This window comes from Triturus cristatus, chromosome 2_2 (genome assembly GCF_964204655.1).
Source record: "Triturus cristatus chromosome 2_2, aTriCri1.1, whole genome shotgun sequence".
Lineage (NCBI taxonomy): Eukaryota > Metazoa > Chordata > Amphibia > Caudata > Salamandridae > Triturus > Triturus cristatus.
The window spans coordinates 295,096,038-295,168,126 of record NC_140582.1 but is presented as its reverse complement, the minus strand read 5'-3'; positions in this window follow the sequence as shown (position 1 = coordinate 295,168,126).

The following is a 72,089-nucleotide window of genomic DNA, read 5'->3' as shown; positions in this document are numbered from 1 at the left end:
TGTCTCTCCACCAGACCACTTCATCAAGACACCAGTTTCCAAGCTGGAATTAAAGTGGCAAAGAATCCTGTCAGAAATTCAAGCCTTACTACATAAAGGGATAATTATACCAGCATTATACCAGCATCTCCCTTGCAGAGGAAGTTTGGATTTTACTCATTAATATTCTTGGTACCAAAACCAATGGGAAAATTTAAACTGATTCAGGACTTAAAAAAATATAAACAAATATGGCCGCTACTTCGCAGTCAGGATGCTTACTTTGCAATCTATGATTCCTTTGTTGTAAAGAGGAGATTTTATGACAACACTAGACTTGCAGTGAAGGAAGTGACCCGTTTAGGGCCACCCAGGTCACAAATGACCACCTCTCAGCCTTCTGTACTAAATGAAGAGGCGGTCAGACAGTAGAGAATACAAAACAACTGCATATTCATATACACTCAGAGCAGAGCCCCATCTGCCCAGTCGCTGAGAGTGCTGCAGAGGGAACTGAAATCAACAAGCATAAAGATACATTATATATGTTTCGTAACTGGGCGAAAACACACCCACATTGTAATTTTCCAGGCAGGTGCAGTTAAACAGTGTAATACAGAAAGAACGGTTTCAGCGCTCCCATCTTACACAAAGTATCGTAGTCCAAGGTCATTCCATCTGGAGGCCGCCACCAGACATGGGGAAGAAGGCCTCTATCTAGTGAGAAAGCTATGTGCTAACATGAACGGTATGCTTATTACTAAAACAGGACAGAGAGGAACTATCAAAACTTACGGGGGAGCATTTGTCTGAACTGGATCAGTTTCAAACAGCCTAAAATGGCGCCCAAATAGAAAATGGCGCAGCAAATGCAAACTTACATAGAGCACTGCGTAAGCATAAACGATTTCTATTCTAACAGCAGGACGCCCACTTCCATATACTGGTGCATCCATCATGCCTAGAAGCACCTCAAGTTTGTGATAGGGGAAGACCACTGGAAAGCCCTACTAGTCAGCCTGTTGTCGTCTATGAAGACATTTACGAAGGTATTAGCACCAACCATGCGATATCTGTGGTTGCAACGTATTCTAATTTGTCTCACCTATACAATTGGCTTATTTCTTGTTCTTTTTTGAAGATGCAAACCAGTATGGAGCAGGTGTGTGCAACACTTCAGAAGTTAGGTCTCATTATCAATCACCAGAAGTCCAGCTTATAGCCCAGAAGGTGGAACAATTTAATTGGGGCAAATCGGAATACAGAGCAGAAATGGTGTTTCTACCAGAAATTAGATTGCATAACCTATACAGTCTGTTGTACAATCTCTTATCACTTCCTCAAGTGTTGCAAGATCCTGGCTCAGGATTCAGAAACCAATGACTTCTACAACAATGCTAGTTCCTTGTTAGTCCCATGGATCAACACTATCTAAAACCCCCTACTCAGACACTGGTCCCCAGTGACCCAGAACTACAAGAGGTTTATACTAGTCATAAAAGAGATAAATCACAAACTGAAATGGTGGGGTAAGATCCAAACAATCTGAGGAAGGGTATATTCTTTCAATTTCTCAGTCCCATTGTAGTGAACACAGATGCAAGTGCATCGGATATGGGAGAAACCAAAAAACATTTGGAGTTGAGCAGGAGGTGGTTGATATCAGAAACATCCAGCTCCTTAAACTGGAACGAGCTCAAAGCAGTATGGTATGCTCTGCAGTGGTTCTCCAAGAATCGTTATCAGAAGATGATTCTATGAAAATCTGACATTAAGGTGGCAAACAGTTACCTCAATAGGCTTGAGGGTATCAAAAACAAATCTTTGACAGTGCTAGCAGAAAAATGTTATACTTGGGAAGAGACCAATGTATTATCGCTCAAAGCAGTGTTCATCTCCAGCAAGGACAAAATCCAAGTGGACAGTCTGAGCCACAACAGACCAACCTTTGTGTCATTTCTTCTCAGTACAGAGGTATTTGGGGGGAGGGGGTGATGGACTCCATAGTTGGATCTATTTGCATCCCAAACCAATGCACTACTATCTCTTTATTGCTCAGGCAGTTTGGATCACAAAGTATGGGCAGCGGATTCACTCTCGATTCCCTGGCCCACAGGGTTGCTCTATGCATTTTCCCCAATTCAATTTTTACCCTGAGTTCAGCAGAAGGTTCAATTGGAAGATGTGGAAGTAGTTCTTATTGCAACATTGTGACCTCACAGGCCATGATTTCCTCTAGTGAAACACTTAGAAAGAAATCAGTATCATCAACTCCTGCTAGACCCTCCCTTTCTACAATTTTCACTCCTTTCTCACAAATAACTGTAGTATCGAGATTGGAAGGGCAGGTTCGGAAACCCTAGGATGCTCTACTTCAGGCATAAAGGAAAGTATGAACTCTAAAAGCCTACTCTGAACATAGTTCCCACTTTGAAAAATTGTGTACTTCCAAACCTATGCACTTCAAAACATGTAACCCATTCCAAATTTTAGAATTTCTAAGAGATGTGTTTTTCTTTGGTCTAGCACCAGCTACTTTGGCGGCCCAGAGGTCAGAAATGCTAGCATCAGAGAAGTGATATTGGACATCTCAAAAAATATTTCCACTTGATGCAAAGCTTTTAAGATTAGGGAATACAGTAATTCCAGCTCCAATGTCATAATGGGATTTATCATTTGTTCTGAAATGGCTGCAGAAGTCCCCTTTTGAGCTCTTAAAAAAGGCCAGTATTGCAGGGGTCTTATCAAAGGTGTTTTTTGTTATTGTAAAAACTTCAGCTAGAAGTCTAGAGAGCTAGGATCTCTGGTAATTAACTATCCTTACCTGAAGTTCCTTCAGATTGGGTGGTTCTTAGATGGGGTTTTAAGTGGGAACGAAAAAACTAAAAGGGGATAGCTCATGGAATAAAGGGTGTGGCTTTAACGCATAAACTATATTTCTGTGATTCCCATAGTGTGTTAGCCAACCGGTATCTATGAACTCTAGGAACATTCTATTATGCCATCCCGAAATATAAAACAACAATCGGCAGGGCAGGACTATTGGATTTGTCAGAGATTGTTTGCTGTTTAAGATATAGCACTATACAGAGTATATGCTGCATGGAAAAAAATACATAAAACAACATCCTGGAAATAACTAACCCTCTTATGGAATCCAAGAGTAAGTCAAATGGAATATAAATGAGAACTAAATCGCTGACATTGATTATCTTAATGTTTTTAGATTTATTGTTCACAAATCAATACGTGTTTTTGCAATCACAGTTAAAGACATGAATGTAGAGACCAATAGGAATCTGTTTCAATGTCTGTTTTTGATTACTGCCAGGTCTTAGATACAGATGGACCTGGCCCACTTAATCCAAAGTTTAGGTAAAAAGTGCTGAAAAAGTTAAGTTAAGTTTCACTTATCCAATGAGGTAGTCTCCCCAGCAAGTGAGCTAGACTCGCAGAACTCCTTTTCGGCAACACTAGATATCAAGAGTGCATTGCCGATTTCTATCCAGAGAACGTAAGACTTCAGGCAATCCGATTCACGAGAAGCACCTTAACTCATGGCAGGCATTTATCAGTGCTGAGGTGAATTTGATTATTTACAAAATGTCTTATCGAATAACACAAAGTGCAGAATTAATATATGAGAAATGTTTAATACAAACATTAGAATAGGAAAACATATTTAGAACCTATAAGCCTGTAACCTAGCAATAAAGCCAGGATTTCATTTTTAAATTGACAAACGCTAGCGCACCATGGTATGACGTGAAAACCCATTAATACTGAAATGCTTGTTTTCCCCTTTAAATGAACAATTGTGCAAGATGTTTTTCTTTTTTTTCTCCAGACGTTGCAGTAATGGAAGCTGCTCTTTATTAGTTAAGCAATAGACATTTGTTTTATTAGACGACTGATAGTGATGTTCTCACCACAAGAGATGTAGACAACAGGGAGGATGATTCATCCGACGATGTGTTGGAAAACAAGAAAGCATATGCCCGCAACATTCAAGGACACATGGTTAGAAGACGATTGTACTCTGGTGAAAAGAAGGGGAGTAGACCTGTTCACTGGAGCATGCTGAAATCGTATTAATCAACATGACGAAGAAAGAATATTAATGTAACAACCTAGAAAACGTGTGTTTATATTAGTGCATTTTCTTAGACTAGGAGAGGCAGATTAATTGAGACTTTCATGAATCCTTTCACAGAGCACATTAGATGTGTTCCCTTTTCCTGCCTCTGAAGAGACTCTGTACTGAGTTTTCTGGACATATCTTTATGAGAAGTCTTTGTTTATTTCTTGATCTGCTGTTATTTGAGCTGACAACTCTTTCCAGCTTACACTGCTAGAAGATTTATGTTTATGCTGGATTCTTTCATCAGAACTCTTCTAGAGTTTGTGTGCTGATACTTTTTGTCCTTTCTCGCCTTTACTTTGACATAGCTTAGAATAGGAACGATTCTTAATGGAACGCACTTGTTATTTTTACTTTATTGATGCTTATTAGTGATTCACTGAACTGATCCATCTTATTACTAAATGGTGATTGAATAATTGTTAACCTTTTCTGCTGAATCTTGGAATATAATAATACTTATTGGAATATTGGAACTTTGAAAGCTCCATTGAAAACAGTGGAGTAGCTCCGGTCTTTTAATGGCTGGTAAAGGCCCGGAGCTCCAACATTCCAATGCTTTGTTTATGATTGACCTAGGCTCCTTACATCTCTGTCAACATCAAAGATCCATTGGCATCGACCTACGCAGGGTTCATGGTGACGAGTAAGTGGCAAAGCAACCCCATGTTCTAACACTGGTAAATAATGGAACCATTATGGATGCCACTTAACCCAAACACTTTGACTGAGTGCGTTCTTTAGTAATATGTTTTTTGTGCAAATGAATCAGGCTTCTTAGTTGCATCAGTACAACTTATTTGCTAGTGTGCACTTTTTATCAATATGTAGGAGGCGGAAGGAAAACACGTTTCTTATTTGCATCAGTTTCTTAGCTGAACATCCAAATGCAGATATTCCAGTGTGCACCTGCTGCTGTCCTAGACATGCGTTTGGTATTCCCGAAGGGGCCTTGCGGCACAACGATGATGAGTCATCTCATGAGCAAATCGCAGGATGCGCCATTGGCGCAGGGGTTTCATTTTCTTTAATACGCTCCCAGGTGGGGCAGATGTCCTTGGAGTACTTCCTCAAATGCAGAACATCAAAATGGCCGATATGATTGAGCTGTTGCAAAGAGAGGCGTGAAATCCTACAGCGTACTATGGCTCCGAGGCACACATTTGGCAGCATTTCATAAACGCGAATTATCAGGCTAGGCATCCGCAGCAACTGCGGGTTAAATAGGAAAAAAAAGGCAGTCATTCGAGCTCAGAAGAAATAGCTGCGGCAATCCTCTGTAGGCAGCAAATAATTTGTTTGAGCGCATAATTAATAGATTTGTCAGACGGTACTTAGATTGTGAAATACTGCAAGTACAGTAGACTTCTTTCGGGTGGATTAAGATGAATGGCCTCGCCAGTCGACTATGAAACCTCATTCCTCAGCGGCTGGCGAATTGCTGCCTCTCGATTTGTTTGAATCTGTGCCTCTTCGCTCTCTCTTTTCTCTTTCTTTTCTCGTTGCAGAGGGAAAAAAAAGTAATAGAACGCTTCCAGTTCTAATATTGAATCGTGTCCTTTACCTAAAGGGCACTGAAGCAGAAAAAAACTATCAACGACTCAATGGGAAACTTCAGCTGAACAAAAGCACATCAAGGAAGCGGCGAATACGTTTATACTCACGTAGGATTAGTTAAATTAATCCCTGCGCATATTAGAGAAACGCCAGCTCTACTTTGGGACTAGGGAACCAGGGGTCATATCATGACGGCTCTGGGCAGAGGCGAGCGCATGTTTTTTTCCGCTTGAGGATTCTGAAGGTGAAAAATATAACTCGGAATTTCTCCGAGTTAATGCTAAGCAGAACAAGTCTGAAACAGTGAGCCTAGATTGTCTCTCTTCTTTTCCGACTTGTTCTGTCTAATTCCCGAAATTTATCATTGAACTTTAGACACCTCCAGACAGATTTATAAACCTTTTGCTCTGTGTCCTGACGCAGAATTGCGTAAAATGTGTTTTTGTTGGATTTGATTCCCAGTGCAAAACATGCACTGAAAATGTGGCTGAAAGTAACACAAAGCAGCGCCAAGTGCTCTTTGGTTTACTCTGTGACAAGGTGGTGTTTCATGCCTGGGTGATTGATGGGCGTTCCTATTAACCACGCAAGGATTTTGGCAAATACCCTTCTACAAACAAAAGTAGACAGTTTTGCACCCAAAATGAACACCCCTTTGAAGCAGGCATTGAAAAGGAGAAATGCTTTTATATCTCCTAACTTTTCCCACTTTGCATGTGTGCTGTAAAGTACAATAGACATCTAGGTGGGAAAAGTTTTAATGTTAACCTAAGCATGGTAACTTATACTAGAGTGTACCTTTCCAGTATGAAACCTATGCTACAGTCACTCAGACACCTTTGTACTATGGTGAAAAGGTATGTGCATGGTGCTCGGCAACCTGATTATGTACCACCACTATTGAAGAGCAGGACAGTGCCATATCTCTGTAGATATGGGAGCATATTTACAAGCCCCTTTTACGGCCGGTGCATGACGTTTTTTTGACGCACTGGCAGGGCAGTGTGGTGGTTCATGTTTACAAGAACACGTAAAGCCACCCTGCTTGGTTTTTTGTGGCCTTGTGAATATGGCCCCTTTTCACGCAGCACTGTGTGGAAAGGGGAATTCCATGGGTGTTGCTGTGGGTGTTCCCACGCAACAACCATGGATTCTACAGTATTCCTAGATTTACAGCATTTTGTAAACCTGGGAATGCATCAGAATCCTACACCTCCCGAGGGGAGGGGTAAGGAGGCACAATGAGGAGAAATACTTATATTTCTCCTTGTTTTTTCCTCTTTCTATGTGTGCTGCATTCAGCACACAGAGAGAGCGGAAAACAGCTCACATTAATTTTTTTGTGCAGGATGGCGTCCCTTCCATACAGGTTGTTCATTTAAATAGGCATATAAAAATATTGTTTAAAAGCCTAGGATCTTCTGTGGCAATTGCCCTTTGTGGGTTAAAACCTGCAGCAGTGTGTGAAAGCAGCTTTCAATTTCAGAATGAAAGTGGCAGCTTCGCATGGTTCGCAGGTTCCGCATCAAGAATTATGTAAAGAGCAAGAAGTAATACAAAACATGAAACATGTCTAACTTGGCAGCAGGATGTCTCTAAAGTCACCAAAACTACCTCTGGACTTTCCCCTTTGTGCTGCAAACATCTTGCTTCCCTTTCCTAGAAACTCCATTTCAAGGGGGTGGGGAGTTTGTCCCAGTCCTCATTGAGATTGGCTCCATCTCAAAGAGATCTGGGAGACATGGGCCCATGTTGCTAATTATGTGGAAATTCTCGACAAGGCAACCAATCTAGGTGCTTCAAATAGGAATGGCATTCCTAGAATCGCCCCCAGAATTTTTTACTGTTCCTCCTGCTAGATGATGGCATTTGATTTGAGGTACACTGCAATAACCTCCATACACAAGCCTCCTGATATTACGAAGTGGAGGATCACAGCAGAGTAGATAACCTCAAAAATAAATATCAGAAAGTGTGACTTAGCGCATGAATACTATGAGGTAGATAGTTGTTGCAATTAAAGGTGAGATAAGATGAGGGAATGACAGCAGAGACAAGAGTGCAATTTACTCTCCTATATGTCAAATGGTTCTTCTGTAGAGGTGGTGTGATAGACCTTGGAGAAGTAAGTGATACAGCACAGCGGTGAGGTGAGCGTAGGGTGCATGCACATTGGTAGCACATGTTAAAGGTGAGTGTGCACAGACATGGGAATTAAATGAGGGTTCTAGAATGTCACATATGCTTAATACAGGTACTTTTACCTTCCTGATGAGACTGTGGCCAGGATTTACTGATAAAATTGTATAACATTTTATTGTATTGTATAGCAGCATTTATATAGCCCTTACTACCCGTATGTGGGGCACTGAAGTGCTTGCCTACATAAACAGCAAGCTAAGACATATAGGGTGTGTGGTTGAAAGCGAATTGTCTTTGTTTTTTGATTCAATGTGATAAGCATCTCTATGTCATGTGTAATGACACCAAGGCGTGGTTATCATGTCATGGGACACAGTGCTGATGCGCGTGGTTGATGAAGAGGTGTGAAAGAGAAGTCCATGGTTTTCAGTAGGCTGGCAGCTTGAAGCAGCAGTGCAGGTCCCTTTCTAGTATGTTATGATCATAGTCTGCTAAACTGGCTACTGTATTGGGTTGTTCAACCTGACATTTTGTTTGAAGTTTTTGGCCCTGAGCAAGCATGGTTGGAGAGAGAGTTGGTGAAGGAGAAATGCAGGGATGGGCTTTGCTACTATTATACCATGTTTTTTTTTTTGGTGTATTTTTTATTAGAAACTGTTAGCACACAATAAAATACAGACAAGGGCCTACAACCACCAGGGCCGGCCGCTATAGAGCCCGAGGGCCCGCAGTGCAACGCCACACATTCAAATGAACCAGAGGCAATGCGCCCAGCAGTTTGTGAGCACATATAACAGGCCGCGGCCATAGGCCAGGAGCAATCGGAAACAACAGTTTCATTTTCTATGAAATATAAAACACACTCAAGGCAATGAGAGTCCGAAATAGCAGCGTGCTCTTCCCAGGACGGGGAACAACATGCAGTGTCCAAAACAGTTCTTGTCCGGAAGCGGTAGAGGGGGGCAACGGGAAAACAAAGCATGGAACACACCTCACACCCTCCCGCAGAATGCCCGGCTAGGGGGACAAAGCAATATCGACCTCTAAAGGCAGAGGCGGGGTGCAGATACGTCCACGATATAAATTCCATGGACCCCATACCTTAGTCCATTTCCCTGGCTTGCCTCTCGCCACATACACCGTCTTTTCCCTAAACATACACCAGTCAATATTCTCCTTCCATACCTCGATCGTGGGCGGCCTCGGGGAGCCCCATAGCTGTGCAATGTTACGCTTAGCCACCATGTACCCCAAGGTCACCCACTGCATCTGTGCCGCATTACAATCATTCGGTTCCCAGACATTCAACAAACACCTCCTAGCCTCTGGCAACAGAGCAACGTGCGTGACCTCCTCCATTACGGTGTGGATACCGTTCCAAAATCGCACAACCTCCGAACATTCCCATAAGATATGAAGAAAGGTACCCGGCAGGCCACATCCACGCTTACACAGTCCATCCATCGAGTAACCCATACGCAGCAAACCGGGCCCCGTGACATACACTCTCTGAAGGATCTTCAGCTGTACGAATCGTAAGCGGGCCGGGATCGCCACCTCTTTCGAGGAGGCCACCGCCGATACCCAGTCCTTATCGTCCAGTTCCAAGCCATCGCCCGTCCACACCTACCGCAGACGGAGCAGCAAGTCCGCGCGATCATTAATGAGTTTCTTATAAATCAGAGAAATAGTGCTGTCGGGCACGTAGCCATCCAACACTCTATCCTCCAGTGGGGAATACTCGGGGATCGCAGCAACGTCCGGAAAAACCGAACATAGCGCATGGTAGACTTGAGCATACCGGAAGTACTCTCTATCGTTTAGTTTATATTCAGTTTTAAGCATTTCAAACGTTTTGAAAGACCCCTTCGCCTTACATATACCAATCATATCCCATTTCTCAAAGCCTTTCGATCTCCACAAACAGCCCAACCGCCCAGAGGCATACAACGGCGTTGCCCGAGTCAAGCGATCCCTCCACCCCATCGCAGCATTCGCCGCGTGCCACACACGTACCGCCACCTGCGTGGGTCCTGTCAACCGCGTGTCCGGGGTCACCGCGTACAGCGCCCTATTATAGTCCCCACCCGGGAGCAGAAATGTATCCATCTCGAAGGCCGGATTCAAGGCAGGACCGTATATCCCGTGGTTCACCGCCGCCAACTGAGACGCCCAATAGTATCGTTTAATATCGGGGAGGGCGACCCCCCCATCTTACCAAGGGAGCGTCAACTTGGCGAGAGCAATCCGCGGCCGCCCGTCCCAAAACAGTTGGCGCTGAAGACCCTCCACCTCCCGGAAATAACGGGCTGGCACGGCATCTAGAGTATTTTGCAAAGCGTACAAAAAGCGAGGTAGTGACATCATTTTAAACAATGCCGCCCGTCCGAGCGGCGAGAGCGGAAGTCGTCGCCACCTCGCGACGTCGGCCTTCAATCGCTGGAGGGGAGGGAGAAGGTTTCGCTCATAACGGACCGCGGGATCCAGTGAGATAAAGATTCCCAAATATTTGAACCCCAGGGTAGCAATCTGGATAGGGCAATCCCGTGGCAGGAGGGGGGCCTCACCCGAGAGGACGTAGACGCACGACTTGGCCCAGTTGATGACCAGGCCGGAGTTGCGACCAAAGGAATTCAGTACGTCCACCAATACAATTAGCGACTGTCGGGGAGAGGTGAGATACAGAAGGATGTCGTCCGCGTAAAGGGAGACACGGTCTTCAAACTCCGGCGTCCATCTAATGCCGCGCAACGACGGCTCCCAACGCAACCAGGCGGCGAGAGGCTCCAAAGAAAGTGCAAAGAGAAGGGGTGATAACGGACATCCCTGCCGCGTACCTCTCCCCAGTGCGAAGGGAGCCGACACCCTACCATTCACCACCACCTGAGCCAGTGGGTCAGCATACAGTAATTTTACCCAACCAATAAACTCAGGGCCGAACCCAAATTTCGCCAACACGGCCCAAATATATGGCCACTCCAAAGTGTCGAACGCCATAGTAGCATCTAAAGATGCCAAGATGGCCGGCTCACGCATAAATTCTGCTCTAGCAAGCACGCCGTGCAACCGCCTCAAATTTAGAGCGGTATTCCGATGGGGTATAAAACCGGATTGATCCTGATGAATCAAGTCGCCCACAACCCGAACCAGTCGATTAGCCAATACCTTCGCCAGAATTTTGGGTTCTGCGTTCAACAGCGAAATGGGCCTATAGGAGGCGCAGCGATCTCGCGGCTTCCCCTCTTTGTGTATCACAACTATGTTAGCGAGGCGTTGGTCAGGGGGGAGGAAGCCCGCCGCACGCGCCGCAAAAAACATGTCCCGAAGATACGGCGCTATCTTATCGGGACGCAACTTATATAGTTCGATGGGGAGACCATTAGGACCCATAGCTTTACCCGATGCGATCGAGCGAGTGGCCAGGGCGATCTCATCTGATGACAACTTCGCCTCCATCAATACTGCATCAGCCTCCGATAGGGTTGGCAATGCAATGTCTCTAAGCAACAGATGAGAATCCTCCTCCGAACGCACAGAAACCGGAGAGTATACCCCGCGGAAATGAGCCGCGAAGCAGTCAACGATCTCCACCGGGTCAGTCACACGCACTCCATCCATTCTCTCCACAACGGGCACCACCCTGCTCGCTCTCTCCTTCTTATCCAACCAAGCAATCAATTTTCCGGCCTTATCCCCCACATCATATAGTCGTCCTTGCTGCTCTCTACTCATCCCTTTAGCGGCTTCCGTGACTAGCGCTCTATAATCTGATTGTTTGAGGCTGAGAACATGCAATTTCTCATCAGTAACTCTCCGCTCCAAGTCCTCCTCCATTTCAGCTATTTCAGCCTCCAGGCGAACCACCTCTGCTCTCTCGCACCTTTTGGCATGGGAGATAAGGGACAAGGCCTGCCCCCGATCACCACTTTATAAGCCTCCCATAGGGAGACGGCCGACGACACCGACCCCACATTATCAGTGAAGTAGTGATCAGTGGATTTGACCAGCTCCGCACGGATCTTAGGGTTACGAAGATACCAGGGGCTAATGGGTGCCACTCTCCCCTCTGCCCCAGGGACAACCTTCAGTTGCAACCATATAGGGGAATGGTCAGAAATACCTCGGGCTAAATGACGTACCTCCCCAATCATCCCAGCTTGGATCGCCGGCATAAGCATGTAATCAAGTCTCGAGAGACTCCCATGGGCCCCAGAGTGAAAGGTATATTGCGCCTGTCCCGGGTGCATCAATCTCCAGAAATCTACAAGTCCCAAAGTGTCCAAAAAAAACCCCAACCAGGCCTGAGCCCTAGGGAGATCCCTGGGGGGGGTGACGGTCCTCCAACCCGGAGACAACGGCATTAAAGTCACCCCCCAACACCAGAACCCTCCCAGGGAGTCCCAGGACCAAACGCCCCAAATCAGCAAATGTAGCCGTCTGTAACCCCGGAGGCACATACACAGCCACGAGCGAAATAGTCCTACCCTCCCATCTCCCCACCAGTGCCACATAGCGCCCCCTATCATCGTGAAGCACCTCATCCACTTCCAATGGGAGAGAGGCCCTAACCAAAATGCCCACTCCCCTAGAGCCAGAAGTGAAACCAGAGTGAGCGGCAAGGCGATAGCCCCTCCTATTCAGGGCATGGAAGGAGTTCCCAATCAAATGTGTCTCCTGCAGGAAAACAATGTCGGGCGAAATCCGCTTTAAGAACTGCAACACCACCCCGCGCTTGATCCTGTTCCCCAGTCCATTCACATTCCACGAAAGGATTCTCAATCCCCTACCCCCCATCCCACTCCCGCACTTGATACCCACATCCCGGAAAGCACAACCCGAATAAGTCAGTAGTAAACTTCACATTTCCTTGCGATACAAACAAACAATCCCCCACAACCCCTCTCCCCCACAATCCCGGAACCACAACTCCCCCCTCCCTGCACCCCTGCTTGAGCCCAAACAGCCCCCCCAACTCGCAGTGTGCCTGTCGCCCTAACCTATACCACAAAAAAGGAAAAAAACCCAGAAGGAGGAAAAGATCCCAATAAGCTCCCCACAACCCCCAGGCATTTGGAGGGCATATTGTGCCAAACTAGAGTGCAGTTGAGCCAAGGTACAGAACATCGCCAGTCCAGTCCATCGCCAGGGACCAAGTTCCAGTCCTGCTCCACCACATCCCGTCCGCTCTCCGCCATCCGACTGTCTCGATCCTGTCCCCGAGGCAGGGAATCCAACCAGTCTCCAACCGCCTCCGGCCGGTCGAAAAAGTGGGAACGACCCTGGAACTCAACCCGCAGCCTCGCCGGGAATAACATCGCATATTTCAGCTCCATGTCCCTCAAGCGCCGTTTTACACCCAAAAAACCCAGCCGTTGTTTCTGGACAGCTTGCGTGAAGTCCGGATAAAAGCTGACATTGGAGTTCTCAAACTTCAGCGGCCCGGCCACCCTCGACGCCTGAAGGATAGCATCCCTATCCCGAAAGTTGAAGAGTCGGGCGATTATAGGCCGTGGGGGAGCACCCACCTTGGGCGCACCACCCGGAATCCTGTGAGCCCGCTCCACCGCAAAGAACTTGCTCAGTCCCTTGGGCGTGAGACGATTGGTCACCAGATCCTCCACAAAAAGATCCGCAGCAGATTCCTCCGATCTTTTCGGCACTCCAATGATACGAACGTTGTTCCGTCTAGCCCTGCTTTCGGAGTCCTCAAGTCGACGGTCCGTCAGGTCACTGGCTAGCCGCAACCTACGGACCTCCGTCTGCAGGGCGGCCACGTCCACAGTGAGGCTCGATGCCGCTTGACTCAAGGAGTCGACCCGCTCGTTAGTTTTGGACAGGTCTGCCCTGACCAAATTCACATCGATCAGGACCGCGTCCAGTTTATGAGCCAGGGTATCAAACTGCTGACCCACAGCGGTCTTCATCTCTTCAATGGCGCCCATGACGTCCAGCAGGGTCAATTCTGACGACGGGCCTGAGACCTCCTTAGACCTCTCAGGCGATTTATGCGAGCCACCAGGGGATACCTTCGCCTGCGCATATCGATCCATGTTATTGACCTGGGTATAGGTACCCCTCCGGGTTGACTTGGGTTTCGACTTGTCTCCGTCTAGTCTCGCCGCCATCATCCGGTGGCCACCAAGGCTGGCACCCGCCCGCACCGGGAAAGAGGGGACCAGGTAGCTAATTTGATTGAACACAGTCGTCGCCGACAGTCAGCCCATGGATAGTCCGAGAGTCAGGCCAGACATTTCGCCGTCCGCGCCCCTCTGAAACACCAAAGTCTCTCAGCCGATATCAGAGAACAGACTTGAAAACAAAAGCGAAAGTGCGGGGTCCGTGGCAGGTCAAGCCCAGCCAGCCGTTGTTGTTCACTTCGTACCCAGGCACTTCACCAGCTCGAGATCGGGACCAAGGCAAGAGCAGGCCGCAAACTTCGGGGTGCAACCATTCCGGGTCCCGGCGTCCGATCTGAATTTGGAAAACAGGTGGCACCTCAGCGCAGGTTCATCTGCAAAAGCCCGTCAAATAAACCAGGATTAAGTCAGGATAGACGTGGGAGGTTGCAGGGGCCCTCGAGAGCCGTAAGCCTACGCGGCCATCTTGGTTGCGCGCTAGGCTCCTCCTATTATATTATATTATACCATGTTTTAATGTCATTTTGAGATGTAAAGAAACAGTCATAGAGCATAGCTAATTAGAACCTGAAGTCATGGACTAAATTAGAGTCCACGGGTTGGTGAGCATGCTAGATCTCTTAAGTTATTTCATGCTTGTTCAGTTGGTGATGGTTGATTAATTGGCTGGGACAGTACTGGGTGATGGACAAGACGCCTAGCATATATGTTTTACATGAGTGTAAAATGATTAAACTATGGTTGGCTGCCGACTGCTTAGTGTTATGGTATTAGTATTAGTGTGGGACAGAGGGGATATATATAAATTGGCATTACCATATTATACTTCCTTTTTACTGTATCTGGATATAGAAAGTAATGTACAATTTGGGTAGTTAAGTATATGCGAGCTGGAAACTGTAGATTGAACAAGAAGGTGCAATTATCTTTCTGAGTTCAGTTCAGGGCTGTAGCATGATGAAGTTATCTTGGAAAAACCCATAGTTGCAATTGCCTTCTTAAGTGTATATGTTTTTGGATGCTTTGAATCTTGGCTGGCAGTGAGTCCCAGAGCTTGAAGCCCGTAACTCCTAACTCATTTGTATGGTAAGGTGTCATGATTATTTGTGGTGCAATCATGGAGCACAGTATTCTGTTTAGTTTTTCTTGCTTGAATTTACCTTGTAGATGTAGATGTAGATGTCCTTTTTCAAGCTACAGGTAGCCAGTGAAATTATGAGCTGTCTTCGGTGAAGGCAAAAAAGGAATCATACAACAGCGTTTTGATTTAGTTTTAGTTTGGGTATGATGCATCTGGGTGTGACAAGGTGTGGGTGGTTGGCATAGTCAAGTTTGGAGATTACTAGAGTAAGGATGGCTTGTAGGTTTTATTGGTATGAATTAATGAATTGGCATTTCTAGAGCGCATGGCTACCCGAAGGCATCCCAGCGCTATGAAGCGGTCTAATGATAGGACTATAAAAGGTATGGAAAGATGAGACCCAGTGTGCTCATTGTGTAGAAGGTGCTCTTTGGGATGTTGTTGACGTGATATCAAGGACATCTGAATCCAAAGTTACCCAAAGTTTTTGATTTCTCTTGATGTTTTTTTTTTGTGGAGTTTATATAGCGCGAACTAGACCTGGAGGTATCAGAGCGCTTTACATGAGCACCAGTTACGTTACAGTCGGACACCTTCATTTCTTTGTTAGGCATGGGGAAATTAAGTGATTTGCCCAGAATTACAGAATGTTGAGCGTCCCTGCCGTTGCTCGAACCCAGTTCCCCAGCTCTGAGGAAGACCGCCCTAGCCGTTAGGCCACATTCTCTCCCCATGCTATTGAAAGGACCTTGAGTTACTTGGGCCACATGGTGGTATGTTTGTATTTTTGCCGTTGTCAGCAGTTCCTGGTTTCTGTCTTTGCAGTGTTGACGTTTAGGTGGTAAATCATCATCGATATCTTTAAGGCACAAAAGCAGTTGTAAAGTTTTGTGTTGTAGAGACCTTTCGGCCCATTCATTTTTAGAAGTATTTGTGGGTCATCTGCATAGTTGAAACAGCTGTGGTTGAATGATTTAATAAGGTTTGGAAAGGACATTAGGTAGATGTTGAATAACAGAGGGATATGATGGACCCCTGAGGGTTACCACAGTGTTGGGTGTGAGAAGCTGATGTGAACGGTGATAGGTAAACTACACTTTGTCTATCTCTGAGGCAAGAATATTCTCCAGTATTAAGATATGATGAAGTATTTGTAGGAGGGAGTGGTAGTAGACAGTGTCAAATGCAGCGGATAATTCAAGAAGCAATAGGGCGTCACTCTGATCATGTTCAGTTCAAGTTGAGGCCATCCCATTTTGATATGATGATGGACTCTGTGCCTCGGCCTGGCCTGAACCTATTTGTCTCAAGCAAGGGCAACCTTTACTCACATGGGAACCTGGTTATGCAATACCTTCAGGAAACAGCATTTCTCATTGGTGTAATTGTTTTATAGAATCATCCATTTAAACAGCAACAATAGCTGTAAACAGTAAATGTACTGGACAAAACGATAGGGCCATCATGAGTGTGACATACAGAAAAAAAAGAAAAAAACAAGAGCATTGTGTCTCAAGTGAAAATAGAACCATCCATACCAAAAAAGTGTGTTTCACTAAGAACCACATAAGCTAAACAAGTCCAGAGGTCTCGATACGCCTGAGCCTGTTCCTAAGTTAGACTTTGCTAGGTTTATTTGTATACATCATGTTCTCGACGTTTCAAATCTGCATTAAATAGAACATATGTTATTGGACCTATAATTTTGAGTGATGGCCCTATCATTTGCCCAGTACATTAACTGTTTACAGCTATTGTTGCAGTTTAATGTAATAATTCTATGAAAAATGGTGCCGATGAGAACAGCTGTTATCTGAAGATTTTAATTGGTCTGAAGACAATAAGTCATTTTCTTCTGTAAATTTCAAGATAATGTGGAGGAATTTTCTTTTTCTGATTAAATATTGAAACTATTTAGTGGTTGAAGATTGCCTTAGTCTCTTTCTATCTTGGTTAGTGCATTTGTTGGGGTGGTTGTGTCTGTGTTTTACTTAAAGTAGTTTTCCATCTTTCTAATGTTTTAGATCAGTTCCATGGAGCTTTGCAATTTTGCTGTTTCTGTGTTTCAGCACTTTGAAGTGTGGAATTCTGCTAGAATCTTGTGCAGTTCCTTAGGAGATTCGGCTTCAGTTATGTGTGTGGGGTAGGGTTTCCTTATTTTGGTTCTAGTGGTTCTCCCGTAGGCTCTGTTATAGTGGCATAGAGTGATTATGTCTTGTTCATCTCTTGATTTTATCCTCTTGTGCAGTAGTATGTTGAGGTGTGTTTTCACTCTTTTGATGTTGTCATTAATCCATGTGGTGTTCTTTTTGTGGTTAACACCTGGATGTGGTCTTAATTGGTATCCATTTGTTCAGTGTAGTAGAGATGCAGTTGTAGAAGGTGTGTATGTCTTGAGGTCGCAAGCAAGCATTTACCACCATCCAAGGTGGTAAAATAGTGCTGCTTCTGCTCTTCGAGTATATAAGATACTAGCCAACACAAAACAGTGACAGAGGTCTGTCTTAAAATCAGTGCTAGCCATACATAATATGTCCAGGATGCTCTACCGAAGTACAAATTACACAGGATATTGGTCTTTAGGAGAACAACACAAAATACAGATTTTTTAAAAACAACCCTCCCTAGCATTGCAAACACCTTTTCATAATTACATTCCTTCAAAGCTTCAATTAAAACCGTACATATATAAATGTTATATCAATGCATAATTACCTACATTGGATGTTGCTGTCATGATTTCTCATAAACGTAAACATTTCTTATATTTAATCTAATTATTGATCTCACTTTCATGTCATTTCCGGTAATATATAAAATGTGTTAAATCAAGGTTTCCAAAAGATTCTCTGAAGCAAACTTTCTTTTCTACAGTGTGCCCTATTACATCTGGCCATGAATACTGAATCAGCGGTCCCACACCTGGAATTCTAGCTAACAATACTGTCAGTATTAGTACAAATTTGTTTGTGGGAATACCACCGTATTTAGTGAAGGACTCCAAACTGGTCTTATAAATGGGAAAAAACTGCAGAAGTTGATGTTACAACAGTGACTTCTTTTAGCAAATCCCTCGTGTTTGGCCTGAATATCGACTTCAGGATGTTTTTTGGTCATAAAATATAATGTCAGAAATATAGGAATGTCAAGATTATCATGAGATATAATATTAAACTGAAGTTTACTGTTTATTTTGTTGGATAAAAAAGTTGTTGTTTTACAAATCAGTCAATTAAATATTATTGATTAGAATGTGTTTTTTTCTGTATGTTAAATGTGGGCCCTACAGAGTGAAATATTTCAGTATTGGTTACATTATTGTATTTTTATCTGAAATAATATACTTTGTGTTTTTGGATTGTGGGATAATCAAATGTTATTGATATTCATTATTAATCTAATAATTGTTTCATATTATTTTAATAATTGTGAAAATAGTTATCGCATTAATTATGGATTGAAGGGCTTTAAGGGGGATTGGGAATGTAGGGGTAAAGGGTAGGTAGTGTATTTGTTAATGTAAATTGTTTCGCATAGTCAATGTTTCCATTAGTGAATAGAATTATTGATTATTTAATTTATAAAAAATATCAATAAGAAATACATTTGAATTGTTCTATAGAATTGTAAGAGAATTATGTGGGTAATGTTTTATTTGATATTTTTTAAGACATATACATAAATGAAAAACAGTGAATTCATAATTAAATATTAATTAAAATATATTAAAAATATAAATAGGAAACTCTTTTTTTTAAGGTGACAAAGGTTATAGTGTGTTTTTGTGGGTAGTGTAGTTAATGATAATTTCATTAATAAAATGTATTTATTATTCAATTTATAATGATTATTAGGTCTTCAGAAATTCTTTTTATTTGATAATTCACTGTAATTGTAAAAATGTGTAAAAACAAGTAACATTTAAAACATATATATATATTTGATAAGATTTACTATATTAATTTAATACATTAATCATAATTTAGAACTTAAAATTCAACTACTTAATTTAAAAAATATATATATATTCATACAAAATAATGAATACTCGATGTTTAACAGTCCAGAAGCTGTCTTTAAAAATTAAGTGGTAATGTTTGCACTATAGTCAATAAGGGTTGCTGTAAATATTTCTAAAATTACAGTTTGAGTAAGAATTGAATACATTTGGTCTCCATAAATATCTGCATTTCTCCACATTACATATTTTTACTGTTTAAAGAGTATATTTGATCCCCCTAAATATATGCATTATCCGCAATGAAAGTGCTTTTTGAGTTAGAATACTAATTCAAACCACCAAAATATATGTACTTTCAGCAACAAAAGTGGGTTCAGCATTAGAATAGTTAATCTAACCCCTCCACTCTCAATTATATGCACTTTCCGCAATAAGAGTAGGGTCGGAGTTAGAAGAGCAACTTTGATCCCCACTGTCCCCTAATTATATGCACCTTCCCCCCAAAAATGAGGAATTTCAGGTTGAATACTAAATGTGGGATAAGCAAGATGGTGGGCATTTGAGGATGACTAGCACGACCCTTCACTCTTCTGAGCTAACCACTGAAACACAGCCTTCAAAACACTACTCTCCCTCTGCCTCAGAGCATGGGCTTGCACCCTTTGGCCTGCTTGTGCCACAACTACAGCACATGTTATACACTTTGGTTGGGGGATAGGCTCAGAACCAGGAAACTGCTGGCTGGCATTGTCCAACTGCTCCAAGGAGGGTTTGATCAGCATGGCAAGTCTGCTTCCCCGGTGAACTGCGGTGAGGATCATGAGGCTGAAAACTGTTGGGAATATGATGATCCAGAACAGGAGTGTCTTCGGCACCGGTGCAGGTAAATGGAAGTCCAGTGCGTGAAACCTTGCAGCAGGAGCTCCTGGTAGTGCCAAAGAGTAGGGACGATACACAGATTGCTTGACAGGCTCAGGCACTCCAGGCATTCTGGTACCTGTTGCGAGCATTTTTAAAAAGCCCACACCAATGGCAGGACACGCTACAAAATTACGGAGAACATACTTTAAACCTCTCTACCTCTGCGAGTTAAGTAGGATGTGTCGGATGTATCGGAGAATCATGAGGAAGCCCCGTTGACGGCATCTTTACTAAACTTTTGCATGGAGAGTGGGACAGAAATTCTGTTGGCTGGTATGAGCGAAGAGAGCTCTGAGTCTCCTCGCTACTGGTGCTAACGAGAGTACCCCATCATTCCTCCTGATGGGATCACCAGCACAGAGTCAAGCCATGAAAGAGGTTAGTGACACGAGGGCAGTCTGTCCCCATAGAGGTCAAATGAGCAGGCAGCAGCAGTAAAAAGCCAGTATAACACTGGCATAGACCCTGGTAGTGGCAGCTCTTTCATTGGGGCGTAGGGGCATCGCCCCACTGCTTTCATACAGTGCGAGAAGCAGAAACATATGTTTCTGTTTCGCGCACAGCGAGAAAGCAAAAGTGCCTGGTTGGGGGCGGGCAGGTGGGCGGTCCTTCTCGAGGGCAGGGGGGAGTGGCTTGCCCACTGTTGTGGGCCCTGACTGTTTCAGTCATGCGCACTCTAAATTTTCTCTATGTAGGCTGCATGCAGCCTACATAGAGAAAATGGCGTCCGTACAGGTGCCCAGCCGGGGCGCAGTCCGCTGCACCCCACCAATCACAATGCTGTCATTGCAGCGCTGTGATTGGCTTAGGGGAGGGGAGAGAGGCTGCCTAAAATGCGCCAGGAGCAGCAGGAGCTGAGGCGGTGGCGCATGATGCGGCATGCGGTCGGAGGAAGGTAAGTTTCTCTATTCTAATAAATACCGTCCCGCTTCCCCATACCCCCCACTCGCTTGTTTTGCCAGCCGTGACTGCAAGAATTGTGCGAATGTGTGGCTCTGCTGCTTTCCGTTTCGATGTACCAACTTGGGTGTGAGTAAATGTTTGCTGTCTGGAGTACTTCCTCTTCGTTGGCTTCGCGCTTGTAAGTTTCTAACTCTCACTTGAGATAGAGGTTTTAGACAGCTCTTGACCTCAAAACGATTCTCGGGAAAAATATTTAATCTTTCTCACTAAATGTGGTTCAGTGTCTATTAATCGCTCTGTCAAATTCTTTGAACTGAGGCAGCGGAATCCTGGAAAGGCAGATCGAAAAGAAGAGAGCTGTTATTAGCGAGGCTATATGTCAATGGCCAATGTCATTCTGACGTAGCCAGCATAATATTATTGAACAAAGGCTCCTGTGCTTGTCGGGGGAGATGTCATCGCCACTGCTAACAAGCGAACATGGGCGCAAAAAAACAAATGAATGGCTGGCTGCACAGTAACAGAAGGCCTACCTTTCTGCAGGCATTAGCTTTAGCTGTGTATTGACTCCCCACATGGCAGACGGTGGCACTGCTAACAGCTGTCAGAAGGTACACCTAGTCCACTTTCATCAGTTTATACTGCCTGCTCACCTTCGAGTGGATATAGACTAGAGGCTGTATTACACAAAAGGATCACTGCCCCGTCATCGCTGCAGGGCACCTGCAACTGGGTGCACCATGCTCAGACCAGGACAGTGCACCCTGTTCTAAGTTGCAAAAAGTCACAGTAAAATTTACAACACATGCAGAGTGTTCCCATTGCAAGCACCTGAATTATGTCTGTACTAGCCTGTGTCAGAAAGTTGCTTGAATATGATGTCATTCTAAAACTGCATTACACACATAATAAGCTAGGCTGCTACAAAGTGCACAGAAAGATTTAGGTTTAAGATTAAAAAAAGAGCTTCCAAAATATAGATCTAAGTTGCAGACTGTACCTGGTGCAAACATCTTTCATAACTCTTCATTAAAAGCAGGCACTCCACAGCTCATCTGGTCACCTTTCAATACCTCCCTAAAAATATTCTTCAAGTGACTCCATAGTTTAAAGCCTATACTAGCTCTTAAGCAGCCTTTACATTTGCAGATGAACCAGATAAGCACATTTACATTTCTTAAGGCAGCAGACATGCTGACAATAAGGCGTGTTTCTTGTTCAGCTGTCTATAACTCTGTGGTGATCCAAGGACAGGAGACAGGTAAGATAAGATGTGTTTATTATGCTGGACCATCAGGCAGAGCAGCGACAGCGCAGCTCACAGTTCAACTGTCTTTTCAAACCCCCGGTGCAGAACATTCATACATCAAGGTTCTACACCGAGAGGGTTCCATGCAAGAGTTCACGTGCTGAGCTCGTGAAAAGAGAAGCACGAGCTACTACTTGGGCCTTTCCCAAAAACATAAAGGTAAGAAGAAAACAACCTAAGAAAGAGAAGGAATAAGGTAAAGAAAGAGAACAAAGAAACTATGCAAAATACTACACAATTACAACTCTAACCTGATAAACAACAGTAAAGGAAACTCCTGTAAGAAAAAAGTTAACAATATAACAAGGAGTATTACAATGAAGAAACATGGTGGCAAACCTGTAAAGAAAAAGAACAAATGACAAATAGTATTATGTCCTAAATCTCAACGGAATGTTTTTGTTCCTAGAACTGCAACTCACATCATTTTGTTCAACATTAGAATAACTAGAATTTCCATCAAAACTGGATGCATTAGATAAAGGAAGAACAACATTAGATTTAACTAAAAAACATTTGTTCCACCATTGACCATTCCCAAGTTAGACAGAATCTCCTTTGACTTCAATCACATTGATAGGAGGAGAAAATGTGGGTCTTCCTTTCCACACATGAACAGATTTTTTTACACGCACACAATCACCAACAACCAACTCAAACTCCTTGGTCCTTTTCCTGCTATCAAAATAAGATTTCTGCTTTTCCCGAGAAAAGTACACACGCTTCCTGACAGAAGCATCAGCCCAACTACTTCCCTTGACCCCCCTTCTCATCCAACAGGGAGAAAATACTGTGGTTGCTCTGCATCCACGTGACAAATCAAAAGGTGAAACATCTGTAGAAGAGTGTGGAGTTGTGCGATAAAACAGAGTATGCTCCTGACAGAGTTGACAACAGAGCATTAGTAGCTCGTGCATCTCTTTTCACAAGCTCAGCATGTGAACTCTTGTATAGAACCCTCTCAGTGCAGAACCTTGGTGTATGGATGTTCTGCACCGGGAGTTTGAAAAGACAGTTGAACTGTGAGCTGCGCTGTCGCTTCTCTGCCTGATGGTCCAGCATAATAAACACATCTTATCTTACCTGTCTCCTGCCCTTGGATCACCACATCCTTTTTGGCGACGAGTGCTGGGCCATCACAAGGAACCTACGTGCTGATTGCCAGAAGAGGGTCTGTGAAGAAAATCCTGGTTCATATTGAGGCCTGCGGAAGAAGCTGATTAGTGTTTCTTTGAAGAATTCGGGAGTGCAGGCAGACGACGCGGACCGGAGGCAGACTGGAGCTGAAGTAAGGCAGAGCAGCAGAACAGTGAGTGGACGACAATGACCATTTTCTCTCTAAAACGCAGGAATGATGGTGCGTTTCAAAAAGGGAAATAGTGACGGGAGGCAGGCGTGATGACGTCAAGGAGGTGAGCACTGGATGTTGTCAGTGAGCGCGAATGTTGCGTTCCAAAGGATTCAGGCATGATGACGTTGAGGAAGTGAGCGCTGGATGACATCAGTGGAGCGCGAATGTTGCGTTCCAAAGGATTTATCTGTGTGAAGCAATTCTGGAGCTCAGAAACAGATGGCTTTCATGGAGAGAGCTACTGTGATGTCACAATAGAGACTCTTTTATTCCTCCAGGAGCGGAATCTCAGAAAACGTCATAGTGGATACATTGTTGTTTGTTCCCTGAGTTGGTAAAGAGTTTTTAGATGAAAAAAAATGTTTTATTCGACAAAGACAAGATCTGAAGGAAGTCTATGAAAAAAACAGGAGAAACCAACTATTATTGTAGGAAAATTGTTCCAAATTTTTTGGGAAATGAACTATTATTAAAGGAAAACATTTGCAAATAATCTTATTACATATAAGACTTATCAACACAAACAGCATGCAGGCTGTTGCACCTCGACCACCATTTTTGGAAACGCCAGGAGAGCCACCAATAAAATGGAAACAGTGGTACAATGGTTTTGAAACCTACCTGGGTACAATCGGAGCAATGCGTTTGTCATTAGAGATTTAACCCCTTCTGTGCCACGCCCTTTCCCCCTCCTGTGCCGGGCGTTGTATTAGTGGGTGGGGTTGATGACGAGATAGTCTCGTCATCGGCACAGCGCGACCGTGCTCCATGGCGAGACTATCTCGTCATGGGCACTGAAGAGGTTAAGTAACATGGTTGTTGTTGTTGTTTACGACGAGGGAGTTAAAGTGGGCAATCCTGAACTCTGTGTAGACCCTTATGTTGAAGTCCAGGTTGGAGATAAAATCTTAAAACGGTTGGTGGATTCGGGTGCTCCAATCTCCTTGATCACACAAGATCTGTTTGACAAAACATGGCCTGATGGACCCTTAATTCCTCCTGATCGGAAAGCAGTTTCATATGAAGGGCGTGAGATTGACCTTTCCGGTTACATTGAGGACATTATGGAGTTTAGAGGAAGGAAAATTTGGGGGAAAGTGTATGTCGCTCACAAAAGGCTCAACAATCTTGGGTGGTTCCACCAGGGGTTGTTTGGAATGGTGCTTAGGCCTGGTACCAGTGAGCAAGTCTGTGTTAAACGAGACAATGAAGATCTAGAGAAGATTTTCAACAAATTTCCTCATGTTTTTTCAGGGGAGCTTGGGAAAATATGTGACTACAAACACCCCGTTATTATCAAAGTTGGTGCAAAACCTGTCAAACACAAACTAAGGAATGTCCCTTTCAGCATCAGTTAAGATTTTGAAAAGGAATTGAGTTCTTTGTGTGTGAAACAGATTATTGAGCCTGTGGACTCATCTTTGTGGTTATCTCCGCTGGTGGTCGCTAGGAAACAGAATGGCGAATTAAGGGTGTGTGTTGATCTTCGCTGCCTAAATAAGGAAATATGGGTAGACTCACATCCTCTTCCAAACATTAATGAACTTCTTGCGGGACTGAAAGATGCTAAAGTGTTTTCTAAACTTGATATAGCATCTGCTTACCATCAAGTAGAGTTAGCTCCTGAGTTCAGGCATCTTACCGCTTTTGTTTCTCCGTTTGGCACATACCAGTATGTCCGTATGCCGTTTGGCCTAGTGTCAGCGGCATCAGTGTTTCAACGTTTGATGAACAACATGCTTAAGGTATTGATGGATAGTCTGTTTTTCAGGTCGATGTTCTGATTTTTGCTCCTGACAGGTCTACCCATGATGCAATCCTGGAAGAGATGTTTAGGTTTCAGTCCAAAGGTGTGGTTCTACGCAGAGACAAGTGCATTTTCCTGACTGAGGAGGTGGAATACTTAGGACATCTTGTTACCAAGCAAGGTGTTCTTCCGAAGTCCAGTCTAGTAGAGTCCATTGTGAAGTCTAAACCACCTTCTGATAAGTCCACTCTCAAGTCATTTTTGGGCCTATGTGAATTTTATTCACGTTTTATACAAAAGTTTGCAACTAAATTGAGGCCGCTCTCTCAGATGCTTATGAAAGGATTTGGGTTTGAGTGGTCTGATGAATGTCAGAGAGTGTTTGACCGGGTAAAAGAACAACTTGTATCACCTAGGGTGTTGAAGCACTATGATCCTGATCTTCCATGCACTTTGACTGTGGATGCTAGTAATGTTGGTGTTGGGGCTGTCTTGACTCAGGCCAAAGGGGATGAAGTAAGGACTATAGGGTTTGCTTCAAGGGTGTTGTCTCAGGCAGAGAAAAAATACTCTGTAATTGAGAAGGAATTGTTGGCTTGCTGGTGGGCTGTGATGAAATTTAGAAATTTCATATGGGGAAGAAGGTTTTGTCTCCAAACTGACCACAAGCCCTTGATTTTTATTTTGAGTCAGAAGAATGTTAGGGGTTTCACTCCTCGCATTGCTCGTGTGTCATCTAAACTGCTTTAGTTAGATTTTTCTCCTGAGTATATTTCTGGCAGTAAGAATAGTTGTGCAGATTATTTGTCCCGCTCTTCAGATATTTTGGAAGATCCTTTAAGTGTGTGCGAGGATGACAAGGAAGAATACATTGTCACTGCTATTGATATCCCTCAATTGTGTGCTATCACGGAGCGTGATTGGCGTGGTGCTTTGGCCAAGGATTAATCTTTGTTGTCTGTCATGAAGTATGTGGAGACAGGTAGGCCCAAGGAGAGAAATCTCAAGTTTGAGCTTAAGACTTATGTACAAGTTGCTGATGAGTTGTCTATTGAGGATGGTTTGCTCATGAGGAGTGATAAACTCATTCCCCCTGTGTGTTTGAGGTCTAGCATCATTGTACGTGCTCATGAGGGACACATGGACACTACCATGACTAAAAGGAGAGTGAGACTTTCTTTCTGGTGGCCCAACATGGATAAGGAGGTTGAAGATGCTGTTCAGTCGTGTTGTTGTTTGCTCAAGTTGTGACAAGTCTGCAAAGTTGTCCACCCCCCCCTTTGTCTCCCATTGCTTTGCCTTCTGCACCTTGGGTCAAAATAGGGATAGATAATATTGGTCCCTTTCATGCTCTTGACTCTTCAAGTAAATTTGCATTGGTTTTAATGGACTATTACCCCAAATGGCCTGAGGTCAGGTTTGTTAGAGAAGTGACTTCTTTATCTGTTATTGAATTTTTTAAAGACATATTTCTGAAGGAAGTTTTCCCTGAATTCTTGGTGACAGATAATGTCCTTCAATTCATTGCTACTGAAGTTGAAGATTTTCTTGTCACTGGTGGAATCAAACATCTCAAAAGTTCGCTTTTCCATCCTCAGACAAATGGTCTTGTGGAGCGAATGAACAGAGTTCTGGGGGAATTTATACAGTGGGCCTTAGCCAACAAATGCTGTGTTGTCAACTCTGTCAGGAGCATGCTCTGGTTTTATCACACAACTCCGCACTCTTCTACAGGTGTTTCAGCTTTTGAGTTGTTGCGTGGACGCAGAGCAACCACAGTATTTTCTCCCTGTTGGATGAGTAAGTGGGTTAAGGGAAGTAGTTGGACTGATGCTTCTGTCAGGAAGCGTGTGTACATTTCTCAGGAAAAGCAGAGATCTTATTTTGATAGCAGGAAAAGGACCAAGGAGTTTGAGTTGGTTGTTGGTGATTGTGTGCGTGTAAAAAAAACTGTTCATGTGTGGAAAGGAGGACCCACATTTTCTCCTCCTATCAATGTGATTGAAGTCAAAGGAGATTCTGTCAAACTTGGGAATGGTCAATGGTGAAACAAATGTTTTTTAGTTAAATCTAATGTTATTCTTCCTTTATCTAATGCATCCAGTTTTGATGGAAATTCTAGTTATTCTAATGTTGAAGAAAATGATGTGAGACGCAGTTCTAGGACCAAAAACATTCCTTTGAGATTTAGGACATCCCATCCTCGTCGTCAAAAAAGATGTGGTGATCCAAGGACAGGAGACAGGTAAGATAAAATGTGTTTATTATGCTGGACCATCAGGCAGATCAGCGACAGCGCAGTTCACAGTTCAACTGTCTTTTCAAACCCCCGGTGCCGAACATTCATTCATCAAGGTTCTGCACCGAGAGGGTTCCATACAAGAGTTCACATGCTGAGCTCGTGAAAAGAGAAACATGAGCTACTGCAAATTCCTTCAGCTTCACAGTACAGGAGAGACTCTGTCGCCCTCTTCTTCAGCTGAGACATCGCAAATGTCGGAGTTAACAATACCGAGCAGTCGACTTTGAGCATAATATGTGGATGTCTTTCCGTACCATGATATGAAGTGGTTGTTGCCATTTTTTTGCTGCTTGTGTTTAAACATGCGTGCTCTAACACTGTGGTATGTTCGGATGTCTTTCCATGTTGTGGTGTGAAGTGGTTGCTGGTGTTTTGGGCTGCCTGTGTTGGTTGAACTCATGTGTCCCAACACTTTGTCGAGTTACCGTACTGTTTATTTTCAACAATATGGTCTTAGTTTGTGAAACGAGAAATTAAAGAGATCGCAGAAATGCGCATCAACCTTCAGGAGAGACTGAGAGATGTGTGTGTTTCACTGCATTGAAGTTCTTTTGGTTCACTGGCAATGTAGTCCTTGTAACCTTTGCTAAATATGTTCCCCATAATGTTTTTATCTTGTAGGTATGTAGGTTTACTGCCAAGTAGTTCCCCATATTTGTTGAAAATACAATACAGAGTAATTATTCAGATCCATAGGTATGCTGTAAAGTAGATATACTTCAACAAGTGATTGAATCACCTTGCCAAGTATTATTGATAGCTTAGCATTTACATGAATACAAGCGTTATGAATATGGATGTCTGGTCTTAGTGTCAGAATTGATTTGCGGCTACGGGAGGTTTCCAGGCCTCGGCAAACTAGCTTGGTGTGATCGTAAAATGGTTTTCTGGTTGATGACACATCGTGAAAATATCACAGACCACTTTTGATAAACTCGTTAATGATGCACTTGTTTGGTGAAACACTAACCACTCTCACTCGCTGTGTTGTATCGTTTCTGTCCATCTACGGGAGACTTTTGTGGTCAGGTGAGGCAGCTCGCGGCGATGTGTAGGAAATTGTAGACCTCTTAAAGGGAATTGGACATGAAGTGCACGTTTTAGGTATATGTAATTTAAAAGTCCTCGTCAGAGTGTGAGCCGGTCTGTGAGACTCCCCCAAGTTCAAGTGATGTGGGCATTAGACAGTGACGTCACTAACGTGACAAGGACCGAACAGCATAAAATGTAAAAGGGCCGACGAGATTATCGCCACTCACTTCATAAACAAAAATGCAAACAATAAATGTGCAACTTCCCCCAAAGCCCGGAGTTTAAAGCCAGCCTAGAGCGTCCCCACTTCCAGTTCCACAGGGTCTGCATTTTGTAGTGACTGTGGGGCTGTGACTCGCCACCAGTGTTATGTGCTGATTGGTTAAGGTCCTGCTGGGTAACCAAAAGTCTGTGAGTCGTTTCCGGTTATTTGGGTGTACAGGTGAGTCTTGAGATCTCCCAGTCGGTAGGCAAGTTGGGTGTGGGGTGCGCTCTCTGGCAAGTTTGGCTATATGTTTCTTCTCACGCCGTCTCCCTGCTTCCCTCTTCCTTTCTGTCTTTCTTGTCTCACTCCTTCTGTTACTCCCCCTCCCTTTCTATCTCTTTCTTTATCGCTGCCGGTCTCTAACTAGATGTCTCAACCTGACTGTGTGCTCGCCCCATCCTTTCTCTTCCTCTCTCTGCTTCCCTTTTCTTTTCTGCTGTCTCTCTCCTTCACTTTCTGCCCTTCTATCTCTTTATCGGTGCCGGGCCATAACTATGTGTCTCACCCTGTCTATCTACTTGCCCTGTTCTTTCTCTGTCTTTCTCTCTCTGCTTGCCCCTCTGTTCCCATTTCTCTCCCCAATCGTTCATGTCTTTCTTAGCATCCATTACTCATTGTGCTCCCTTTCTCCTGTGGCCTTCTCTCTTTTTCTGTTCCTCTGCTTCACTCTACATGTCTAATCTTATCTCCTCTTTCCCTTTGTAACCCTCCCTCTGCAATATTGCTATCAGCTGACGGACAGCCTTGTCGGTAGGCGGCATGAGCCATGCATTTGGAGCTACCCTCAGCAGAAACAAACAATAATGTTTACTCTTTTGTGTCGGAGGGAAGCACCGGGATACTCTCCTGTCAAAAATACTACTTGCTCCTCAAGTGATGAAAGCAAGCATGATGATACCCCCTCGACCCAGGGTGATAAAGGTTCGTGGGTGACAGTTAAGTGATAAAACTAGGAAGCAGACTGGCCTTAAATGGGACTACTCGTACCCTGGCTAGAGGGAAGTATAACAGCATCTCCCATTGGGATAGGCAACACAGTCACACTCGATGCCCTCTGCCAGGAGATCATGTCCCATAGAGAGGAAACAAGAGCAGACAGTCGTCGGTCTCAGCAAGCTACAAGAAAATTGCAAGGTGCCATCCAGAAGTTGGCTAAATCTTGTTCAGAGCTCTAGGAAAGAATGGCCACGATGGAGGACAGGGTGGTAGCACTGGAGGCGGAAATCACAGCCAAGAATTGCTTAGTGGCAGCACATGAATCAAAGTTAACTGACACGTTAGATGTAATAACTTCAGGGTTGTGGGAGAACCTGAAGGTGTGGAAGAGAGTGATATAAAAATCATATTTAATCCAGCTATTCAAGGATGGCTTCCTCGAGTTGGAAGGTTAGAACTGGGAAGTGAAGATGCAAAGAGCCCACAGGTTCCTGTATACACAAAAACAACCCCCACAAGATGCAGGGAGACCCCAGGCTATCCTTTTTGAGAACGATCTCCATAGGCTGTCTGTATTCGAAAAGGCTCACCCACTGGGGCCACACTGCTGGAGGGTGTTTATTCTTTGTGAGGCCAGACGTCTGACGTGTCACAGTGGAAAGGCAGTGGAGGTTGAGGCAGATCATTAAACCTTTTCAAAACAAAGGGGCACAAGCATTCCTGATAAATCCATGATGATTGAAAGTGATAATGCATAACACAACACCTATCTTCTCTTCAGAGGTTAGAGCCAAGGAGCTTTTAGATACTTTGAGCTGTTAGTGTTGTCCTAGGGTTAAATCTCTCTTCCTGTTTCTTCCTCTTTATTGTGTCTTGAAGATTGTAAAGTTGTGTTATAGACAAATGTTTTTTTCTTATGCATTGAAAGCTAATAATGTTTTGATTCAACTAAGTTGGTGAAGGCTTTGATGAAGGGCACACATCCACCAATAGACCTAGGATGTCTAATTGCTTCCTATGGGGGCGGAGGAGGGAGGGGGCTCGGGTCAGGGGGTGGGAAGTGGGTAGGTGGGGCAGTGAGGGGACGTGTTTGACAGAGTAAGTGGAGCTTAAGAAGGTTTTATAGCTGACAAAGTCACAGGGACTTCGTAAAGGGTACATTTTTGTTTTTCTGATTTGGAGCTCATATGTGGCTACTCCCAAGTCTCAACATGATAATCAACTGTAATGATATGATAATTGTGTTTATATTAGCAGTTTTAATTATAGGATGTTAAATAACAAACTGCATATTTGCACCATTAATGTCTGTGGATTAAATGATAAAGCTAAAAGGGGGAGTGTGGCACTAGGACTCAGGTCTATGAGTCCTGATATTATTTTCATTCAGGAGCCACATGTTGTTTGGGGAAAAAGGAATCCGCTCATGGATCTGGGGTATGTGCTCCTCAGCTGTACATCACACGGTGTGATGACTAGAGGGGGGGCAATCATTTCTAATAAAAAGTTTGGTCTGGTATCCTGGCATTCTGCAGACAAACTCAGGAAATGAGTAATTTTTAATTGTCAAGTTGGTAGTGGGAAATAATTCACCCTATGCTCAGTATATAGGTCTAATTTAGGCAAGGCTGCCATTATGGATTATTTGGATTTGGAGCTTTCATTGTAGCCAGTACCTAATATTAATGGACACAGAAAAGACCTTCGGCCTGGTCTCTTGGGCTTACCTATGGGAGGTCTTAAAATGGAAGGGACTCGGTTCTGACATCATCAAGGCCATCAGGGCATTATATCAGGCTCTCAGCACTAGACTGCAGTTAATGGGAATAGACTCAGACAGGATTTTAATAACCGGGGGGACAAGACAGGGGTGACCATGCTCGCCACTCCTTTTTCACTCAGCATCAAACCTTTTATTTCCATATTAGAGACAGATCCTATAATTAGGCCAATCTCTGTAAATAATTCAGACTATAAAGTATAAGCCTACACGGATAACATTGGTGTGGTTACACCACACCCAGTAAGAGCATTAACTGAAGTTGAGAACGAGGCTGAAAGCTTCGATGCACTAGCAGGCTATCATCTTAAAGAGGGTAAGCCCCAGGTAGTATCTGATTTTTTAAAAAAGGTATGGGGGGGTCAATTGTTTTAGTTTGTAATTGACATTAATTATAATTTTGATTGTTTTTTAGCTTTAGTTTTTTCTATTAGGATAGTATTTTTTATATGTAAGAAGAATAGTGTTTTAGGGATCTTAATATTGTAATATTTGTTAATTATTATATTTGTAATTAGGTGTGGCTTGAGTTTCATGTGCTTTAAGTATTTCAATGTTTTAATAGGAAAGTTAGCATTTTTAAAGTGCTGTAAAATCTATATTTTTTTCTTTAAGTTCTTTGAGTGTATTTTATTAACAAGTATGATATAAAATGGAGTAATATACCTTAAGAACTATTTTATTTAAAAAATATTTATTAGATATTAGGCCTGTGACCCTTAGGGTGGTCTTCCTGCAAACATTTTGCCTCCTACCCTCCTGTTTTCTGGAATTTGTGTTGGTTGGCTTTAAGAATATGTGCCCTTTACCACTGCTAACCAGTGCTAAAATACTTGTGCTCACACCTTAAAAGTGGTAAAATTGGTCTACACCTGATTGGCACATTTAATTTACTTGTAAGTCCCTAGTAAAGTGGTACAACATGTACCCAGGTCCTGTAAATTATATGCTACAAGTGGGCCTGCAGCACTTATTGTCCCTTCCACTCAAGTAGCCTTCTAAATCATGTCTCAGGCCTGCTTTTGCCACCTGTGTGCGTTTTGTAACTGCAAATTCAACCTGACACAATAAATCTTGTGCCGGGCCTGAAACTCAATTTTTAATACATATATGTTGCCCCTACTTTAGGCCTTAAATATACCATAGGGCAGGATCTAGTGTATTTGAAAAGTTGGACGTGTACTTTCAAATGTTAGATGTCCTAGTAGTGAAAAACTCCTACATTCGTTTTTCCCTACTGTGAAGCCTACCTGTCCAATTGGATAACATTGAGTTACATTGTTACATTTAATAAGTCATAACTTTTATTTGGGAATAGGTAGAAATATCATGTTTGGCCTCTAAAGAATTATAATTTAAAATCCTCTTTAATTGTAAAGTTGGACTTTAAGTCACAATTCTGAAAATACCACTATTAATAAGTTGGTATTTTCATCTTCTTAGCATTTGGTGCCAGCAACCTATGTCCTGGGCCCCATGCCTATGATTAGAGTGACAGCTGGCCTTTGTGTGTTCCTACCAGACAGGGAGGCAAATGGGGACTCGCGGTCATCTGGCTGTCATGGTCAATTGGATTTTTGTCATTCTAGTATCATTTGATTCAATAAAATGTACTCTACTTTTCTATATTGGTGGAGGATTTTCAGGGGGAAAGGGATTTGGCGATTTTGGGGAGCATCCTCTTGGCCAAGGGGCACTTCCCTTTATAAGGGGCGTGTATTTGAGCCATTTCTGCCCCCCTTGGGCCCAAGGGGGGAAGAAACCACTAGCCACAAGGGATTTGTTTATTTGGGCATGTTGGGGAGGGGCCCTTGGGGAAGGTTCTTTCCCCTTTATTATAGCATGCATTTTGGCCAATCCATAATTTGAGGCCTGGGGCTCAAAACCATTAGACACCAGGGAAGGTTTCTGTGTGTGTGTTATCTTGAGTTCAGCTTATGCTCTGCGTGTACTTGGTGTGTAGGGTCTGGCACTTGGCTGCCAGTGTGTGCGGACTGGTGCGTGGCTGGCAGTGTGCATGAAGTGGTGCTTGGATGGCAGTGTGCATGGACTTGTGCTTAGTTGGTGATGTGCATCAAGTGATTCTTCATTGCCACGGGATCACCCTGATTGTGACCGTCTTTTTAAGATTGGGCCTGTCCTTGATCACTATGTAGATCGATTTTCAGAGATCTATTTTCCAGGGAAAGAAATAGCATTGGATGAGTCATTGGTACTGTTCAAGGGCAGATTGGTTTTTAGGCAGTACATTCCTAGCAAGAGGGCATGTTATGAAGGTAAGATGTATATGCTGTCTGAGATTAGTACTGGATATGAATATAATTTCATGATGTACATCGGTAGGAATTCCAGTATCGACCCTCCTGGTTGTCTGTCCACTTTCAGAGTTAGTGATAAAATTGTGTGGGAACTGGGTAGAGGAGTTTTTAACAAAGGTCATCATTTATATGTAGATAACTTCTACGCTGGTGTGCAATTGTTCAGGGAATTGTTAAAAGTTGGCACTGTTGCCTGTGGCACAATCCCCTCTAACCATAAAGGTTACCCAAAAGAGCTAGATTGTAAAAAAACTTCAGAAGGGACGGTGCAGTACCTTGCATAGCGATGAACTTCTAGCTGTGACATTTTCTGACAGGAGAGATGTCTACATGTTGACTACCACTTGAGACTATTTTAGGTCAGGTTACTGAAGTGAGCAAACCTGTGTCCATTTTAAAGTACAATAAGCACATGGGTGGTGTAGATAGAATAGATCAGATGTTGGAACCTTACACTGCTTGTAGTAAGGCTTATGTTTGGTATAAGAGGCTGGCTATCCACTTATTCCATTTAGCAACCTTCAATGATTTTGCTGTATCCAAAGATTGTTCTCCAGAGTCAAAGATGACATTTGTCCAGTTTCTGTAACACATATAGTGCCGGGCACCACTTAGGTTTGTAAGAAGGTCCCTCACCCACCAACCTAGTTGGTGGCATGCTTCATCATTGAGTTCCCACTGGGTAGTCGAATACCACCCAGCTGTGCTACAATGCCTGATTACAGCACAGGGTGATTTTTTGGTGGTGTGCTGTGAAGTGGTGAGATTAAAAATATCTCTAGGATTCCTTACTGACCAATTTTTATTCCCAGCGGCCCAGGCCAGAAAATATTACAAAAGGGAAGAAACGGATAAAAAGAAGATTAATAATTGGTCTTCATTATCCTACTGGTCGACATGTTTTAGCCTCTGTAAAAATTGTGCAGGCTTTCTTCAGGACCAAAGGAATGTGAAGTAGTCTTAAGTGAAAAAAAGAGGAAAGTGGCAAAAATAAGCCACGTGTATCTTTTTGCAGCACACACCCTAAGGTGTGCTGTGCATGCAGTGGTTGGACCGTACTTACGGGCCAACTGCTTGGATACAACCTGTAAGACAAAAGGAAAAGTAAAAAGGACATACAACAAACAGTTAAAAACGTGGTTGGTGTCATTTGGGAACCAGATGATGAAGCATGCCACCAACTAGGTTGGTCGGTGAGGGTTCTGCTTACAAACCTAAGTGGTGCCCGGTACTATATGTGTTACAGAGTCGTCTGTAGTGGGTACGTCCACATTGTTCATAAAATAAGTAGCCAGGGACAAGGACGTTCCCAGTATTTGGTTCTTGCTCTCTCTTTTGTTTTCCACATTTGTTCAGTTTCACCACTTTCCTGACCACATTCCTCCCACGGTCAAAAAAGGCTTTCCCAGAAAAAGAGGTGTAGAGTCTGTTTCCAAAGAGGGGTGCGGAAGAAGAGTCCTATGCACTGCCCAGATTGTCCATCTTATCCTGGGGTGTGTGTGCCCACATGTTTTTATTGTACCACACTCAACTGAGTTTTTGGGTGCAACCGTAAGTGTGAAAGTAAATTGACTGGTCTGTATCATTTTATATTGCTTGTTAAGGTTTCATGGTTGGCATTAATGTGTGTTTAGTTAAAGCTGTTGTGTTTGTAGTTATAGTTTTGTATCTACTTTAAATTGTTTTGTGTTCCTTGACTGGTGCTTGACTTGCTGTGTGTGTTGACTGACATTTGGCTGGTGGTGTATGTGGACTGGCATTTGGCTTGCAGTATGCATGGACTGGTGCTTGACTGGTGGTGTGCATGGACTGGCAGTTGGCTGGCGGTATACCTGGACTGGCGCTTTGCTGGCAATCTGCATGGGCTGGTGATATGCGTGAACTGGTCTTGGCTGGTGGTGTTCATGGATTTGCTCTTGGCTGGCAGTGTGCGTGGACTGGCATTTGGCTGGTGGTGTGCTTGGACTGGTGCTGGGCTGTTGGTGTGCGTGAACAGGTACTTGGGTGGTAGTGTGCATGGACTGGTGTTTGGGTGGCAGTGTGTGAGTAGTGACTTGCTGCTGATCACTAAACACACTGCTAGCCAAATACCAGTGCGAACACTCTGTCAGCCACCAGCCAGTGTGATTGCTGAGTCAGTGATGTGGGTGTATGAAAGGGATGGGCCTTGATTAGTGCTGTCTGTTGATGTAAGTGTTGTAATGTGCTGGGCTCACTGCCAGTGGTGTGAATGGTCTTGTGTGTCACGTATAAAAGGTGTGCCAATGGCCTGTAAAGTGACTGGTTTCTTGATGCAGCTTTACAACTTCCGAGCTGTGAGTGATTGGTTCAGGTTTTTTACCTTTCAGTTCATTTAATGTTTGTGAAATCTCTTGTTAATACAATTTTACGTTCTGAACCTTCACTCTCTCTCGTGCCAAATCTAACCAGTATGTGTGTGTACTTGAGTAATCGATGGTTGTGAAGTAATATTTGTGTTTTCTGTCTTTCTCTGCCAGGGTGTACATTGCCTCTACATTGTCTGTTGAGGTGTGTGTTTTAACCCCTTGTGTGCCCATGACGAGCTGGACTCGTCATGGAGCACAGTCGCGCTGTGCTCATGACGAGTCCAGCTCGTCATGAGGCATTCCCTGGGGAATCCTTCTGGTGCGGGCACCAGAGGGATTCCCTTTTAGTGAAAATAGCCTTGGGAGCTGGGGAAGAGCTTCCCCAGCTCCCGAGCCCCCCCCCCCCCCCCGCTTTCAGTGTAATGACGATCGGCGCGCACGTCATTACACTGAAAGTGAAACTGAAATGAGCCAAGAGGCTCATTTCTGTTTTTCTTTCTACGTGCTCAGTGGGCTATCTCAGCCCCCTGAGCATGTAGAAAGACGGGAGAGGTATCGTTGGAAAGGGGAGAATCTCCCCTTTCTAATGGTACTACTCCCCAGTGGATCCCTGCTTGGGGATCGCCACAGGAGGGTGATCCCCAAGCAGGGATCCACCCACTAGACACCAGGAAGGGGGGAGCGGTCCCTTGGGCAAGGGCCTTTGCTCCCCCCAAATAATCTTGGCCAAATTTAGTCTTTTTGCCCCCCCTGGGGGGCAGATGGGGGCAGTAGCTGCCGATCTGCCCCCCCAGGGGGGCAAAAAGCCCACTAGACACCAGGGAATTAAAAAAAAAAAATAGGGGTGGGGGCTGCTCAACATGGGCAGGCCCATGCCCCCACCCCACCCCCCAATTATCACAGTCTTTCTGCCCCCCTGGGGGGCAGATGGGGCATTGGCCCCCAATCTGCCCCCCCGGGGGGCATAAAGACCACTAGACACCAGGGAATTTAAAAAAAATAAAAATAGGGGTGGGGGCTGCCCAAAACGGGCAGGCCCATGCCCCCACCCCACCCCCCAATTATTACAGTCTTTCTGCACCCCCCGGGGCAAAACGTAGTGCGCCTCAACAGGCAAGGGTCCTAAACGTAGTGGGCCCTTGCCCGTGGCGGGTCCTTAGGCCTCCCACACAAGTGAGGCACCGTTTTTATCAGGAGACCCGGGGGAACGCTAGGTGGTAGGAAATTTGTGTCAGCCCGGTGATGCCACAACTTTCCCACACAAAAATGTGTGAAAAAGGTGAATTTTTCAGCTAAATATGAGGTTTGCAGGGCATTCTGGGTAAGAAAACGTTGGGGGATCCACGCAATCATACCTCCCTGGAATCCCCCGGGTGTCTAGTTTTCAGAAATGGGTGTGTTTGGTAGGTTACCCTAGGTGGCCGCCGAGCACCGGGCCAAAAACCCAGGTGACCCCCTTGATAAACCAGGTCGTTATGAGGTAGGCAATTTTTATGTCGCCTCAATACGTTTTGGGCCCTTGCCTGTCGCGGGTACTTGGGCCTCCCACACGAGTGAGGCATCGTTTTTATCGGGAGACCCGGGGGAACGCTGGGTGGTAGGAAATTTGTGTCAGTCCGGTGATGCCACAACTTTCCCACACAAAAATGTGTGAAAAAGGTGAATTTTTCAGCTAAATTTGAGGTTTGCAGGGCATTCTGGGTAAGGAAACGTTGGGGGATCCACGCAAGCCATACCTCCCTGGAATCCCCCGGGTATCTAGTTTTCAGGAATGTGTGGGTTTGGTAGGTTCCCCTAGGTGGCCGCCGAGCACCGGGCAAAAAACCCAGGTGACTCCCCCTTGCAAAACCAGGGCGTTTTGACGTAGGCAATTTTCATGTCGCCTCAATACGTTTTGGGCCCTTGCCTGTCGCGGGTACTTGGGCCTCCCAAACAAGTGAGGCACTGTTTTTATCGGGAGACCTGGGGGAACGCTGGGTGGTAGGAAATATGTGTCAGCCCGGTGATGCCACAACTTTCCCACATAAAAAGGTGTGAAAAAGGTGATTTTTTCAGCTAAATTTGAGGTTTGCAGGGCATTCTGGGTAAGGAAACGTTGGGGGATCCACGCAAGCCATACCTCCATGGAATCCCCCACGTGTCTAGTTTTCAGAAATGGGTGGGCTTGGTAGGTTCCCCTAGGTGGCCGCCGAGCACCGGGCCAAAAACCGAGGTGACCCCCTTGCAAAACCAGGTCGTTTTGAGGTAGGCAATTCTCATGTCGCCTCAATACGTTTTGGGCCCTTGCCTATCGTGGGTACTTGGGCCTCCCACACGAGTGAGGCACCGTTTGTATTGGGAGACCCGGGGGAACGCTGGGTGGTAGGAAATTTGTGTCAGCCCGGTGATGCCACAACTTTCCCACACAAAAATGTGTGAAAAAGGTGATTTGTTCAGCTAAATTTGAGGTTTGCAGGGCATTCTGGGTAAGGAAACTTTGGGGGATCCACGCAAGCTATACCTCCCTGGAATCCCCCGGGTGTCTGGTTTTCAGAAATGTGTGGGTTTGGTAGGTTTCCCTAGGTGCCGGCAGAGCTAGGGTTCAAAAACTACAGCTAGGCACTTTGCTAAAAAGGGTTCATTTTTCACTAGGAAATTGAGGTGTGTCCACGATGAGTTTTGCGCCGTTTCCTGTCGCGGGCACTAGGCCGACCCACACAAGTGAGGTACCATTTTTATCTGAAGACTTTGGGGAACACGGGGTGGGTGGAAATTTGTGGATCCACGCAGATTCCAGAACTTTCCACCACAGAAATGTGGGGAAAATGTGTTTTTTTGGGCAATTTTTTAGGTTCGCAAGGGATTCAGAGTAGCAGAACCTGGTGGGAGGCAGTCAAGTCACCCCATCCTGGATTCCCCTGGGTGTCTAGTTTGCAAAAAAGTATAGGTTTGCTAGGTTTCCCTAGGTGCCGGCAGAGCTATGGTTAAAAAACGACAGCTAGGCACTTTGCCAAAAAAGGGTCATTTTTGACAGCGAAATTGAGGTGTGTCCACGTTGCGTTTTGCGCCGTTTCCTGTCGCGGGCACTAGGCCGACCCACACAAGTGAGGTACCATTTTTCTCCAAAGACTTTGGGGAACGCGGGGTGAATGGAAATTTGTGGATCCACGCAGATTCCAGAACTTTCCACCAGAGAAATGTGGAGAACATGTGTTTTTTTGGCAATTTTCTAGGTTTAAAAGGGATTCTGGGTAACAGAACCTGGTGGGAGGCAGTCAAGTCACCCCATCTTGGATTCCCCTGGGTGTCTAGTTTTCAACAATGGATAGGTTTGCTAGGTTTCCCTAGGTGCCAGCAGAGCTATGGTTCAAAAACTACAGCTAGGCACTTTGCCAAAAAAGGGTCATTTTTCACAGCGAAATTGAGGTGTGTCCACGTTGCGTTTTGCGCCGTTTCCTGTCGCGGGCACAAGGCCGACCCACACAAGTGAGGTACAATTTTTCTCGGCAGACTTTGGGGAACACGGGGTGGGTGGAAATTTGTGGATCCACGCAGATCCCAGAACTTTCCACCAGAGAAATGTGGAGAAAATGCGTTTTTTGGGCAATTTTTTAGGTTTGCAAGGGATTCTGGGTAACAGAACCTGGTTAGAGGCAGTCAAGTCACCCCATCCTGGATTCCTCTGGGTGTCTAGTTTTCAAAAATGTAATGGTTTGCTAGGTTTCCCTAGGTGACGCCAGAGCTATGGTTAAAAAACTACAGCTAGGCACTTTGCCAAAAAAGGGTCATTTTTCTCTGTGAAATTGAGGTGTGTCCACGTTTCGTTTTGCACCATTTCCTGCCGCGGGCACTAGGCCGACCCACACAAGTGAGGTACCTTTTTTTCTCTGAAGACTTTGGGGAACGCGGGGTGGGTGGAAATTTGTGGATCCACACAGATTCCAGAACTTTCCATCAGAGAAATGTGGGGAAAATGTGTTTTTTTGGGCAATTTTTTAGGTTTGCAAGGGATTCTGGGTAACAGAACCTGGAGGGAGGCAGTCAAGTCACCCCATCCTGGATTATCCTGGGTGTCTAGGTTTAAAAAATGTATAGGTTTGCTAGGTTTCCCTAGGTGACGGCAGAGCTATGGTTAAAAAACTACAGCTAGGCACTTTGCCTAAAAAGAGCCATTTTTCGCAACAAAATTGAGGTGTGTTCACGTTACGTTTTGTGCCATTTCCTGTCGCGGGCACTAGGCTGACCCACACAAGTGAGGTACCATTTTTCTTGGAAGACTTTGGCGAACGCGGGGTGGGTGGAAATTTGTGGATCCACGCAGATTCCAGAACTTTCCACCAGAGAAATTGGGGAAAAGGCGTTTTTTGGGCAATTTTTTAGGTTTGCAAGGGATTCTGGGTAACAGAACCTGGTAGGAGGTAGTCAAGTCACCCCATCCTGGATTCCCCTGGGTGTCTAGTTTTCAAAAATGTATAGGTTTGCTAGGTTTCCCTAGGTGCCGGCAGAGCTATGGTTCAAAAACTACAGCTAGGCACTTTGCCAAAAAAGGGTCATTTTTCACAGCGAAATTGAGGTGTGTCCACCTTACGTTTTGCGCCGTTTCCTGTCGCGGGCACTAGGCTGACCCACACAAGTGAGGTACCATTGCAAATATTTGCTGTTTCTAAACTCTATATTTTGTTCCCATTTCAGAAATACATAGGTGTCTTTCATACCGATTTTTCCATGTACACATATTAACAGAATAATTACTATATACCCGGTACATAATAGAAAACCATTGCAAGTTGCTGCTCAGTTTTTGGCTCTGGGTTCGTCGGGTTCTTGGTGAACCTACAAGTCCTATATATCCCCACAACCAGTAATGTCCAGCGGATGTAACGGTATATTGCTTTTAAAGAGCTGTCAAAATTAGAAGAAGTTACAAGTGAAAACATTGACACAAAAGGCGCTTTTTTTTCAACAAATTTTCAATTTATCCTATATTTAACTGTTAGTTTCTATAAAGAAACCTTGATGGATCTACACAAATGACCACTTGCTGAATTCATAATTTTATCTACTAAAATGTATAGCTTTCCAGGATCCATTTTTGCTTTTGTACCCATTTCTACCATTAATGGAAGGAGGTTGAAAGCACAAAAAATAGCAAAAATAGGCTATGTCCCAGAAAAATGCCAAAACTGTGGAAAACATTTTGGGTTTCTGACATAAGTCTGGTATCCCCTAAAAGCTGGGAAAATGGTGATTTCAGGCCCACAAACCCTTTTTTGATAACATTTGCAGGGAAAAACCCAGATGCTTTCATTTGCAGCCCGTTTTTCCCATTTTCCCCCCAAAAAACTAAATTTTGCTGTATTTTGGCTAATTTCTGTGACCCCTTCAGGGGAATCCACAAACCCTGAGTACCTTCAGAATTCCCATGATGTTGGAAGAAAAGGACGCAAATTTGGAGTGGATACCTTATGTGGTCAAAAAGTTACAGGGGCCTCAGCGCGCACTGCCCCAAATAGCCAAAAAAGGGCGTGGCACAGGAGGGGGAAAAGGCCTGGCAGCGAAGGGGTTAATGTGCTTGGGCGGCGGTGTGACTGGTCTTGTGTGTGTTAAGTATCAAAGATATGTGAATGGCCTGTAAGGCAGTTGGTGCCTTGATGTGGCTTTACATGCTCATGAGCTGTGAGTCATTGATTCCTTTTTTTGACCTTTCAATTATTAACAGTGTATTTCATTTTTGTGAATCTCTTCTTAATAAAATATAAATTTTTAACCTTTCACTCATCCTCGTGCCAAATCCAACCAGTATGTGGGTGTACTTGAGGAATAGATGGATGGGCAGTAATATTTTCTTTTCTGTTGTTCTCTGTCAAGGTGTACATTGTCTCTAGGGAAAATCTACCAACTCTAGACCTCTACACGAAACATCCAGGGGAGTGCAGAGTGGTGTGTCTCTAATGGATCCCAACAAGTTTTCTAACCCACAATGCCCTGCAAACTTCAAAATGTGGCTAAAGTCACTCACTTTCCTTGCATTACTGTGCCATATTCTTCCAGAATCAAAAGGAAACCACATATTTATTACTCCCAGTGTTCCCTCAGGTATCCCGATAATAATTCTACCTCACTTTTGTGGGTGGGCCAAGTGTCTGCAACAGGAAAGGGTCCAAAACATATCAGGGTGGGCTGACCTATGTGGCTCTAATCACGTTTTCATACCCAGAATCCCTTGCAAACCTCAAACTTTGACAAAAAACGTATTTTCTTAATGTGTCTGTGATGGAAAGTTCTGGAATCTGTGAGGAGCCACAAACTTTCTTCTACCCAGCATTTCCCCAGGTCTCTCAATAAAAATGATAACTCACTTGTGTGGGTAGGCCTAGTACCAGAGACAACAAACGACCCAAAACGTTTTGTGGAGACATCAAAATTATATATCACAAAACAACCTGGTTTTTCAAGGGGTTCACCTGAGTTTTTAGTCCCCAGCTCGGAGGCCATCTAGGGAAACCTACCATACCCTGATAGTTCTGAAACTTAGACACCCAGTTGTGGGTGAGCCAAGTGCCTGCAACAGGGAAGGGCTCAAAACATATTGTGGAGACATCAAAATAATCTATCACAAAACAACCTGGTTTTGCAAGGGGGCACCTGCGTTTTTGGTCCCAAGCTCTACTGTCATCTAGGAAAACCTACCAAACACAGACATTTCTAAAAATGAGACACCCGGGGGAGTCCAGGGACATGTGGCTTCTGTGGATCCCCAAAGTTTTCTTACCCAGATTCCCCAGCAAACCTCAAATTTAGCTAAAAAATCATATTTTCCTCACTCTTCTGACAGTTGGGGTACCATTTTTATCGCAAGACTAGGGGAAATGCTGGGTAGAAGGAATGTTGTGGTTCCTTGCAGATTACATAACTTTCCATCACAGAAATGTGAGTGAAATATGAGAAACTCGCTGAGTGTAGGCACCATGCTCCCCATTTTGGAGACCTCCACACTTCACAGCAGTCATGGTGACAAGGATTACCTGGTACGGCCCTTGCCAATGAGGTTCCAGACAACTCTTTCATAAATGCTTTTTCACTAGGACTCAGTCGCCATGGCTGAGGTCATGGAACCGCTCCTGGTGAGGTGGGACTGTGGCAGGTTCAACCTGATGAGACACAGAATGCACCACATCAGCCAGTTCTTTGCAGTAATGAAGCATTAGATCATGAGTAACAGTCACAAGCACATTTACAGGCACATCTAGCAACCTCATTGCACTGACCATGATGATCTCATGGGGGAGAATCCAGTCCGTCGATCAGGTATGCTGGAAAGACTCATCAACACCAGCAGCAAAGCATCAGGCCACTTCAAAGACATATAAGCACACACTTTTGCAAGCCTGTATTTCAAAGTCTCATTGACCTGCTCCACCAGCCCCAAAACCTGATAACTGTTAATACAATGCAGTCTCTGTTCAACTTGTAAAGCATTGCACAACATCCTCAGGATTTCATTATTAAAGTGTGTGCCTCAGTCAGACTCCAAAGAAGTCAGGAAGCCAAATCTAGGTGCTAACTCTCTCAAAAGCTTTGCTACTGTGGGACTATCATTTCTTCTTGTGGGATATGCCTCAATCTATTGTCAAAAGATACACATCAACCAACAAGTACCTCAATCCATTTCACACAGGCATCTCAATCAAGTCCAACTTCATCCTGTTGAAAGGACCTTCTGACCTCCCTATGTGACTCAGTGTTACTGCAGTCCCTTTCCCCTAAATTATTCTTTTGAAACACTACACAACTGTGGCACAGTACTTCATCCATCAACCTAAATGTTGGATTAAACCAAGTCTGCCTAAGTAAACAGACCATCACATCCCTTCGTACATGAGTAGAACCATGATAATGGCAGGTCGTCGGGGGTAATAGGCTGTTTGGCAACATGACTCTCCTGTCTGCTGAAACCCAGATCTCATCCTCATCTTTCTTGCACAACCTGCTTTAACCCGACTCTGCTGTTCTGCCTCTGACACTTCTTCCTGAAAATTCTTGACTTCCTCTAATGTATAAGATGTAGTTAACAAAAGGTTATAGTTGGTTTTGTCTGTTCCCTCATTTGTATACGCTCCATTAAAGGTATAAGAATAGTAACTGTATCTTTTGTCAATGGTCACATAGTTACCCCCTTAAAATGCTGCACACTTAACAACATGGATTTAGGCCCAGATCTCTGTACTGGGTTGAATGTATGACATTGTTCTGCATTCTGTCCATCAATTGTTGTTTTTGCATTTGTCCCCGAGTGGGACGGGTATGCTCAGATGTGAGTCCCGTGCTCTCCATGCCACTGGAATCAAGCTATCCTGGCTGAAGAGGGGTGAAACCCCGAAACCGGTCCTAGGATGCTTGTTTCCAGTCCAGGGAGGACCTGACTTGGCAGTTCGGGCTGGACTGTTCCCATGAGGCACAGGGTCAAGACTGATTTGCATATGGCTGGGTTCAAACTGGAACGGCATGGTGAGCAAAAAAACGATGGATTTAGGCCCAGATCTCTGTACTGGGGTGAATGTATGACATTGTTCTGCATTCTGTCCATCAATTGTTGTTCTTGCATGTGTCACCCCGAGTGGGACAGGTATGCTCAGACGTGAGTCCCGTGCTCTCCATGCCACTGGAATCAAGCTATCCTGGCTGAAGAGGGGTGAAACCCCGAAACCGGTCCTAGGATGCTTGTTTCCAGTCCAGGGAGGACCTGACTTGGCAGTTCGGGCTGGACTGTTCCCATGAGGCACAGGGTCAAGACTGATTTGCATATGGCTGGGTTCAAACTGGAACGGCATGGTGAGCAAAAAAACAATGGATTTAGGCCCAGACTCTGTACTGGGGTGAATGTATGACATTGTTCTGCATTCTGTCCATCAATTGTTGTTTTTGCATTTGCACACTTAACAACAGCACGCATTGTGAGCATCTGCAATGCTTCAATAAGTTTTAGTACTTGCTCCCCATTCCAAATGGCGAACCCGAGGAGGTCATAAATCCGCTCTGGAACCATAACTGTCTGAAAACATGAATGGCACCGAAACTGTACACACACAACCCTGTTAATACTCACTACTCCGCTGTTACCACTCCACCACAAACTACTGGAGCTCCGCTGATCCTCCAAATCGAACTATGGGTTCTGGGACTAGGACTGGAATTGTAACAATTCTCATTTAAAACCTCCTAACTCCCTATATCGGGACCTAAATCGCCCTCTGCTACCATTTGAGAAAACGTCGAACATGGACTCCTTCCTGGCCCCTGCAATGGAAAGTTGCAAGTGCCTGAGGAATAAAAGGAGTTAGGATTCACCACAATTTACCAATTGTAGTGTAACCCTTATGGTCACAAAGTAAAGCGCAGAGTCGATTGGTGGGATTTAAGTATGGATTTATTATAAATTCAGAGCCAAGCTGGTATAAATCAATAGCAGAAACTTAGTATAAAAATACAGAATCACTAGAGGATAGCCAAAATAGCAAATAAAATTGATCCTCAATAAGAGAAAGCAAATGAGGAATCCAGTAGTCTCTATGCAAAAAATAAGAAATAAGTTCTGGTGAATAGATTGAAAGTTTCGATCCACTTATTTATGCCTGGGGTTGTCTAATATGATCTACTAAACCCTATTCTAACTGTGAATCAGAGAACCCCTATTTAATAAGGGAAGCAGAGAAAGGTGTCAGCATAGCAGAACTGATGTAGAAGTTCTTAAAGTAAATAATATTTTATAGCATGAAGCCACACAACAGAGATGTTGCAAATAGATCTATACCTCTAGAGTCTAATTGGAAATCTGAAAAAGGTTAAGTGCAATGCCTAATTATACCCCCCAAAAGAACCTCCAAGAATCTCATGTCAATATCCAATTATTTCTCATCTTCAAACAAACAACCTCGGCAACTACACTCAAGATTTCTTTCCTTTGGTCTACACATTAAAACATCCTCTGATTGCTCTTGTCTGCTTATTCAGCTCAGACAGTAGTCCTACCACCAGTCATTAGATCTTGTTACCCTTGTCAAAAGATACTCCTTTCAAGCCCCACTATCTCTTTCACACAATCTGCCTTTCTTAACAGCGAGCTACAGAGAGAAATACACTGCATCCAAAGCAAGCATTCACGTTAAAAGTTAAATATTGCAAAATCCAAAAGCTCAAGGCCTTTGGTCAACTTTAGCAGGGCAAGCATTTCAGTACATATTTTAAATGCATGATTACAGACATATTTTCAGTTACAAATATAAATGCAGAGCATTATTCAAATTGATTAATTTTCAGTTATAATATAGGTGGAGATTATCATTCAAAGCAATACACAATATAAGGAATACAATGTTATTCAAACTGCAGAAATATATATGTGAACAAGACCACGGACGTGGTTGAAACATGTCGTTCTTTTCTGCTGTGCAGTTAAAAACATTCCTGCATATGATCAGTGGGCTTGTGGAAACTTCTTTTCCTTAGTGTCCGTAACGTTTGGCTATATATATATATATATATATGTATATATATCACCTACTGCCGGTCACCAGTAGGTAGTTATAGTTAAGACCAAGTTTCCATAGGAAGAGCATTTTTTGTTTTGCTTATAACTTTGGCGTCGTTTGATGAATCTTCATGATATGTTCCAAACTAATTCTTTGTTCATATCAGTTCCTATGTTGAACGTTTGGGGGTGATTTGTCAAGCGGGGGGCCGAGAAAAAAGGGGGGTCCCAAAACGTGTTTTCTCCATGTTAATTTCCATAGGAAACTTAAGACAAGGCTACAGGTCGAACGGGTGAACGGAATTACCCCAAATTTGGCAGGGAGAAGGGTCTTGGTCTAGAAAGCACGCTTTTGTTTATTTGGTGTAAATCCGTTCAGTAGTTTTGGAGAAATATCGAAATTTACAGATATAGACATTTGGGAATTCTGCCTTCTGATTGGCTGAGGCGTTGCACGAGCTTGCTGCTTATTGCCTGCTAGCGGTGCGAGCGGTTGCAACTAGGAAGTGTTCGCAGCTATTTTGGGATTCTGTTGAAGCGAGTAAGGGGAAAAAAGGGCAAAAAGAGTAGGAAAGAGGAGGGTAGGAGCGCTGTGAGGTCTGTGGGGTGGTTCGGGTGTGCTACACAGAGAGTGTGAAGCAATGTATTCACCCCTACTGGTGTGAAAGTGCTGTTTTGCCCATAGTCAGATAGTGCTGAGGTGAGGTGCCGGTACATTCGGGGATGAAACCGTGAGCTGATTGCTGTAAACTGATGTGCTCTGGGCGCTGTAGGATACTGGCCACTGTAGCATAGCTGTGCAAGTGGTGTTAGTATGGGTTTAGAGTATAGCGGTGTAAGCTCTGTGGGGTGGTTAGGGTGTGCTATACAGGGAGTGTCAGTAAAGTATTCACCCTTAACGATGTGAAAGTGCTGTTTTGACCAGAGTGAGATGGTGCTGACGTGAGGTGCCAGTACACTTGGTACAGCAAGTCCGAAGAGTGAAACGGGGTCTTGATCCCACAATGTACGATCTTAGAACTGTATCTGAGAGTGGAGATGAAGGTACTCCCTTCGAACAGGTGCAACCAACTCTACATCCCAAAAGTGGAACGGTGTCTTGAACCCAAAATGGACCATGTACGATATTACGTGCTGCTTGGTTTTCACAGAACTCCCTCCGTTGAGCTGCATCAGACTCTGTGCTTCCGTAGCTAAGTGCTGCACATGATTATTGGGGTTGGGTGACTGCAGTCGGTGGAGTACACCGCGGTACAGCAGGTCCGAGCAGTGGAACGGGGTCTTGATCCCACAATGGACGATGTCAGAACTGTATCTGAGAGTGGACATTAAGGTACTCCCTGCAACCAGGTGCAAGCAACTCTAGGTCCCAACAGTGGAACGGTGTCTTGATCCCAGAATGGACAATGTCTGATATTACTTGCTGCTTGGTTTTGACAGAACTCCCTCCATTGAGGTGCATCAGACTCTGTGCTTCCGTAGCTAACTGTTGCACATGATTATTGGGCTTTGCTAACTGCAGTCGGTGGAGTACACCGTGGTACAGCAGGTCGGAACAGTGAAATGGGGTCTTGATTCTGTGATTGAGGATGTCAGAAGTTAAAGTTTGTGATGATTTGTGTGTACCCCCTCCAATCAGGTGCAACCAACTGCGTGCTTCCGAATGCAACGGCATGTGGCAGTGAGGCATTAATGACCACTGCCTCTGGCCTACACTGCGGGCAGCAGGGCTCACAATTCAGATTGAGTGGTGATTGTTTAATTACAGAATCCAGTAGGCAACTAACTACAACGTCAATTGAAATATACACAATAGCCTTTTAGTATACTTGCTTGAAGAATTTTTTAAAGATGACTTATAGGTCTAGTACAATGACCAAATTCTTCCTGGTAGTGGTAAAGAACACTGAATAACAGTGTACACAGTGGACAGCAGAGATAGCAATTCAAATTGTTTTGATTTATTTATTGCAGAGTTTTGTGTAATTTATGTGGTTGTATTTTGTGAAGAGGAAGTGAGAAAAAGTATTCATGGAAGACTGTGCTCACTACTGCCTTCAATTTACACTGCAGACAGCAGTGTTCACAATTCAGATTGAGTCGCTATTGTAGATGACGCAGTCCTGTAGGCAAAAGACATTGCTCCAGTGCGCTCTGTCGGCACCACGCATACGCATCATCACAGGGTCCGCACACGGTTTTTGTTGCTTTGCGTATGGCAAACTGGGCAGCTAAGGTCAATGCCACGTGGCTATGGGCCCTTGCTGACGGCTCTCTGGCCTGCACTGCAGACAGCAGTGTTTACAATTCTGATTGAGTCGCTATTGCAAATGATGTAGTGTTGAAGGCAACAGACATTGCTTCCTAGTACGGCCCGCCCGCAGCACGCATCATCGCTGGCTGTGAACATGCTGAATGCTTTTGATGTGGCTATCTAAGTGCACTAGACCTGATGGACCCTTTATGATACAATCTTTTTGTGTATTATTTCAGATCTACTGCCTGTATCTTAGAATACCACAAGTTATGGTTCTTTTATGGTAGTATCCTTTCTGTATTATTTCACATCTAGTGTCCCTACATTACTGCAGCACAAACTATTAACCCTTTTATTATTTAATCTCTGTGTGTGATCCATTGATTACTGTTTTAGTTGATGCTAGCAGCAACCATTCCCGGAGGGCTGGTTTACACTCACCCCACACGCATCCAGCACAGACATCACTGGAAATAGGAGTCGAGCACATGTGCCCGTGCCCACTTCCACTATCTATCTGTGTCCGTGTATCCATTATCTATGCATGATAATGCCCCTGGGCCGTACCACATTACACTGTGCTGTGGACAGCGTATGCAACCATGTCACCTCTGGCATTGGGGAAAAGTTCTGTTATTCAGCTTTTAGATGCATGGCTATCACAGGCTACTTTGCAGAGCATGAATATTGATGAAGATGATGGTTGCATGTTGTGTGTAGTGTCAGATATGTGTCATAGCAAAAGGTTTTCAAAAAAGCTCTGTAAGCAGAAGAGGAGTCTCCCATCAAACGCTGTCGAGAGAATGGCTTAAATGGGTGGGGTCCTCCAACTGTTACAATGGGAAACGTTATGAACCAATCAAATGCTTTTCTTTAAGGTCACATGGCAATCGCGCACCGAGCGCGTAAGCAGGCCGCACCCGACGCGGTTTTGAGAAAATATTACCATAATATACGTTTATTACAGTTAGAAATATATAAATGTTTAAAATATTTTAGATTATCGCTTGTTCTCATATACACTTTAAACTTATATAGATATAGTTTTGAGACCAAAATAAAATGAGGGAATTGCATTCCCGGTGCAACACCATACGTCTATGACGTAACACAGGGCCTGGCAGCGTGCACTCGTCACATACGCAACGCGCAGTGGGCGTGACCCTATGCGTACTTGACGTAAGGCGCAGCTTGGTACTGCGTACCCCTCGCATACCAAAATAGCAGCTGGCACAACCACATATGTATATGATGTTACGTGGGAAGCGGTGCCACAAACCCGTTGGATACGAAATGCGCATCCTTTGCGAGTTTAGCAATATGGCGGATAGGATTCGCGTGCTGGTGGAGCTTGGTACACTACTGGAACGGGACTTCAGTTTTCTAAAGAAAAACAATATACATACTTTTTTTGTAGATATAAAACATTACATATTTTTCAAATAAAAAAAGGATAATAGAGTTCCAAAATATTTTAAAAAAATAGAAAAAATATAGGTTTTATAAATATTAAAATATGAAATTAACATTTAAAAAAACCTTTGAAATTCACAAAAAAACATAGGTTTTACAGACGTTATAGTTAGGAATTAGCATTTAAAAAGCCTTAAAAATTCACTGAAAAAAACATAGGTTTCAGGGACGTTATAATTACTTGGACATTTGACTCATATAAAACCAGAGAAATTCGCCTGTTATAGTTAGTTGAGCTAACTATAACTCGCGCGCCCGTAATGCACTGATGATGACATCACATATTACATCACTCATGACATGGTCAGTGACATCACTGATGACATCACTGATGAAATCTCAAATGACATCACTGATGACATTACTGATGACATCTTCCACCTGATAATCTGATGCACATACTGATGGCCTAATATAAACCTTGATACACGCACTCTAAAATACAGACTACTATTTTTGAAACCATACACACAACAATGCCAGCTACTACATACCACCCACTATTTCCTAGGTCTACACTCACATCCACTCACTTATACATGCAGTTACTCATCAAACGAGCACTATAATATGCACTCATACACCTACACATACAGTCACAGTCTGCCACTCATCCATAGAGTTACTCACACACCTAGTCAGTCATGCAAAGAATCAATCACATACCCATTTACTCATGTATACAGTTACACACACCAACTGCATTGTTTATACACACACCACATCACTTATTTATGCAGATACTAATACGTACTTACTGTCTTATACAATCACTGATACAAGCAGACACTTTTTTATACAGCCACTCTTTCAAATAACTTACTCTCACGTATAGTCATTTATATACTCCAACAGTCACATATACTGCCTTAAAACATATGTAGTTACTCACACATATATCAGTGAGACATTCATTCACTCACCAACACACCCATACACACACTAACTCACCCATACAGCCCTTCCCAGATGTAGTTTTGAATCCATACAACCAGTGAATCACCTACTCAGACATGCATGCACAGAGTCAAACACCCCCCCACCCACCCACACAGACACTCAGGCACTCATACAGATACTCAGACAACAAATCAATAACCCATATAGACACTGATGTAGCTACTCACCAACCCATGCAGCCGCTTATACACCAACTGAGACACTAATACAGACATTCATACAGTTTAGCCACTAACCCATACATTCAGTAACACATGTTCAATCACTCACTTATACAGTCAGTCACGCACCTACTAAATAATCCATTCAAGGACCTGTAAATTCCTTCTTTCTTCAATACACCTTGGCATAGATATATATGAAAAATATTTAAATTTTACAGAAACACACATTCACTGGATGATGTCATGAGTGATGTCATCAGTAATGTAATCAGTAATGTCATCAGTGATTTCACTGACCATGTCATGAGTGATGTAATATGTGACATCATCACCAGTGCATTGCGGGCGCGCGGGTTATAGTTAGCTCAACTAACTATAACGGGCGAATTTCTCTGGTTTTATATGAGTCAAATGTCCAACTAACTATAACGTCCCTGAAACCTATGGTTTTTCAGTGAATCTCTAAGGTTTTTTAAATGCTAATTCTTTACTATAACGTCTGTATAACCTATGGGTTTTTTCAGTGAATATATATATATATATATATATATATATATATATATATATATATATATATATATATATATATATATATATTACCTACTGGCAGTCGTTATAGTTAGGACCTAGTTACCATAGGAAAATTGTAACATTCTTTTCCCAATAACTTTGGCGCCGGATGATATATCTTTATATATATGTATATATATATATATATATATCCACAAGAAGCAAAAGCGCTTCCCTGTTTCCGGAGCCCCAAGCCCTTCAGGGCGGCCTCACTACATGGGCATGGAGCAGCCCAAAACACCACACTGGAAAAACAAAATGTGAGGCCCAATACCTTGGATTTGGCTTTATTTCAAAAGTCTTTAAAGAGCGCCTGTTTCCTGTGGTCCAACCTTTCGGCTGGTTGCCTTGCTCATGGACAGGAATGCAAGCGCCCGGGTGCGCTCAGTCATGATTTGTAGAGTGAATCAGGTGACTGCAATCGCCAATACTACAGGTCCCATAGTTCACTGTGCATGTTGGTTAAATACTTGTTGGCAGTCCATAGTTGTTTGTTGCCTCAATGGCAATTGTTATTTTGCACAAGCACTGGTGTTATTGAGGACTCATTTCCTGCAGTCAGGTGAGTTGTTTCAACCTTGCAAGTATTCTTAAGTTGTGATGATCAAAGCGGGAGGTTATCCCTTCTGAATCCCTTCCACGCGCCATTCCTTTTTGCTAATGTAGCTCTCCCACATGGGTCAGGGGCATGTGTGGACTGGGCTCCTCAATTAATATCCACAAGATATATATGTATTTATTTATTTATATATTTTTGAACTGCAACTCGTTATTATTGTAAAGGAAGCATTAATATTCAAACTCATATAAATGTCGAGATTACACAGTAGGTGTGTCAAGCTCTTACTGAGTTTTCTGCGGAAACAGCATGCGAGAATATATATTCTCAACTCCCCCCACCTATCGTTTCCAATGTTGTCAAAGTAACAATGGTAGATTGGGGGAATATGAGAAAAAGAGCAGGTCCAACGCTGTTTTCCTAGTCACATGGTGGTGATTCAGATAAGCAGGAGTATTCCTAATGAAGACAGCAAGGTCAAGGGTAAGATATATCTAAAACAGATCTTCAGTGAATACAACAAACAGTGTAAAAAGCAGCTATGTAAATACCTTAGTAATTCCCCTCTTCCATAGGGCGACCCAATTGTTGGGGTGGAATATGGTGATGCTATATAGGGAGATGTATGTTAGTAACTTGTTCTCTGTTCCAACTCAATATGATAAAAGCCAACATATATTAGTTACACCCACCTGATTAGTGTAACAGCTTACTTACATAAGGAAAATATAACTGAAGAGAAAACGCTAGCTAGCTGCTAGCACAGGCCCATAAAATACCTAGGGGCAGATTTATGTTGCCTGGTGCATCTCTGCAAATCAGCAGGGATGCGCCAGGAAAGATGCAGCACGTAAGTTTACCCTTGCGCCACCCACGATGCACCGCATTTACAATGCAGCACATCATGGCGCAGGAATAAACAGATGCGTGTCGCATCCGGGGCGTAAAGTTGGCGCAGTGCTGAAGTAGTGACACGCAACTCCAGCACTCTTCCAACTTGTCCTATCTGTAACGTGGTGCGTCAAGCCTTACGCCTGCTTCAAGCAGGCGCAGGGTTTTGACGCATCAGCGTTGGAAAAGTGACTCAGTGAAATCTTGTAGATTTCACGGAGTCACTTTTCAGGGGCGTTCCTGCGACAGAACGCCCCCCCCTGCGTAGAACCGCCCACATGAAACCTGATGAAGGTTTCATGGCGCAGGGCTTTACACCGTGACGCATCTCCATAGATGCGTCACAATGTAAATAGGGCGCAATGTGGCGCAGGGTTTACGCCGCCGCCGCTTCACAAAAGTGACCCAACGGCGGCGTAAAAGTGGCGCAAGTCCAACATAAATCTGCCCCCCAGAGTATTCCTTACTTCAGGAATTCAGTAATTAACAGAACTTCTTTATCTTTTCTAGGAACTCCATAAATTAACAGGATTAGGCAGATCTCCAAAAAGCGTAGGAAACAGTATTAAAAGAAACAATAATGTTGAACACTAAGCATATGCAGGAACATCAACAAGTTAAGAGGATTAATCTCTTTCATAGGACTTCCGGACTCACATGCAGCCATGAAGGAAACTTTCCGACCCACAAACAATGAGGAGAAAGGGAAAAAACAAAGAGGTAAGCTGCACGACCATCTCTACACCGCGACCACTGAGAAGACTGAAAGGAAGGCCGGGTAAGTGGAGACCACCAGAGAAGCAGAAACGTGGTCATCGAACAAATTCCAGAAGGAGAGACCCGGGACACCAAAGCTGCGCCAAGGAGGACGTCATTACCTGAAACGCGAACCTGCGGCAAGTCGGACGCTTTTGCCTGAAACATGAAGCTGCGTCGAGAAGGGCGCCAACACAGGAAGCAGGAGAGTGACCCAGAAGTGGGGCGGGAACTATGGAAACACTAGAACGCGAAGCGTTCTAGTGTGAGGTTGCAGGATATTTATACCCTCCTGCTGTGGCTCATTACGAGCCATGGCAGGCCTGACAAGGTGCACTTTCTATAACTGTTCAAGTGCACTACATTAAATTAATAATTTTACATCAAGCAAGTACATGCGGCTATAGGTACACATATATGGGGCCTGATTAAACATGAAAGGGCGGAGCCAAAATGAGACTGTTCCACTAGCACACACCCCATGCATACACAAAAGCAGACCAGGGGGCTGCACCTTCTTGTACCTGATCCCTACAGTCTCAAACAACCTCCAGCAATTCATTAGAGCCTCCTCCTCTCTTCTTGACTTTTGCAAGAAGCTGAAGACCTGGCTTTTTGAGTAAGCCCCCAGGGTTGGCCTCACACACCTGCTACAGAACGCCTGGATACACTTGCAGGTGAGTAGCATGCTATATAAACACAGTTAACATAAAAATAAGGGGTATTAATAAACACAATAAGTGCATGAATACGCTTGGTGAATGTCTGGATGCAAGTAAAATAAAATCATTCCAATTTCCAAAGTAGTTGCAGAAACATGCTTAAGTGATGGGAAACCTTTCACTTAAATCCCCATCCCATGCTGTCTGTACGGTTGAGATGGGCTAAAGTGTTCATCTATACTTCTCTGACTAACAAAACAAGTGTTTACTTTGTACAACTAATAAGGAAGAATATGTGCTGTTCCTAGAAAAGTCACTCTCTGGAAATGTGTCTGCAAATAAATATTCCTTGTGTGCAATCATCAAATGAACTCATACTGCTTGGTTATAAAAAGCTGCATTGAACTTCAGTAATGCACAGGTGCACAGATCACGATTCAGCAGACCTCATGGCATACAGACCAACACAGCTTCTACTTTTCTTCTAATGAGGACCATTGTTTCCTTGGAGACCGGCACGTAATTGGTAATGAGCTATGGGATAACAATTGGGAACCTAACATGGATAAAGAATCTGTTCATTAATATCCGTGTTATTTTTCAGATCAAAATCAGCCTTCTTTTCTGTGTGCTTCACAACATTAGTTAACAACTAAATATAATGTAATATCTAGGGGTGGAAATGAGTCATACAAGCCAAGGCATTATTTCACGAAATGGCCTGCTGCTTTACTCCTAATGTTACATATTGAAATAAATATTGCAGTCATTGTAGATTTTAGGGACCTAGCTTTACAATAATATTGTGATTTTAGGCAGCGTTCTAGCCACCATCTATGCATGTTGGGCATTTAAGAGACTCGATAAATGTGCCCAGCCTGTGAGACAGAGGAATATAATAAAATAGTTGTTAAGAGCAAGTTGCATATGAGCATTCAGTGACGCTGTAAGTTATCATTCATTCAAAGCACATTTGATGAGTAGCTGTGGGAAAATGACATGGAAGGGAATGAGTGACAGTTCACAAGACTGCATAATGATGGTGTATAAATGGGGTACAAGGGATTCTTCACATCTGTATACAGAAAGCAACCAGACAGCTCAAACGGATGCTTGAAAAAGAAATGTAGTAGAAGCCAGTGTGTGGGTAAGACTGCTGAGAGAATCAGAATAAAAAAGGACAATAGCAATCTGCGAGTGGGATATTTTTGTAATATTTTATTTACCTTGTGTATATATGTGCTGGAAAGTGGTTTATTAGTAGTGCTAAGTAGTGACTTACCACTAGTAATGAGGCCACAAACACAAAAAGGTTCAGTTAGGGTATCAATAAATTATTCCCTGGCTCAACCCTTGGTAGTTGGCAACAAGCAGACAACCTTAATTTAGGGAACAAGTGTGTAAAGCATTTGAAAACACCAATACATTGAATAAGTAAGGCACAACACACAATAAAAATCCGAGACTAATTTATAAAAATACATTATATTTTTATGAGCAAATAGACACCAAAACTACAAAATTCCAATGTAGGAAACCGGAGTTATGAATTTAAAAAAATAAACACTTTCTATTGCTTAAACAACTAACACGCAGAATTAGGACATCTTGGCGCGGTCGAACGGGACAAAGTCAAAGTTTGAGGCTGATCGTGATGGAGCCCTGGTTGGATGCCCTTATGGCCTAATTACAAGTCTGGCGGTCCTCGGACCACCAGAGTTGTGGTAGGGTGGCGGTGATGGTTGTGCCGCCCTGGGACCGCTGACTCCACCAGGGAACCACAGTTCCCTGTCGGTGCCCGGCAGTCAAGAGGCATGAATATGATTGGCAGGACCTCCACGGTCCCAGCAAGCATATTACGACTTTCCTCACCATCACTGATTTCATGGAGGTCTATCCTCCATGAAAACAGTGACGGTGAGGAAAGAAAGTGGGCCCTACATCACCTCCTTGTGCCTCTCTCCATGTGGATGACCACAGGGGAGCACAACATGTCTCCCCCTGTGTGCATGCACCCCCAGTTCCAGCATGGCATGGACTTCACAGACCATGCTATGCTGGAACTTCTTTTGACGTTGCCATTGCGGTGCCTATTTTATAGGCATTGCCATGGGAACTCCAAAGAATTGCCTGCCAATGACTAAAAAAGTCATAATACGGCGGGTGGTTTTCAAATGGGTTTGGCGGTGCAGTGGCAGGGAGGTCCCGCTGCCAAATCACCAAACTCGTAACCAGGCCCCAAGTGGGAGGCCCAGGTCAAACATTGCCTTCGCACTTAGGGGCTGATTACGATGGCGGGCAGACCCTGTCGGAAATCGGGACCGCCCGACAGACTGTTTGCGGTCCTGACATAGGCTATATGATGCGACCACCACAACGGCTGTCATAATGCCTATCTTTTGTATTGCGGCGGGTGCTGCTGGCTGCAGCACACGTCGCAATACAAAAAGGGGTCACTTGACATATCCCTGCACTACGTGACAGGCACCATGGGGTGTCTGCCACATGGTGAAGGGACATGTAGGGTGCACCATAGGTGCCCCCCAGTGCTCGCTATGGACCCCCTATGTCCCTTTCCACCAGCCTTTCCATTGCGGGAGAACCACCATGAAAAGGCTTGCACCGAGGGACATCGTAATCCCTATGACATCCTATTGGATTCGTGGCAGTCACTGTTTCTGACCGCCATCACACCACCCGCCATCCTAATTTGGGGCGGTGAAAGTGGTTCTGATGGCAGTGAGACTGCCACAGACAGCCTGTCGGTGGCAGTCTCGCCGCCATCATAATCAGCCCATACGTCATTTTTCTGGAGCTTTTTCCCTTGATGTCGAGCAAAGTTCCTCTTCAGGCTGGATTGGCATCAACATCGTTGACTTGATTTTCTGCAAGACCCTGGTCAAATCCTGGAAGCCTCAAGCTCCGGAACTGTCAGTGGGATGAACCTGAAATCCAGTCTGGGTCACAGCTGAAGGTAGCCGGCTTGACTCTCAACGTCGAGTCAGTCAACTGATACAGCCTTTTCGAAAAAGTTCACCAAACTTCTCCAAACCCCTGGATCTTCTGTCAGAAGGTCTTCTTGAGGGTTCAAAGTGTCCACAACACCAGTCCAGGGTCTAGAATCTCTGAGATGGTCCTTGAGATCTTAAAAGGCTACTGAACACACTCCAGGATGGGGACTTCTTGGTGGGGATGATGCAGGTGGGCTCAGTTAACCTGTAGCTTGCAGGGCGTCCACTCCTACATCCTTCTGGAAGCAAAGCAACATCCTTAGGGCTGTAGTCCAAGAATGTGCAGCATTCCATTGGGTGCAGATCAGGTTTTCTACAGGGCAGTCCTTCTTCTCCTTGCAATTTTAGGCAGCAGATCTGAGTTGCTTGGCAACTCTTCCATAAGTATGCTGTGTTTCCTTGGTGTCAAGCAGGGGGGCACCTCTGACCAATAGGATGCAGGGTGCCACCCTTTGTATGACTACTTCCTTTAAAGTATGGCATATTCTTGAGCCAGAAAGCACTATTCTCTCAATATCCAAAATGGAGGAATTCTCTCCTTGGAGGTTAGACCAGGCTGAGCCAACCCACTGGCGTGGCTAAGATTCTCTAACACTCCCCTTCCATTCCTTCGCTTAATCTAGTTATAGGGGCTCCTGTGTGGCTGGAGTGGCAGGGTGTGGGGGTGAGCCTGCACTGTCCTAAAGTGTACTTCTCCCTTTGAAGACCAGTTTGGCCACCCCTCCTCCCTCCTGCCTTCTGGTTTTGCAGTTTCAGTTCTCTTCTCACAGGAAATCAACTTTCTCTCTTGTAGGCTACTTCACACCTCATTAAGACAGCTTGGCTCAGCTGGCAGAGGATATCCAAATCAGGAGAGTGCAGCTGAAAGGCTGGATTTTGGCTTCCAGAAAAGAAAGTTAAAGAACTTCTTTTCTGTGATTGATTTTATAAATCTAACAGTAGCAAGTTGTTGGAAGTATCATTACTATCATTTTAAGTCCTTGAATGACATTTTCAGCTTATTCCTAGCAATATTTATAGTTAAAGAAAATATTCCAATGTTAGCCTGTGGAGCTAATTATCTACAATGGGTAAAAACGAATTTGGCAGTTTTTCTCCCAGCAGGACATATAAAGAGGAAGCTCCCATAGTTGGCCTTTGTGAAACAGACATGTCTCTCACTAGGCCTAGAAAAGTAGTGGACAGATCCTCAATCAATTTCCTCCCATGAAATACAAAATCTGAATGCAATGTACTGTGACCAGGTGGGGTCAGAATTAGTTAGCCGGCCAGACCCGGGAAAACTGATTGAATCTTTTCTAGATTTTAAACCATATTCTCTCTTCGGAATATACTTTGATGAAATTGACCCCCATTTACATAATCACTTTAGATCAGATTTAGGTGGGTACCTTACCTTTAGCATCTGTTACCTGCAAATCATGGGGGTTCCAATTTATGCCCTGTATGCTGAGAAACCTAGGAAACTACAGAACATATATTGTTCTTTTGTTTAAAAATACACTAAGCAGGGAAGACGCTGGATAATTCCATTCTGCTGTTCGCTTGATGTCTGCCACTACAGGTTAGCTTTGAGATTCTGTAGAGCTGATACCTCCCCAGCTGTAGTCTTTTCAATTGCTACATTTATTTAGAGTATTTGGCCGATTCGGTGCAAAGTTTTAACATCTACTACGCCACAACAAAATCCAACACACCAGCAAAGGTCATCTAATTGTATCTCTAGAATTATTCTGTATGATTTTATAGTCTAGACCAGAGTTTTACTTTTTGCTAGGCTGATTTTATACTATTTTTATGGATTGATTTTATACCGGATTGAAGTAATTTATTCGTACTGTATTATTATCGATATTGCTTTTATGGTTAATGATCGAAATAAAGTAAAGTAAAACTGAAACTGAAGTCCTTGAATGACAGTTTCAGCTCCTTCCTAGCAATATTTATTCTAAAATAAAATATTCAAATATCAGCCTATGGAGCTAATATCTACGAGTCAAAACGAATTTGGCAATTTTTCCCTCACCGGGGCATATAAAACATCTTTTTTAATGTTCCTGCTTATAGTTACATGGCACCCTACCCCTGGGGCGCCTAGGGGAGGCCTTAGGGGTGACTTATTTGTAAAAATAAGGTAGCTAACTACTTTGGAAGTACCTTTAATTCCAATGTGGAATTTGCAAATAATTACAATCTAAAAGGAGCCTGTAAGGCAGAGCTGGCTTTTAAAATGACACCAGGCAACTCAGCAGTGTACGCTCTAGTACAGGAACTCTACTGGGCCTTTAAACCTCCCTGCCCTATTATATACGAGGGAATTATAGGTAGTTTGAATCCCCCCTTGCCTTATTATATACTAGGGACTTACAGGGGTCTGTCACTGCCAATTATAATTATACCTAACCATGTACTTTTAATCAGAGCACAATCCCTGTGTCTTGTTAGCAGAGCCCAGGGCACAATCAGAGTCAGAAAACCAAAACAATCAAAATGGGGGCAAAAAGTGGTGGTACACAGTAAACAAGTCCTGATTTCAAACAACATGTAATAGTTTTCTTATTATAAAATTATGTACATATACTTGAAGATTTGTATTTGGAATGTGTATATATATTTTTATATACTTCACCTGAAAGTAGAATGAAAGTTCAACCTGCGGCCAACCACATGCAAAGAATCATTTTCGTTTGGTTCAGTGTAAATCCATTCAGTAGTTTTTAAGAAATTAGCATTCAAAGGTGTTTAAGTGTTTTTATAGGCCTCCAATTCAGTCAAGCTGTCAATCCAGATAGAGATCTCTGGACCGTTAGATCATAGAGGGTCTGTGAAATCCAAATAAAAAAAATACTCAATTCTGATTGAACGGGGTTGCTTTTTCTCCTGTCGTCCATTTCAAGTCTGTTGTTCCAACTGGATTCACAGACGTGAACGATCTGATTGGCCATCTGCAAGACAAAGTTCTTTCTTAAGGGCGGTATTTCACAATATGAGGCACAGTCCCCATGTTCTGAAAATAATTTTTAGAGGCTCAAAAAGGATGCATGGGAGGCATGCCCTATCCCCCAAGCCTTAGTGGGGGGGGGACCTCCAAAGTGTCCCCATATATCAGGACCCCGAAAGGCACAGGCCTTTCCATAGCCTGGCCTGTAGCCCATGGTCTTGGTACTAAAACCGTGAACTATGCGGACCAAAATTGGTCCACACGTTTCGTAATCTGCTATCCTGCTATGTAGGCTGTGAACTATGGGCACAAATACTTCACATTGCATTTGATGTGCAAGGTATGGTTTAAAAGGCAGGTGGCCAAGCTGTGAACTGTGGCGCTAGCCATATCAGTGGATTTTTTTTTTCCTCAGTTTTGTTTTATAAGAGTAATCGCACATTTTTCCTGAATTTATGAGATTTTGTACGCCCACTTTAAGGTGTTATCACCAAAGCTAACCATATTTTCATATTGGCTGTGTTTTCTTAGATGCAAAGGTAAAAGTGATTTTACTGGTGGTCTTGTATTTTATGTGATGGGTGGGTGTCTATTTGGCCTGCTGGTGCATGATAATGCCTATGTACCATGGGGCAGGCCAGGTCCTGTGAAAGCTCACCATACAGGCCCTTATTAGGAAGTACCCCACAAACGGTGTGATATTTATCTCAGCTGATAAATTCCAAATTCACAGAGTCTGAATTAATCAGATGCTATAAATATCACCTAATTTCAAGTTTTTGACAAGTAACATGCAGATTGTGGTGCTTACCACACCAAAATCCGCATTTACTGATCAATACCGGGCATTTTTCCCTGGTAAATCTCAGCAGGTTTGACCATTCAGAATTTAACAGGGGAAAACCCAGAGGGTGCGATGATTATTACACAGCTTGTAATTCTTATCCCTTTGCAAACACAGGTTGCACAGCGATTGCAATTGAACCTTGATCTCATAAAGAGGGCCAACGTTGTCAATTGCTGTATGAACGTCCACCAGTGGTTTGCTGCATGCACAAACCTCCTTATATGGATTGACGACCACCTGCATATGCCATTGGCAAGTTAAATCCAATTCTGCTATATCAACTTTTGTGCGGATCCTCAAATTTTGCCAAGTTACTTACAAATCGTAAATTTTTTGACCACCCCCTTTAACTTCATGAGCCCCTTTGCCAGATCGGCATGAAACCTGGGATCTCTGAACTGGGCTTATCTGGCCATACCAATAAAAAACTAGACAAGTGCACTCCTGATGAATATTGTGCAGATTTGTGAAAAGATGCCAAAGGTATTTGGAAATAGGTATTTATTCCTCCCCCTTTAAATCCTGGCTCGCCTCAGTAGATCTGCATAAAGCTCAACATATCAGGAGTAATTTAAACATGCCAAGTGCCTGCCAAATGTCTTCCAGATCTATGAAAGGGCACCTATGTTATTATTATGATATTTTGACCGCCCCCTTTAAGTTTGTCCTCCCGTCCCCATATGATATTGCGAGTCGTCAGCTATTTTTAAGTTTAAGGCAGCTTTAATGATACATCAGCCTTTCCTAAAAACAGTTCTTTTTTGTTTTGGCCAGGATTCAGAATCTTCCAGTGACTAATCAATACTAAGCTATTTCTGAAATCCTGCAAAGTGCAGCTCAAGGTTATGACTCCTTTCTGAAGGTGAGCCATTTGCATTCTGCCTGGAAACCATTCTAATGACAGGCAGCAGACATTTCCAGTTATTCTTCCGAATTAGTAAAAATCTTTTGACACTGTACTCGCTAGGTCTAGATACGCTACCACCCTGCGCCACTGTAAACTTAGGGGCAGATTTACAAGCCCCCTGCGCCACCACTACGTCACTTTTCATGACGTACTGGTGGCTCAGGGGGCTCCTCCATGTTTACAAGGAGAGGAAAAGCCACCCTGCGTGACTGTTCCTCTCCTTGTAAATACGGCCCCTTCACACGCAGCACTTTGCGTTGAAGGGGCGTTCCATGGGTGTTGCTGTGGGTGTTCCCACGCAACACCCATGGAACAAGACACATCTCCAGATTTACGAGAAATTGTAAATCTGGAGATGCGTCTGAATGCTACGCTACCCTAGAGGTGGCATAGCGAGGTGCAACGAGGAGAAATGTTTACATTTCTCCTCGTTTTTCCTCTTTCAATGCGTGCTGCATTCTACAGCACGCATTGAAAGAGGAAAAAGCCTCTTGTGATTGTTTTTGTGCAGGAAGGGACACCTTCCTGCACAAAAACAATCTCCCCACGACGCAGGCATCTTGCACCATGGTGCAAGGATGCCTGCGCCGGTGCATGGCTGCAGTTTGTGCGCCAGCGAGGGGGAAGCACAGAGATGCAACATATTCTTGTAAATATGTCGTATCTCTGTGCTTTCCAAACTAACACAGCACGGCGCAGCAAAATGACTTGGTGCACCGTGCTGCGTTACTTTGTTGTAAATCTGCCCCTTACTCTTTGTCTGAAGTTGTAAACCATAAAGGAAAACGTGCACAGTTCAAATCTCCAAAAAGCGAAATATACTTCAAAATAATGTAATTGTTTACATTCTCACCATCTGTGTTAACAACAGCTGTAAGCAGAAGTGGGACTTTGATAGAATTGAATGAGGCATTTCATTTTTACTTTTGACCATTTTAATGTTTAGCAGGTGCGTTAACCAGCTTTTCATAGCACTTTGCAGTGTTGGTATGCCACCTTGGCGCTTTTATGAAAGCATGCCATCTAGTGTATTTGTAAAGACCACATTCATCCCTTGTAGCTTCCTGTCCCTGAAACATAAACTTTATTGTTATTCAAATTAATGGTACTCATTTTATCAACCTCCGAAGAATGAAAAGAGGAGTGAATTTGGAGGATTGTTCTTCCGAGAAACGTACGTTTTTCTACAATAAGCCTGCTAGCCATTTTGCTTCGATTTTCTATTTTGCTCCATAAACCGGCTACCTATCTCCTTCTTACCAAGATGTAGCTTTAATACCAATATGGTGCAAGATATTTCTTTAAGGTATTGCTGTGTAAAATGGTGCAAGCTTTTTTATTTGTTTACAGGAAGGAAATAAGCAGAGCTTATTGTGTGTCCTTAGGTATCCTTCGCATTTCTCTCCTGACATTTCGAAACTTTGAGGAGGTTTCCCTCAAATTTTCACTTTTAAGTAAGTCATTATATTTTTTCTCTTACCAAATGTATTTCTTTTTGCCTGCGTTCTGCTACCAATGCTCTTTAGCCCCTGGTTTAAGGCTACCATTTTCTGTTTTGTCAGGATCACTCAGAGGCTATTACGTTTTTTCAGTTACGCCTTTGTCATTAATAACCTTGCATACTCTGTGCTCTATGTATCTGCATGTATACTCTGTACACAATGGCATTTGGTGATAAACCTAAGTTGATTAATGAATATACCAGGGAATTCTGGCAGTCATACCTGCATTTGCTGAAGCCAATGTCCAACCAGTTCAGAGAAATCAGCCGTAGCATATCCCACTCAAAGAGTGGGAATTGAGTTTTCTAAGGCGTGGTTTGCCTTGGAAGTTTGCAAATACTTACCAACATGTTTGTTTGTATGTTTCTGGGCATTAACAAACTCTTCTCTGCCCACTTTCCACCTGAAAATGGTTGAAGATTTACTTCAGGCAAGGGCTGGAATAACTCACCTCACAGTTGAGAAGGGAAATGGACCACCCCCAGATTTGGTGAGGGTGTAGGGGAAGGGCTTTGTCCATGGTGAAAAAAAATTCCCAATGGGATAAAAAAGAAAAAGGTGTAGATACCCAGGAGGCTCCATTTCCCCATGTGCGGACTACTCCTCTATGATAAACTTCATAAAGGATCAGCGGCGGCTCCTCCGCTAAGGCAGCAGTTCACCGCCCAACTGCTCTTTGAGCATTGCAAAAATAAAAATAAAATGATATTAAGACAATGGTATTATTATTTTATTTTTCCATACTACATCAGTTTTCTTTACCTTGCAGGGTGAGGCAGGATGGTGCTGGGCTGACGTCACAGCCAGCCGGGGGGGAGGAGTTGTTGGTGCACATAAGTGCGCATGACTGTTTGGCCTGCCCTCTTGGGCCGGCCAAACAGACATGCACACTTTGCATTTCTCCGCCTGGCTGGATTGCACATCCAGGTGGAGAACATGCACAGGCTCCCACTCCATGTATGAGTGCAATCCAGGCCTCTCAGACCAGTGATGCTGATGCTGGTGACAGCAGCATCCAGGTTGGCTTAGGGGAGTCTGGGAAACTGTGTGCGTCTGTGCGTCAACAGAAGACGACGGAAGAGAAGCGGCGGCCGGCAGCCAGGTGGGTGACATTTATCTCTTCTCCACCCTACCCATACTATTCTGTGGCAGCTGCCACTGCCCAGGATGCATAAGAGCCTTCACAAAAGGTCACATGACATTCCAAGATGTATGCCGGGAAACCCGTGTCTGACATAGCTTTCTAGTCACACTTCTGGGAACGTTTAAATATGACAAAACACTGAATAGTAGAGGTGTGAATCTCGTTTTTGTGACTCTCTGTATAATATGTACTATTGTCAGCAGCGGTCTGTGGAGGGAGTTCCATGGGGCGGAAAGGCGGGGCGGGGGAGGGGCAGGGTGAGGGTTACTAAATACCGGAATATGGATAATTGGAGGTAAGTAGACAATTAAATAAATAAAACGAATGTCGTAGCGCGCGCTGCACCGCATTTTGTAATGCAGGGCGCGCTTTGAAATTCGTTTTATTTATTTAATTGTTTACTTACCTCCAATTATCCATGATCCGGTGTTTAGTACCCCCCACCCTGCCCCTCCCCCACCCTTCCGCCCCACGGAACTCCCTCCATGGACCGCTGCTGACTATTGTCCAACTTAGTGACAGAAGGATAGCAATGGAAAGCTAATTTATGTGATTTGCTGGCTAACTGATTCCACTGCTGTGGTAACGCAGTGAGATAAAGACTCAAATGGAAAGAGATCTATGTGTAATCTGCAGTTCCTACGTTTCGGTTATGAGATACTTAAGTGGTTAATATACTTGCTGTAGAGAACTGACTGCAGCCTGCAGGTGACCAGCACAGAGTCTGGAAAGATAACTCAGTGGTATAACCTGATACATTTAATCAGCAGTGCATACATTTTAACTCTTGCAGGGCTGTCATTTTATAATTCCCAGGCTGATTAAACTGATGCAACTGAGTTTGGTAACAGTTATTGAGTGCCTAAAATATACTTCAGTTTGTATTTGTGTTTTGTAAATGGTCATGAATAATTATTCTAATTGAACATCGAGACAGGGTCGGACAGGGACTGGAAATAATCCAGACACCAAAATAAAAATGTCCAATATTAGTAAATAAGGTAAACAATGTTCCCAAATTCTTCAAATCAAAAAAGTTTTGCTCTTGTAAAGACACACTGTATAGGTGTTTTGCAATTTAGGGGAAAATGCATGCATTTGTACTTGCTACAGGCAACGGCTGTGGTAATATCAGGGAAATCAAAAGTAAAAACAGCAAACCAGCCCATAAAATAGGGCCACACAGAAACAAACACCTGGCACATACACTGACCTGTCAGACCAGTCCTTCTGACAGTATCAGTGTGTCCTGTAGGCAAGTCTGACCATGCATCTAGATCTACTCACTAAGCGTGGCATATATTTATGAAGGTTTTGCATTGCCCTTGTCCCACACAAGGGGAAACAAGTAGGACGCAAAACCTAAATGAGATTTACCAAGCCATGCAAGGCCACCTTGCATGGCCCTTTGTGGCTTGATAAATCTAGATTAATGCAAAGCAGTGCACATCACAGTCTTGCATTGCTCTGCAGCAGGGAGGTGTTCCCACACATCCACCAATGCATTCTGAACAATTCCCAATTTACCAACACTAGTAGACCTGGGACTGCGTCAGAATTGTACGCCTTCCCACCAGAATTGCAACAAGGAGAAATATCTTTATTTCTCCTTGATGTTTCCTCTTTCTATGTGTGCTACATTGTGCAGCAAACATAGAAAGAGGGAAATGCCTCTGAGGATTGATATCTGCAATAAGGGGCACCGTCCTGCACAAACAAACCTGCCAACAACGTAGGCATCCTTGCACCATGGAGCAAGGGTGCCTGCTTTGGCAATAGGCAGCAGTTTGTGTGCCAGCGCAGAGAGAGAGCAGGAATGCGCCATATAATGTTAAATACGGTGCATTTCTGCCGTGTTCCTTTCACGCAACATTGCGTGAAATGTTGCTAAATATGGCCCTAAAGCTGATATGTAATGTGAATTGAGTACAATGTTTTATCACTTATCAAATCTAAGACAGAAAAGAAGCATTTCTTGCAGATGCTCCTGATGTGTTTCCTATGGAAGAACTTGCTCTTCACTTTTTTGACAGAAATGTGTTGCTTTCGTGTCTCTGTCTGATAGTTCTGATATTCCGGTGATGTCTCTTGTGACTGCCTGCTGAAATTCTTCCGAGTTACAGCCATTGGAAAAGGCCATGCACTCCTTTTCAGCTCTTTGTCAGCACTGATTATAATGATCTGTTCTCCTGATCTTAATTATAGGAAATGTCTACAGACATTCCTTGCATGTGTCATCATGCTGTGTTTATTTGAATTTAAATGTCCTTCATCTGTGCGTTTGCCTGGTTGCCTGCACCCGAGCTGTGGACCGATGTCTGCCCTTTTTATTGTGAATCCATTTTATGGAGGGCGGTTTCCAAAACCTTAATCACATGGGGGACATCATGTATTCTTCATCTTTTTCTGTGGTCTGCATATGTGAAGTGGTGTGCCATTTTTTTTAAAAAATGCATTCCTGGGTGTGCTTTGATTTCTTGCACATGAAGGAGTTTTGTTTCTCGTTATTATTTGGTCTCATGTTCAAAATTTCAGACTCACATTCAGCTGCCTTTGAATGTTTTGTACCATTAACAATTGATTTTTTTCTGTAAATAAATCACAATGCCTTTGACAAATATACCTTTGCGTGGGTTTGGTGCAATTTTGTGTGTTGATCGCATATGTAGTGTTTGGTGCTGTGACTGTATATCCTCAAATTTGAGCTCAATTTTGATTACAATGTTTAAGTGCCTTCAGTGTGTTAATGCGATTCTATTGTGTTTGTGCTCTCCTGTGATGATTGCTCGTTTACCGTATTTAATCACATATGTTAACATGGACAGGTGAAAGGGCTGGGTCAGGACCCATGTTGTGTTTTGGAATCACCTTCGCCTTTCAGTTCGCCTAAGGTAATGGTGCTGCAAGTTTGATTATTAAATATTTTAATTTTCACAAGATGTGACTTCATTTAAAAAATAAAAAAAATCTGAATATTTGCTATCATCATACAATCGGCTGGATGCGCAAAAATATTTAGGGGCAGATTTACAAGTCCCTTGCGCCACTTTTGCATCACTTTTCCCATGTTAAAAATGACGCAAAAGTGGCGCAAGGGCCTTGTAAATCTGCCCCTTAGGATTCATATTATCATGCCTGTGGCTCTCACGTTTTTAAACCACCGATTTTTACAATTAGATCCATAGAAGTTTAGACTACAACATGTCGTTCATTTTAGCTTTCTGAATGTATGTCGGTTGTGTGGAATAAATATGGGAACATTGGGCACGTAATCTGTATATGCCCAGGATTGAAGTAGGAAAGAATATTTTATTTTGAACTGAATTTGAATGTGCAAGTAAGAACTGTGAAGAGTTGCTATGTGTTTAAATTCAACATGTCCCCAACTGGCTCACGGACTTGCGATGTTTTAAATTATTTAAAAATATAATTCAGAAGGATTGTAAGATGTTTGCGTGATTTAGGGGCCGATGTAATTCTTGGAGGCAAGGATACCATCGCAACAGCAATGGAGTATACTCACCGCCAAGAATGCGGTCCGTCTGCCGAATTTAATTGTGGGCAGACCTTGGGGTTAATCACGGCAGAGACTACTGCCCGTCACAACCAGGAAAACCCTGGCAGCAAGGGCAGTGAAAACTACTAAATGCTTCCATGGCGAGGGGATTTTTTTATTTTCAAAAAGCAAATCCAGTTTCGGGGTTTTTAAAATCAAAAAAAGGAACCCTTTTAGGACAGGTCCCACTGATGGAGCCCTTACCAAACGGGCAAATGAATTGATAGAACCCGACATGATGGAGGTTCCTGTTATTGCTTTATAAATGACCGCCACTTGATGGTCATTTTTAAATCTTGAGGGTGGTCCCTCCACCAGGGCGATGGAGTAGTTTACTCTATCGCTCCTGTGGAACAATGGGAGTCCGACAATATATAAATGAGACCCTAAGGGGCATATTCTCAAGGATTTATCGCTGAGTTAGCGGCACTTTATTGCAGCCAAAGTGGTGATAAATGTATCGCCCTATTCACAAGCTGGTGCTAACAGCCGATATTACCAGTTTTCCTGCGATAGCAGCTGCAAAAAACATCGCTACAAGTGACACCGGCAACTAACGCTAATGAGATGCAGAGTAGGCGTTCCCGTGCAAAAAGCCGCGACAACACCACTTCGCAACATTCTCAACGACAAGCCAGATCAGCGATAAGATCCAAAAAAATGCCATAAGGCGCGTTAGCAGCATGGATTTAACACCTGCTCTTACCTGGTGTTAAGTCGGATGACAACCTGCACCATAGAAGAGAGCCCAGCCCAGAGCCATACCTGAAGAACAACAGATGCCATGGAGCCATTGATCATGCAGCTTGGACACTCAAGAGGGCCACAACACCCACCGCCACCCCCCTCAGGTTCCCCCCCGACAAAGATATTTTACATCAACTTTACCAAATCATGAACAAAACAATTCACCTGATGTCGTACAATTACAACAATTAACATTCATGTGTGGTCAGAAAAGGGAGAATCATTCATTCATCTTTGAATTTCCAAACAAATTATTTTATTCAAATTTAACTCAAAACAACTATTTGGAATAGTCATGGTGTGTCTTCTCTGGACAATCTATAAGTCACAGCCTGCAAGACAAAATTCAGGATAAGGTGTTTCATGCGCTCATCGAAGGACAGAGAGAGAGAGAAAGAAATGGAGAGAGAGAGAGAGAGAGAGTGAGAGAGAGAGAGAGAGAGAGAGTGAAAGAGAGGGAGAGAGAGAAAGGGGAGAGAGGGAGGAGAGAGAGGGAGAGAGAGAAACAGAGGAAGAGAGAGACAGTGAAAGGAAGAGAGGGAGAAAGAGAGAGAGAGTAACAGAGGGAGAGAGAGAGTGAACGGAAGAAAGGGAGAGAGAGAGAGAGAGAGAGAGTGAAAGGAAGAGAGGGAGAGGGAGAGACAATGCCGACACTGCACACCCAGGCCTCACTGCTCACCTGCTGCCGCCGGTGTGTCTCCCACACTGCAGTCCACCAGGTCCATTATCTGAAACAGATTACAGAGTTAATGATGGCAGAGTTCATATCATTGCACACAGCATCATCGCTTGCCGGCCCATGCGCACACAGGCTGCTGCAACCCAGCCCATCCCGCCCCTGTGCACCCAGGCCTCACTGCTCACCTTCCGCCACCGGCGTGTCTCCTAGAGGGCCCACCACGTGCCGGTGCAAGCTCCAAGTCCGGGGCACGCGACCTTGACAGCCTCCACAGCATGCAGCCCCACACCGTGGTCCACCAGGTCACACACTTGATTCTGGGTCATATCTGTGCACACGACATCACCGCAGGTTGCACACCTGCTCAGCTCTATCGGTCCCACTAACTCTGTGAACCGCGAGGCAATGTCACATGGCGGTAAGCCCACGCTGCCCGCTGGTTCAGGCCTTCCCTGCGGTCCAGCAGGACTCACACTAATCCTTACCAGTCCGGACCGCCAGGACGGTGCATCATCGCAGGCTGCACACCCACTCAGCACTTTACCTCAGTGCACTGAAAGTCACAGTCCCGTGGTGGTAGTCCTGTGCTGACTGCAGTGTTTCCGGTGCCACCAACTCTGTGCAACACAAGTCATGGACCCTTTCTGATTAAGTCTCGTGATATGCCAGGCGGATGCAGCCATTTCACCTCAGGCAGTGGGGCGGAACTGGGACACGTAGCGTCGTCGCCCTCCCCCCCCTTTATACATAAGCCGAGTGGGTTGGCTTGGCGTACGCCAGGCCAGCGTAGGGGTGTGAATAATTATCCCTGGCCTCTGGGCGTGGTTCATTTCTGGGCTGCACAGGAAACCAACTGATGCGTTTGTCTCTGTTGCAGTGTCGGCGCCACACGGCCAGCAATTGACAATGTTGCAATGTTGCATGCACCCGAAGAGCGGCCGCGCACAAAGGGATTGTACAAGGAGTGCAAGGCCACTCTGGGTCTTGGCTCATACATGCCAACTGTTGTGTGTGTATCGCTATTGGTGCACCATAAGCCTAAGGCCTAGCCTTAATTGCAGCGTGCAAGCCACATCACATTTCCGGAATGCAAGCAGTAGTCAGACTAACATTAGGGATGAAAGCTCCTTTGTCTCAATATAGACGGCGGAAGGACATCTGCACCTCCGGCCTTGGTTTTGCATGCGGCAGACACCCCCTGAGAGAGATACCATAGCAGATGATGACGACTCCCACACTATGCAGAGCGCTAATGATAGCCCAACGTATCCACACCCCAAACACAGAAGTCCTTGCTCGAGGTACTCTTGCATGGAATGCCCATGACACTTACGTACACAACAACCCATACGTCCAAATGTTGCACACTCATATGACTCATTGCTCTGAGCAGTGGCATCTCATCCACATAACTGCCGCAGGTCAGAAGAGTGCCAGTTCTATGAGAGCCACCAACGCTATGGCAGAACATCCTGGCCACATGCACAACCCCTGTCACGTGGAACTGTACCATGCACATATGCTGCATTTACTGAGGGCACTGCCATTGGGAGTGCTGCGGATCAGTTACCGGCTAAGCTTCCGGCTTGCCAACGTCACCTGCGTTCAGCCTGTGTTGCATTGTCGATTGTGCATATTCGAGCGATCCATGGTGTCACCGTGATACCCGATTGATGGGATGCCTTGATACTTGGCATACATGCTGGCAGCCGGACATGGGAGATTGAACAACTCCTTGTGTGCAGTGACCACATTGAACCGCTCCCC